This window comes from Candoia aspera, chromosome 3 (assembly GCF_035149785.1).
Source record: "Candoia aspera isolate rCanAsp1 chromosome 3, rCanAsp1.hap2, whole genome shotgun sequence".
NCBI classification, from domain to species: domain Eukaryota; kingdom Metazoa; phylum Chordata; class Lepidosauria; order Squamata; family Boidae; genus Candoia; species Candoia aspera.
The window spans coordinates 179,484,757-179,556,845 of NC_086155.1; the positions used below are offsets into that span (position 1 = coordinate 179,484,757).

The window sequence follows — 72,089 nt, forward strand, 5'->3', positions numbered from 1 at the left end:
GGCCTAAAATCCAACAAGCTCTTGCAGATGCCCAGGCTGCTTACAAACGCCATGCTGACACCAAACGCGCACCTCAGCCACCTTTCAAAGTTGGAGATAAGGTTTATCTCTCCACAAAGTTTGTTAAATCTCCGCAACCCTCTAAGAAATTGGCACCCAAGTTCGTGGGCCCTTCCCTATTGTGGCCCAAATTAATCCTGTTACTTTTAAATTAGATTTGCCTCATAATCTTAAACGTTTGCATCCCGTTTTCCATTGCAGCTTGCTCAAACCTTTCCACCAATCGGATCGCTGGCACCCATAACCATCACCGCCTGCTCCCATTATGATTGATGGCCAGCAACACTTCGAAGTCTAGGAGATCCTTGATTCTCGACGCCTTCGTTCTACCCTGCAATACCTTGTCCGGTGGAAACATTTCCCTCATCCTGAGTGGGTTGCTGCCCGCAATGTTCACTCCCCTATTTTAGTGGCCCGTTTTCATGCTGCCTACCCTGCGAAGCCTGCTCCTTAATTTAGTTTTCTTTAAGGGGGCGGTATGTCATGTTCATCGTTCCAATGTACTGAATACATTGTAACATTTTGCATGTCAATTTTCTGATCCGTGTTGCTTGCTGGGAGGAGATGTTCAGCCGTGCCAGGCTGTAATCTCCTTACTGTAACACAGGAATGTATGTTTGGGTTATTGCATGTGTTCAGGGTTACTTTCTCAGGCCGATGTGTGACGGTTGCCAACACCTGGGAGGGGGTGGTTGCTAAGTGGGAGCTAGGGCGGGATCGGGTTTGAAGCAAGAGTTTTTTAGTTTGTATTTGGCACGCTTTTGCTCATTCTCAGCTTTCTTTGTATTTGCACACTATTCTTTCAATAAACCAGTTTTCCTTAAGCACCTGCTTGTGAGACTGAGTCTGTCAGAATAGGCAACCCTTACAGACTCATAAAGACAGCAACACAGGAGATGGACTAATAGAATTTTGTAAAGAGAATTCTTTGCTTATTGTTAAGCCTGCATCAAGCAATATAAAAAGCAAGCTCTATCCCAAGACAACACTGAGCACACAACATCATAACCAAATCAACTATATAATAGGAAACAGAAGAAAGAACATTGCAATCCCCTCACCCAGGGCACTTCCAAATGTCAATGAATTGCTGGTGTCAGATATATAAGATATATAAGTTTCAAAAAGTAAAGATAATCAACTTTTCAGTGCAACTGAAAACTCTCCCTGCAACCTGAGTTCGATCCCAGCAGAAGGTGGATTTTCAGGTAGCCAGCTCAGGTCGACTCAGCTTTCCATCCTTCCGAGGTCAGTAAAATGAGTACCCAGCTTGCTGGGGAAGACAACGACTGGGAAAGGCAATGGCAAACCACCCCGCTATAGTCTGCCAAGAAAACATCATGAAAGCTGTGTCCCCCCAAAAGGTCAGACATGACTCGGTGCTTGCACAGGGGACCTTTCACCTTTCACGAAGATAATAAATATGCTAGTAGGATTTGACCTGGAGACCATACAGTCAGAATATAAGCTCAATGTGACATACAGATTCAATAAGCTATGCAAAAGCGTACTTGAGGAGCTATAGAGAATGGAAAAATGTTCTCAGAATTTCAAAGATGAACATTTCAAAATGGCTTTCAGAACAATTTACCATGATAGCCCAACAAAGACAGAGGATGAAAGCCTTGGGCATCAAGAAGGATGTACTAGGACTGGATGCTGACCTCAAATGCCAGACAAGTAAATATATCTTAATAAAAAATGCAAACAAATAGAGAAAAATAACAAAATTAAGAGAGTTTTTAATAAAAGTCTGAGAAGTTACAGAAAACAATGTAGCTAATATAGCAGGGTTTCTCAACCAGGGTTCTGTGGAACCCTCAGGTTCTGCGAGTGGTACTAGGGGTTCCCTGGGAGATCACAATTTATTTAAAAAATTACTTCAAATTTGGGCAACTTCACATTAAAGAGGTAAGTTTCATTCCTTATTTTCAGTTTAAGAACACTGTTAATGCATATATATATATAGGCCTATACGTGAAATGAATATAATTATTTTGTAACTTCTGGCCTATATTTGAGCCTGAATGTGCAGGGGTTCCCCGGGGCCTGAAAAATATTTCAAGGGTTCCTCCAGGGTCAAAAGGTTGAAAAAGGCTCAGGAGTAAACATGGAAGTGGTCTGATAGACACAAATGAGGTTAAAGGAAGATTTAAAGACTGTATTGAAACCTTTCACAAAACTGGATTTTAGAATGATAGAAAGAGTTGGAGAGAGAATATATTCAGGAGCTATTAGAAAAAGATGCAGCAAACAATATACTATAGATCTGCAATATCTGTGAGTCTGGCAATACAATATTCAATTCCTGAATCAACTAATTTTCCATATCTCTACAAAAGACCAACTGTCAAATAGAAAAGCACCAAGTATAGATGAAATGCCTACTGTACTGTTTAAAACTGCAGGGAAACAGGCAGTTAAAGTGCTGACAGATCTGTGTTGACAAATATGGAACTGTATGGCCTAGAAATTAGAAAAAATGGTTAATGTATCTATATCAAGGAAGGGAAATGAAAGAGAAGGTACAAATTAGGAAGTAAAACGTCTTTCATTTCTGCTCGGCGCGGTGCAAAAAAAAAAAGAGACTGTACCAGAAGGGAAGAAAAAGTTCCCTGAGAGACACGGCCCATTAAAGATCTTGGGAAGAGGAAAATATCCCGGCAAAGAAATTAGGCACCGAAAATCCCGCCCTTTTCCACGCCAGGGCGGCGACCGCGGAAGGGAAAGAAGCCGCGGGGGCTGCAACCGAGACGGAGCCGCAGCCTAGTCCGGCCCATCCGCACTGCGTGCCGCGCCGCGCCGCCCTCCACCCATCCTTGTGCTGGGAAACCAATAGACGCCGGGAATGTTAGCGGCTGGGAGGTGGCCGTGTTGCTACAGCAGCGGCCGGCAGCCGGAGTCTGGCGGGGCGCGCCATGGAAGAGCCGGAGGGTGAGAATGGGGATCACGAGAAGGGTGTCCTTCCCGCGCGGAAGAGCCGCGGACTGTGGCGCTTTTCCAGGCTGGAAGGAAGACAGGGAGGCGCTGGGCGCCGGGGAAGGGGCAGCGGCGAGTCCGTTCGCGGCGAGGGGGGGAAAGGGGAGAAGGTGGGAGGGCTCCTTTGATGCCGAAGTCCCCTCCTGGAAGGCGGGAGGAGGCTCTCCTCTCCCGGGAAGGGGCTGAGCGGTGGAGGGGCTGGGCTCTCCCGAGCGGTTGCATCCGCCCTGCCGAGGCGCGTCTCCGTCCCGTTGGTTACTGGGCGTGTCAGCTGGGTGTCGACTCCGGCCGCTGCCCCGTCCCTCCCGCGACGCTTCGGGCAGTGCCGGGGCGTTTGGGGTCCCTGCGGTCATTTTTGAAGCGGGATTAACTAGACGGGTTGGAGAGATGGCAGGTGAGTTTCTACCAGTGAGTGGGATTCGCGCCGCCTCTTTTTCTGAAACCTGCAAGTCAATTACGCTGAACCCTGAGGTCAGGTTTTGAACTCTGTGTGTGCTGATTAGATGATCGACGCGGTTCATTAGCTACTTGGGGCACAGGTAATCGCGGGGGAAGGAGCCGCATGAAAATAGTGAGTGGATGCCTGTGAATTCGCTTTCTTTCTTTTTTGCTTTTTTTTTAACGTGTTTTCAGAAGTGGTGCTAGGGATAGTTGGGAGCTAGAATACATCATATGATGAATATAGCATGGAAATCCTGAGAGAACTGTATTTAATGTAAGTACATATTTGCGTTAGGGATGCAAAGAAAAAAAAAGGCGGGGTGGTATTTTATTGTCATTTGTGGAGAAGGCCTAAACCATTTACTCTTGGAAAAAGTCCTCTGCTTGCTTGAAAAACCTACCCTGCAGTGGAATTGGGTTTGGCAAAGCTTTCTTCCCACATTTAGTCAACAGAATCCTCATTTAATCTTGCTAAGGATGATGACAACGCTATTTAAAGTGCCTTGGCATCTCTGTTTTGTTCTTTGCTGTGGATTGGCTTGAACTGAATTTCAGCCTCTTTTATTTCATAAATCAAAATAAGCAATGCTGTTCTTATTAACAATGTTTTTTATTTTATATGTGGTGCAAGAGCAGGTGTTTTTACTAAGAAAAATTTTAAAAGAGCAGACTCTTTAAATTTCATTTAAATCAATACATACTGAAAAACTGTAGGTGTTACTTTGGCACACAGGATTGCTTCTTTAGGTAATGCGTGTTTAAAATTATATGGAGATTTATGCATACAGTATATCTAGTTCTTTGAGCAATAAAATGAATTCCAAATGTGTATCTTCAATGTAAGTGTGTATGAATGTTAAAATATTTGTAGTAAAAGCAGAAATGTATTTTTTATGAGTCAGATGTATATTTTATGTTAGTTCAATATCAGAGAATCGGAGGTCTTTCTAATTATGTTATTGCTGGGCTTTGGACTCTTTTAAAGTATTGAGTTTGACAAGGAAAAAGACTGTTAAACTGATCCCACCATGCAAGGCATCACATCAGGTATATCCAACAATGCTGCAAGTCTGTGAATCTGCTTGGGAGTAGATCAATCCCATTTGAATGAGAGGGTCTTCATTTTTAATAGCCTGATCTAGAAAACATCTTTCTCTTCAGAACCGTTGATGTTATCTATATGCCAATTTGTGGAAATCAATTGATTAGCATTGCACCCCAATACCACAGTATGATGCCATCCAGATGTTTTGTACTTCAATTCCATGAACTGCTGATCATGGCTGATGACAAGAGAATGTAGGAATTGTGGTATGAAACAGTTAACAGCTGTAATATATTCAGCTTTGCTGAGATTCTTGCTGTGTTTGGGGAGAATATATATAATAGTGATTGCAGCAGAACAAACAGAAAGCAGCTGAGCTTGAGTTCAGTTTAGTTTACAGTCTTGGTGCCCACAAGACCATGGGTGCCATGGAGCATTGATAGTTTGGGGCCTTTAGTTGTGCTGTGCTAGTAGAGGAGAGAATGAGAAGACAGGTGAAGAAGAAAAGATGATAGCATTGGGCAGGTTGGGTAAATAAAGTGGGCAGAAGCAGGCCCAAGAGATCTTGGGAGTCCAAGCCCTGTCCCAGACAATACCTACTTTGTGATGACCAAAACAACTGGTCAGAGAATAGAATGGTCAGTAAGCTTGTCTAGGAAGACCAGTAGCATGGTCTGACAGGACACCAGGTTTGCATATGCAGGCCTGATGTCTTGTACACTTGAAGATGTGTCACCATCAAAACTTTCTCCTATTTTGTTTGGAAAATGGTTAAAACCATGAGTTAGCCAACGTTTGAAACTATGCACCAATCCCAGGATTCTTGCTTCCTTCCACTGAGACAGCTATCATAATAGTAACCTTTGGTGTCTTTGTGAAATAAAATTAAATTCAGTATTAGTGAAGTTTTAGATTTCTAATATTTAAAAATTGAGAACTTTGAATGGTATAAAAAGAGCTGAAGATGACCAACTACCAGCAGTACTATTACACTAAGCCGAAGTCAAGAACGTAGGATGAAAGTTAGATGTTTTTTGGTTTCACAATTGTTTTTATTATTGGACAAGAACAGATTCTTAGTGTGCTGTTTTCAGAAAAACCTGTCTACTAAGAGTACGAAGCCAAGCAAACTAAAAAGCCAACTGGAAACAAATCATGCAGGCTTATTATAGGTAACAAACCTTACAATACCATACATCAATCTAGCTAAATCTATGACCGTCCCTTCAAAACCGTATCTTCCTTTTTATCAGTTTGTATACATAAGTGCTCAATGCAAAAAATCCCCCACAATTTAAAAAAAACTTTAAATACTTTTTGCAGCAATTGATACCAGTATCATCATTTTATTTGTTTGTTTGTTTGTTTATTTCATGGCCTCCCACAGAGTTTTTGTCTAATTCCAAACTTCTTGGTCAGAGTTTATCCTGTGGATTATACAAGCATTTACACAGACACAAAGGCAAAGTATGTAGTAACTAGTAAATGAATAACATTACCCCAATCCTTTTGTGGCACAGAACATCAGTTTATTTTCTTAATGAAGGAGGTTGGCCTTGAATGCACATGATTTATTGCTTTATTGTGATAAATTTTTCATTCCAAATAACTTTATACTGTTGCCAATATCATGTATAAGACTTCGTTATGTCATTATGAAACTTTTGTGACCTTTCCAACAGTTTTTAAAGCTTTTAATTATATACATACTGTTTGCTCTAAGATGTTATATGTGTTATTAAATTTTAAGGCAAATCATTTGTTTATATTTGTTTAAAAGGATGATGATTCAGTTTAAACAGAGACAAAACTGAGTTATTCACTTAGGAATACTAAATCAGATGCACAGGTAAAAATGGGGAAGCCTAGTTTGGCAGTAACAGTTGTAAATAGACTTTAGAAACTGAATATGAATCAACGGTGTAACACAGTTGCTAAAAAAGGCAAATGCAGTTTTATGTACTGTCAATAAAAGTATAATTTCCAAATTCTGGTAATAGTGCCACCCTACTGTGCCTGAGTCAAACCACCCTTTAAGTATTATGTCTAGATCTGGGCTACATTTGAAAAGCATTCAAACAGATTGGAATGAATTCAGTCAGAGGAGGGCAGTGAATATGATCAGGGGACTAGAAATTAAGATTTTCAAGGAGAGATTAGAGAACTAGTTATGTTTAGCCTTCAAAAAACAACTGAGGGGAATAAGAAAGCCCCTTTCAACTATTTGAGGAGTACTACAGTACTACAGTACTCCTACAGTAGACTCATAAGAATGATGGTCTTATATAACAGGAAAGTAGATACCACTTATGTGTCAGAAAAACTTTTAAGAAGTTTTTCTGACACATAAAAAAGACATTAAAATTTAAACCATCTTTTCTAATTTTTAGAAAAGGATGTTAGATCTAATAGAGGCTTTGATTAGTAAAAGGGAGACAATTTTCACAGATCTCTTCTTCCCTGGCAGCTTCTCTGCTCCTCAGTTTGCTCCAGAGGATTGAAGGACCACTTTTTCCTATTCTACTGACAGAAACCTCCACTAGATCAAGTTTCATTTTGTCATGGAGAAATTCAACGAACACATGGAAGTGCTTACATGATATTTTAAAGCCACATCATTTACTGAACCAAGGTTGTATTACAGTGAAATCTGTGCTTTACATATTACTTTGGATTTTTTTCCATATCTGTTTTCAGCATTAGTGAAACGGAGACTTCTGATAAAGTATATAGGGAGCTGTTAGTATAAAATTAATTGTATGTATTGAGTTATACAATTTTTAGCCCAGTCTCCACTAATGAACAATCCTAAAGTTGTTTCATTTAGTAACTGAGATTTTTTTATTTATTTTAATCAGTTCATATGGCCACCCAGCTCATAACTGATGACTCTTTGTGGCTGATACTGGGTTAAAACAACCAACAAAAAATAAAAACAAAAATAAATATGAGGTAAACCACAATGATTTCCCTAAACGATCATAAAATGGACTCATCTAACACCTTGGCCAGTGCCTGGGAGGAGAGCCAGGATTTCATGGCCTTTTAAAAGGCCAACAGGGTCAGGGCAATATGAATGTCAGGTATGCTGTTCCATAGGGCAGATGTTGCAACAGAGAATTGTTTCATTGAGGGGACCTGGAACATGCCCATCCTGTCAGATCCAAAATAATCAGAAATAGGCAGTCCTGCAAATAAACTACCTCTGTGCCATGAAAAAAATTATAGGAGGTAACCAGCACCTTGAACTGCACCGAGAAGCCTTCTGGGAGTCAGGGCAGCTGACAAGGTAGTGGTGTCACATGGTTCTGGACCAGTTATAGTTGCTGCATGGTATTCAAGGGCAGTCCCATGTATGCACTGCAGGAATTCAAACAAGCGGCTACCAAGGCATGATGATTGTGAGCAAGGCCTCCCTGTCTATACAGGGAGGCAGAGATAATGGTGAAGGAATGTAACCGCAGGTAAAAGAAGCTGTAAATGAAATATTAGGCCCAGCAAAGTAGTAAGTGAAGAAAAAGAGTTAATTCCACCTTAATGTTGTATGTTATAAGATATGATAGAAGGAAACTCTGGCAGAATTTCAAGATCAATATCAACCTTTCAACAAGGTAAGCCGAGTCAGAAAACAGACATTGCAAAGACTACTGGAACTTTAAGGTATTGGGTATTCTGCCAGAGTTTCCCTCTGTTTTCTCTTACACCAAGCAGAATCAAGACAGGATTATTTTAAGTATCTTTCTTACACTTACTAGTCTCCCAGGACTACATTTCATTTACAGTCTCTTTTATTAACAGCCCTTGCATTTCTTCACCAACTATACCTCTGCCTTCCTCTACACCAGTGGTTCCCAACCTTTTTGGCACCAGGGACCGGTTTCGTGGAAGACAATTTTTCTGTGGACCGGGGGGGATGGTTTCGGAATGATTCAAGCGCTTCCTCTTTTTTCCCAACCTTCTATTCTTTTTTCTTTGCGCCTTTTGGAGATAGCAGCCAATGGGCTTGCTTTCTCTGACAGGAGGCAGAGCTCAGGCAGTAATGCAAGCGATGGGGAGCGGCTGTAAACACTCAGGCTGTAAATTCACTCGCTTGCCCACTGCTCACGGTACCGGTCCGTGGCCCAGGAGTTGGGGATCCCTGCTCTAAACGATCCAGGAATGGATGCAGTTGGTATACAGGATTTCTGCAAAGGCCCTCCTGGCTACAGCCACTACCTGCTCTTTCAGCCAAGAATCCAAGAGGACCCCCAAATTGTGCACCAGTTCTGTCTGGGGGAGTTACTATCCCATCCCAAACTAAAGATGGAAGTTCCCCAGATCTGGGGGTTCCTGAAACCCACAGCCATTGAGTCTTGCTAGGGTTAATCTGAAGCCCATTTTTTTCCAACCAGACCTCCACAGTGTCCAGCCAGTGGAAAGCAGCTTGATAGCCTTGGGTAGAGAGCTATAGCTGAGTATCATTAACATACTGATGGTACTAAACCCCATGCTGACAGATTGACCTCACCCAACAGCTTCATGTAGGTGTTAAACAGGAGCAAAGAAAGCATAAAGTCCTTAGGAACTCCACCTACCAACACCACCTGGAACCAGCCCTGGAGAACCACACCACCATGCCCCAGACTTCCAGCCTCCACAGCCAGTCTGGAAGAAAAGCTATTGAAGGCTACTGAGAGATCAAGGAGGGCCAGGATGGATGCACCACTCCCATCCTGGCTTCACCAGAAATGATTAACAGGTGTGATCAGTACTGTGTCTCAATACCACATCTATGTTTGAAATCCAGAATAAAAGGGTCTAGACAATTCACTTCTTCCAGGGCCCTCTGAAATTGTAACCCAACCACCTTCTTAACAGCCTTTCCTAAAAAGTGAAGGTTGGAGACAGAATAAAAATTTTCCCAGCACTGTTGGATGCAGTGATGGTTTCTGTCAGCACTCTATACAGGTTTCCTCTGTTGCCTTTTCTTTCTTCCTGTTTGAATGTAGTCAATATTTGGAGTAAGTGTAAGATGCAGAACTTCCCCTTTTCTCTTGGGACTTAATATATTCACAAACACACTGACATGGACACCAACAGTTGGAATAATGTTTAGCAGCCTTTCCCTGATTCCACTGTATTGCCTCTATATATTGTCTGCTGAAATCAGGCTTAACAGCCAGCAAAATAGTACTGTACTAAGAATTTCACAAGGATTTCTGCAGGAGTGAGTTATGGCAGCCCACACCCTAGACTGTTCACGGAAATGTCTTTGTGTTAAAAAACCAAGCAGCCAAAATTCCACCTGCATTCCATTCCTCTGTGATACATGGCCCTATCTGTGCAGCATTTGTTGTACAATAGAAGTAGGCAAACTTTGGTGGCCCATGGGCTATGCTTAACATTTTGGGGAAGGGCTGTAGGGCTTTAAAGAGTGTGTGGCCACATCACATATGCGAGCCACAAGTGGAGTGAAGAAGTTGAGGGTTTTTCTTTTAATGTTTTGAAAGTGAGCTACATATTTTAAGACTTGCACTATAATTTCCCACTTCAAAATGGCAACGAACTGTACTGTCAGAAAACTCTGGAGAGCTGCAAACATGATACTTCAGGGCTGCGTGCAGTCTTGCTGCCAGAGACTTACAAGGCTGTAAGTGGCACCTAGTCCCATTGTACAGCAAAGGAGCATATTCCCCAAAGCCTATTTGCGTAGCAATGCATTTATTTAGGATTTCTAGATATTTGTAGATTCAGTTGTCCATTTTTCAAGTATCTTGAATTATGTTACAATTGGTGAAACTTGAATACATAACTGAGGGTTTGAATCCTGCTGAAACAGAAACATAAGGAAAGTAAGCCATGTGATGAGGTTAGACTAGTGCTAACAAAATAATTGATCATGTTCAACTTGCCATGTCATCTCTCTATATTCTTCTCTTATGGTGGTGCACAGAAGAAAGATGGTATCACAATATAGCAAAAAATAGTGTGGGTATCAAACAAGGGCGCATTGAGTTCTTAGAGCAAAAGGATGTGAGGTTGGGATGGTCACAACTGAGTGGCAGAAATTAACATTATCTGGAAATGTTCTAAAAGATGCTTCTGTCTTAAGCTAGGTTGGGTCTTGTGTACAGTTGATGACCAATATCTTGCTCAATTCTAGAGACTGATTAAAAAGGTAGAAAGCCATAGATAATTTGCTATTGTATTGAATTTCAAGCCTTGCAGAGCTTATGACACTCATTTTGTCTCGTAAAACCCCTCTAATAGGAGAAATCAGCCCAGCTTGGGGAGTCCAGGGTTTTTAAGGGGTGCTGTGAGTGCTTAAGACACTCATTTTATCCATTAATGCCATTAATAAAATTTTCAGCTCCATCTTTTCTGAGTTCTAGGAGCTGCAAATGAGATGGCTGCGGAAATGTGCATGCTCCCCATCAACAGTTGGCCATGTGTTGAACATCCCTGTTGTAAATAATAATACCTGGAATCCAATGGTATGTTTCAGTTTTCCTGGTGGAACAGAAGGAGTTGATTCCAAATTTCTGCACCCTCCAGACCCTTTTCAGTTCTACTCCATGGGGGTCCCAATCTCCAGACAAAGAGAGTTGGGGTAGAATGGGCAGAAAAGGCAGTAAAAGAGTTCTGTTGCAGACTATTACCCTTGTAATGCTGGATTCATTTCATTAAAAGGTATTAATGAACATTAAGTAGGTAGAATTCTGTCTACTTAATGTTAATTACATTAATAACATTAAGTAGGTAGAATTCCATCATTGGTGGTGTGCTTCTAAATAAAGTATGGCTCTGGATTCATATCACTTTTCCGTAAATTTGTGGCCACTAATGTTTTCTGGCCTGCAGATGTCATTGTGTATGTTTGCACGATGGCTACATTGAGGGAATTAAATGAGACCGTGTGCAAGACTTCCAAAACTGAAAGAGATTTCGGTATTCATATGCAAAGTCTTACAGGACTTTAATCATTTATTACTTTGTGGTACCTATGACTGCCTGTCTTATATTTGTTAAAAGGCCAGTGTGACTTTCTGACTAGGTTAGCTTGATTCAAATTTAAAGTCATATTTCCTGATTTAGCTCTCAAGGAAGTATTACAACATCCTGAAGTTGGAATTTTTACCCAGGTACACAAGATCTTATTGATTATGTCATTGGTCTGCTATAGTTGAGTGTACTTTGGAAAAAACTACAGTGAAGAAATAGAAGCCTTTCTTAGGTCATGAAGTGATCACAGGTATATTTGAAAAATGAAAGCTGTAGGAGAATTGTAGAATTCATTAAACCAGAGACCAGCACACCTTCATTGATGTGCAGATTGGATTATTAATTGCTACTGGAGGTAATGCAAGCCTAAAGAGGGAGGTGTTACAGTCCCTTTTTATAACTTATGCAAATTATAATATACATTAAATCAGTATAGCAAACAGTTTGATTGGGTTATAGCAAAATGTGTGTTGGTGAGCTTAGGATGGTGAGGTAATGGGGTGAATACAGTAACTTATGTTAAACAAAGAGGTCTTAGAATTAGTTTTGTTGAGCTGTTACTTTCTCAAATGGCCTTGCTTGTCAACACCTCTCCTTATCTGAATCAGCATTCCTTGTGTCAAAATGTTTGTAGCTGAGCTAGCAGTTTATTTTCCCTTGAGAATGTGCATGTAGGGATGGGGTGAGTGCATTTGAGAAGCGGACAGCGGGGGGGGGGATTTATTTGCCTACCCTAACACCATTTTCCCTTTTAGTTGAGGGTTTCTTATATATAATTGATTTATAACTGAGCTACTGCTTTGCTTTCTCTGGAAAATATTTTTAGGTTAGTGGCTTTTAGCTTGCTCCCCAAAACTCATAAAGCTGAACTATCCTGTAATGAGTGTAAGTGCCCTATTAAAGAGTTGAAGTTTGTTCTAATCTAAGGATATTTGTTCTAATCTGACGATTATTGACAACATTACCTAAGATTCTTTAAAATACATTGGGTATTTTTCTTTTCTCGCTTACAATTTTTTTGGGAGTAGGGGAGGGTATTCTTAGATCTTTTAAGCCAAGGATCTTGTGGTCCCAGAAGCATTTCTGTTATCCCTGCCATGTCTGTTTCTTGAACTGGCATACTTCAAAGGGCTAACAAACATGTAATATTATGAATTATGAATAAAACTATTTGCCAGCTTCCTTTTTTTCTCAGAAACTTGTGGCTGAGAATCTAATATCCCAAATGTGCCAGCTTCCTTTCTAATAGCCTTTTAAAAGTTTGTGTGGACATTGTATGTAATGTATTTGTGTCTTATATTTCTGCACATAGGCCCCTACATATATAGAAAGGTCATGCATATAAGACTATGCATGATTTCCTTTGTATTACATCATTGAAAAATAAATGAAATATTTAGCTTCCTAGTAGATTATTTGTTTTTGGCAAATTGCAGCCAGTTGGACATCTGCCAACAGCACAAGTTCAGAGATAGGAGATTGTTGACAGCAAATACAGTAATGCTGTTGTTCAATCAGAAGGAAATTGTTGAATATTCTGTAGTACTGTCTGTTACCATTATGCCAAAAGGACATAACAGATGCCCCTACATTGGTTGAAAATCATTGGTATCAATTAGTTTCTTGAAATAATGGTGATTTTTATTTGCATAAGTGGTGACAATGTAAAACATCAGTTTATAAACAAAATTTTGCTTAACAATACTTTGAAAACCTAGGATGTGAGCATATACTCAAGATCTTTTGGGTATGGGCAGTTACAGTAAGAGCAATCTGAATGATTCTTTTGTTTAGGAATGTAGGAGATCCTTGCAGAACTGACCAACTTCTGCCCAGTTCCACATTCTTTTTAGAGAAATACTAACACTGAAATTCCACTGGAAGTCAGCTGTGGCCTACAGCTTCTTTGCATTGCTTGGGAAGCTTTGTTTTCTATTATAATATGCTTAATAGAAAAATTTGCTTTGATAATGAAACAGTCATTTTAAATCTCCTACAGGAAGGTTTGCATATTGATATTATTAATATATTGCCAGACCTAGGAAATGAATGCTTTCCCTTTCCCTTATATGGGTTTTCCAGTTAATCCCAATAAAGAATCCAAATTATATGTGAATGGAGTGTCATAAGTTACTCTCACATTTTTTCTTCAGTCTGTTATACAGTGCATTATTAGTAATTCATTTATATCTGTTTGCATTGTGACCAAAATACTTCATTTCTTGTGCTTCCAGAATAATTCATTTTCTTGCCCACTTTCTTTAAAATTACCAGAACATTCTGAATGCTGTGCTATGCTCTGTTTCCGATAAACAATTTTTATCAGAAATAAAAATAGCCTATCCCATAAATTGAATCATCGCTAAAAGCTTTGAAAAAGAAAACACATGAGGTATTGTTTTTTGAATGGAAAGTTTGGCATTCAGAACCTGATAGACTATACAATAAAGAGTGTCTCTTTCCAGATTCTTGTATTTTTAAGTTCCTTGATTTCACCATTTAAGTCCTTCAAGCTATTTATACAATAGTCTAGTATTATTTGATTAACTGATCCACCTCATTTGTTCAGGGAACCTTTCCAAGGGCTGTAAATTCATCAGTACTCTATAATACCTTAAAGCTTAGAAAAAGAAAACGTTATGCTTCCAAATGAGAAATATAGAGCATTTCCATCTCTGAAGACCATTTATGAATTAAATCCACAAGATTACATGTTTTATAATTGTAATTTAGGTTCAATGTCAGCCCATTTTTAAGTAGACCAGCATGATAACAATTGGTGTTGGCAAAGAAATGTTAAGTAGGATTCCTATTACCACAAGAATTGTGTGAATGTTTCTATTTTCAGATCATGGAAGTGTGCGACAGCCTGAAGACTTATTACCATGCAGGATTTGTGGAAGGACTTTTTTTCCAACTGCATTAGTGAGTATAAGTATAATGTCAGATGAATTTATTTAAATCAAGATGAGAATCAATGGGATTTTTCAATTGAATGGTTATATGCTGTTATTTAAAAGGCAGAGCATGTCCCCATCAGCCTTCACTCTGCTTTTTAGGGAAGAGCAGGGCTTTTTTTTCCTGCCAGCTCTAGGCCTGGTTTAAAACAAAAAAAGAAGCTGCAGAAGTTCTCTCTCTCCCTCCTTTTTCCTATCATGTATTGGGTGAATGGGAAGCAGCTGGTCACTACTGGCCCTGTCAAGAGCCCCAACAATGCAAAAGCCTCTGAGCTGCCAATTTATTGCCTCAGCAGCAGGAAGGCTGCTTGTTCGCTTCAGCCTGTAGAGGAGTCTCCCGGACACAGAAACTGACCGTGTGCAGAACCTTGTTTGGAAAACACTTACTTCAATTCCTCCTCTGTCTTCTTTTCCAAAAGAGCTATTCCATACCTGATATTGCAAATAGTGCAGGGAACATCACAAAGAATCAAGCCCTCTGTTTCCCCAAACTAAGGACTCCGACACAGGAATATTGGCCTGCACAGTCTTTATTGCTCCAGCCATAGCATCAGGGACATGACCCAAGGAATCACCAAAGGTGAGCGGGAGCTTACTTGTGGGAAAAGTGCCCAGTCCTGTCTGCTTTTGTATTTTGGCAGAAGCCCTGGTATTTTCTCCCAGTTACTCTTTCCTGTAATTTGAGGGCTTAGGGAAGATAATGCTTTTTCCTCCATTTATTTGGTCAGTTCCTGGACCCTTCTGTGGGCTGCACATACTGTTCAAGTATGGAACTTGGTGTAATATAAGGGATACTGAACCTCTCACCAGACTTGTGAAGAGTATTCTTCCATAGTGAATTTCCCCTCTTCCACTTGTTCCTCATTGCCCTCATCAGCTACCTCCTCCTTTTTCTTTTGTTCCCATAACAACAAGTATAAAAGTAAGCACCTCCCATGACAGCAGGAGGGAGAGGCTTATTCAAGATAGGTACAACCCTCAATTAAAGTCCATAGTGATACATAGTCAATATTGTTTCCATTGAAAATAACCTCTGTAGTATTGTTTAAAAATTGTTTAAAATTAATACCACTGTCTTCATGGTGATAGCTGAGAAATTGCCAGAATTAATTGATTGGAGACTTACGAGCAAATACCTTGGTAGGGCTCTGTTTTGCCAGACCATGGAACTTCCATTTCCACCCATCCTCAATGAAATGTTTCCTCAAAGGTTCATCACTCCTTTCTCCTTCAGTGGTTCATCATTTCCGTATTTGTGATTTAAACTACTATTACAGGCCTTTGTAGCAGCTTTCCTTGGTGCCATTTGTTGGATTCCTATCAGGAACTTCACATGGAAGATACTGTTCTTTATAGTGTTGACTCTGGCCAGGTGTGTGGAAGAGGGAGGTCATAACGCTTTCAATCAAGAGGAAACTGGATTTTCCATTCATATAGAGTAATTTTGAGATTGGAACCTTACTTTTGCCCAAGGTGAACTCATCTTTTATAGGCCCAAGAGATTCTTTATTTTTGATGACCCATCCTATTCCTGGGTACAGAACTGATACAGATTAAATGAATGTTGAGTTTTCAGGATCTGTCTGAGACATATGCTGTTAGGCGTTCAAATAGGTTGTTTGCATCTATAAATACAGTGATCAGGGCAGAAAATACTAAATATATCAATAGCCCCTCAAGTCCTGTAGCAGCCTTATAATGGTAGGTTGGATGTGATCCTATGAGAAATGAGTGAAGAGCATTGTATTCTAAGAATATATACTCCGAGCAGAGTCACCCAAGGCATTAAGTCATCCCAGCTCCCCAGCTAAAGCAAGCAAGAACCTATACAGGTAGTAGCAATATAGGAAGCCAATCTTAATAAAAGCAGTTTTAGCCTTTCTGTGGTCTACATAGAGTGGATGACATTCATTGATTATTTTATAAATCTTTAATTGTGTCAACCATATTAAAGTGTAGAATGTCTATAAGGGAGTGGGAATCCTGGAACATCTGATTGTCTTCATAAAAAACCTATACACAGGACAGGAAGCCACAGTCCAGATGGAATATGGTGAAACAGATTGGCTGCAAATCAGCAAAGAAGTGAGACAAGGCTCTGTATTCTCCTTATTCAGTCAAAATGCTGAACTTATATTGAGGGAGACTGGATTGGAAGAAAAGGAATGTGGTTTTAAAATTGGAGGAAGGATAACCTGTGCTATGCTTGATGATACTGCTCTGATAGCTGAAAATGTAAGTGACCTGGAAGTTGTAGTACAGGTAGTCCTCACTTAATGACCCAATTGGGACCAGGAACTCTGCTGCTAAGTGAAGCGGTCACTAAGTGGGAAATCACGTGACTGCAGCTGTGCTTTCTGGCTGGAAAGAGACAAGACGACTCGCTTTCACACCTTCAGCTTTTGTTTGCCTCCTAACACTCCCCCACCCTTTGGAATGTTCAAGTGCCTGCTTACTGCCTTGTATACATCAAAAGCAATGTGATTGTGTGGCAGCCCAGGGCTGGGAGCCATGGGCACACTACGCAAACAGCTCTTGAAATCCCTTCCTATCCAGTCTCTCTGCTCTGTGGGGGTGGGGAGGGAGAAATAAAGCAAGTGATTTCTGTAGGCAATCGCTCCTGTGTCTGACCCTTTCCCATTGCTGGTAAGGAATGGTCCTATCAGTTGCTCTCTTGGGGATTTTTGTTAGGATTAGACCTATACTTATAGTTGGTTTGTATAGTTAATTGGTTTCCTAATTTTGCTTAATTGGAATTTCTCTATAACTGATTAATTCTGTGACTGATATATTTTCTGTTCAGGGGACAAAATAAAATTATTGTCCTGCCTTATCTTGGAAGAGAGCAATTAACCTGTTCTTGTTGTGTCGATCCCTGCTGGCCAGAAGAAAACCACACAGTGACTATCAATTTTCCATGTTATTCTCCAGTTTCAAAATTTAAATAATTCGAATCCAGTTTGTCTTGTTAAGAATTGAGTACGAAGTCTTAATGAATCATTCCATAAAATAAACTGACTAACAGGATAGGCTTACTCAAATGCAAGAAGTCATGTGTATAGAACAGGATCATGTTTATTTTTGTCTTTTTGCGAATTAGTAAAAAAAAAAGCGTTCAGTATTCAATTTGGTTTTGTTTTATATTTTTTTATTATTAATTTACTATATCGAAGCCCTTACAATGAGTAAAGTAAAGCAATATAATAAATATAAGCTTTATCCTCTGGGGTCTCTTTGCTTCTTTTTCATGACAGGGAGAGCTAGTAAGTGAAAGAAAAAAAATATTTCCAAATACAAATGATCCTTTTTTTTTTTTTTACTTTTTGTTCACAGAAAAAACATGTTCCCATTTGCCAAAAAACTGCTACTAAAAGAAGAAAAACATTTGACTCCAGCAGGCAGAGAGCAGAGGGAACTGATATTTCCATAGTAAAACCTCTGAAGCCACGGGTAGGTACATAAATGCTGAAATATAGTAATATTGGTTGCAAATATGTTATGATCTTAGGAGCTTTTAGGAACTTATCCAAAATAATGTACTCTCATTTTTTTTCTTTTTCTTTGGTTAAGGAACTGGTAATTGCTTTAAATGCACATCTTGTATAATATCTCTTAACTATATAATCAAATCAAAATGCTGATTTCAAACTTCATACTGTACTGGATTAAGATGTTTATTATTATTTTTATTAGGGCTGAAGACTAGATTTGGAAGAAGGTAGAGGCAAATAATTTGTGCAATACTGCCAAGAAAATTGAAAATGCATGATGTGTTCATTAAGTTATCAGGAGAAGTCAAGCTTGAATGGAAGGAGACTACCATTTTACCATAAACTACAGAAGCTATTATATGAGCTCATACTCCTGAAGAATTGCAGCCAATAATGAAATTAGAGCAGGGTAGTGTGATGCTATGAACACAGCAAGACTTTGGCATTCGATTTTCTGCGATAAGGTTTTTTAAAGATAACTGAAAGTAATACAATTGTGTTCTATAGAATAATATTGCACCTCGGAAGACTAGCTTTCTCCATTTGTAAGAGAAACATACAAAACACATGATTCTATACTTTGTACTAGATATTTTTTGTTGGTTTTAAAGTAGGCAGGTCTAACACTTTAAATTAGTATAGTTGTGTATTCCTTGTATATTCCTATGTCAGCAGCAGTTAATTTAATATAACAATAATTACTTTGAAGTTTAATGCAGCACCTAACTATACAGTATATTGAACTAATGAACATAAGAAAATGGCTTGCCTTAATCAATGACAACAGGAAAATACAGCAAGCATTCAAAAGAGTGGGAAGTGATTACAAGCAGGCATAGTTCTTACCTGGAGTTCAGCTTGCATGGAATATTAAATTTACTTTGCCTACTTTTCTTTCATAACTGCTGTCAGTGTTTCTATCAAAAACTAAATGTAGTTTTACAGGTAGCCCACTTAAAAATAATACATTTATTTATACAGTACTTATCTGGTGTTGTTTGTAGTACTGCAATACTGTACAAAGCTGAAGAAATCACTTGTTTTACATTGCAAAACTATGACTGCTGTCTGTGTTGTCTTCTTAGCCAGAACCTCCAAAGAAACTATCAAACTGGAGACGAAAACACGAGGAGCTCATAGCAGCTATAAGAGCAGCCAAAGGAGTAGATCAGGTTCTTAAAGAAGGTGGAAAATTACCACCACCACCACCTCCTACTTATGATCCTGGTATATAATTTGAATTTGAAGATGTGTATAAATTGCGGCATCTCTTCATGCAATATTATTTTTGAGTAGCTGCCTAAGTTTATCAATTCTCAATGAGCAGGCAGTTAAGGGTATATAAGTCATACATGATCACTGTGCTTGTTTAGGACAGGTATCTCTATATATGAAATCCATTTTTGTTCAGAGAGTAAATCTTTAGGAACACTGGATGACTGGAAAAAGTAGACTGGGTTCTAGCAATCATGTCCATTCTGCATATCTGTCTCTCTTGCTTATGTGCAGAACTTCAATTATATTTTTTTTAATGAATGAGGCAGGGCCAGATATAATGTCATGATTCTCTTTCATCTTCTCCCAACGCTCCATCACGGAATCATTTCTAAATCTGACATTATTATACAGATAGTAATTGCACATTTATATCAGCAGAGAAAGTGGCATTTCTGTTCTGAGTCACTGCTGCCCTGATTATTTGTCAGAGGTTTCCCGCTGAAACTTTTTAGACCTGGAATTGGAAAGGAACCTACTGTTAATATAGGATGGGTTTAATTCTTTGGCTTTGCCCTTGCTTTACCATACTTCCCAACATGTGTCCACAAATAAGCCCTTGTTCAATCTAATTGTCCTAGGGAAGGAATATAGCAACCATGTCATTGAATCCAGTTTTTTAAAGCAGTTTTACAACTGTTAAAAAAACAACAAAACCCACCATTATTGATTTTCCCCCAACTCTGAGCAAAAGCCAGCCATTACTTTTTCCCTTGTCCCATACGTACATGGGACTTCTATACTGCAGTATGAAGCTAGAGCTATTGTGAAAAGTATCTGGTTGCAAAAATGCTGGTATCTTTCCTGCATCACAATTTGCAGAGATTTTTATAATAGAAACAGTACCCCCAAGAAACCTTATTTTTTCTTTGCAAACAGCTAGATAGATGGACACAAGATGTATTAAAAAATATATATGGGAAGATGCTAGCACACATGGAGTGGAGGTGAAGGGAAACCACTGAAACTGAAGCAGATCAGGGAGTGGGATGTAGTTGGAAACTATACTTTTAAATACTCCCGTTGATCAGATGGAGAAAGGACTGATTGGCTCATGGTGTTCCCTGCTTGTTCTCAGAATTTTGAAGCTGAAAGACGACTGTAAGAGATCTTCTGGAAACAGATTTGTGAGGGATAGACAGAAATAGAGTGAAAACATGTGCTTTTAGCTGGGGGCTAAAGTGAAAATAAGGGAGATCCCCAGTAACTGTTGATAATTATATACATTGTTGAGATTGATGTACCTCCCCCTCCCCCACTGCAGAATTTATATAGTCCTATGAAAGATGCAACACACACAAACACATTTTAGCTGGAAGTAGCTTATAAATGTAATGGCATTAGGGCATTAATTCTAAGTCTACTGTGAGAGCAAAGCTGTGTTGGTCAGTTGAGTGAGTGAAGTAATAAATAGCCATTCGTTAATTTTTTCTGTCACATGGATTTCCATTGAATATAGATTATATTCAGTGCCCATACTGCCAGAGACGATTTAATGAAAATGCAGCTGATCGACACATCAATTTCTGCAAAGAACAGGCAGCACGTATTGCTAATAAAGGGAAAGTGGTTACTGAAGTTAAAGGAAAGCTTCCTGCTCGAACACAGGTACATAAATTTACTGCCCATCATTTTGTCCTTTTCATTTTACTGCTTTCCTAAATTTAGCATTCTTTGAAATCAAACACTTTAAGTTACAACTTGAAAGCTTTATTTATTTTATTTATTTATTATTCAAATTTCTATTTGAATAGAAATTTGAATAATAAAAAGGGAGTTAGGCAGTAATATTTCTTGATTGAGAGATTGGATACTTAAGAAGCAACAACAGTCTGTCAAAATCTGGGAAGGGGCTAAGAAACCAGGAGTGAGTAATTCATACAGAGCCCATACAGATTGCTTTTTATAAGATTTTACAGGAAGTTGAACATTTTGAACTGGATACTTTATATTAATCTACTTGTGCTGTTTTTATTAAAGAAATAAAAAGGCAAACAAATTTAAAGTATAATCACTTTGTCTTAAATTATTTTCCAAAGGTACCCTGTTTGCCTGGAAGTCTTCCCAGTGTCTCGTTTATTATGTAGAATATAACAGAGTATTTAGTAACAACAGAATTTGTAAGACTTTAAATAATTTACCTAGAGATAGGCTTATCTTCCATTGATTTATATAAATCCCCATTTGTTGCTATCCAAGTTCATGGCTGTCACAGCATCCTTATGGTAGTGGACTCCATAATTTAAACAGGACAGATTTTCAATTTTCATCAAACTTACTTGCAATAAGTTTAGAGTCATTTCCATTCTTCAGAGGGGAAAATAAGAAACAAAGATTAGCCAATCCAATCCATGCATTTCATATGTAGTTCAATACTAATTTTACTTTACCCTTTTACTACATAGAATTAATCTAGATTGGGTACAAAAGGCCATAGTTCAGGATTAGAGTTCATGCTTTAAATATATGGATATTTTTCATTCTGTTAATTAGTTTGATGTAAGGGACGGAAGGAAGGCCCTCTTATTTGAGATACTGGAGGATTATTGCCACAGTGTAGAACAATCTTCCCAACCTGTGTCCCTCTGGATGTGTTGAACATAACTCCTGGACACTGTGACCATTGGTCTGTGGTTCTGTTGATGTGCTTTAGCAGCAAGTAATGCATATGTCTTATTGGCTTATTATTGTTTTATTGCAATGCCATCTCCCACTTTGTTGGGAGTGACTATGCTTTTTAAAAACAAAATGACATGTTTTAACTGTAATACATAAAAAGGGTGGGTAGTCTGCCTTAAATATGAGGCAGTAGAAAGTGACAACTGAATCAGTATGATTGTGGGAGGAGGTGGGAGGACTGGAAAAGTTTATTTATCTGACCTGATAAATTACTGGTTTAATGGGTGTCATATTTATTTCAGTACAAGACACCAACAGTAAAGAAGATACCTTCTGCAGGGATAACACCGCCAGCCTTATCACGTTTACCACAACCAAGTAATGGGCATGTGTGTGTATGTGTGTTTCCTTTGCCTGGAGTTTCATAACTAGGTATTCGCTTGTAGCTCATAAGCAGAGGGAATTTCAATCTTTGACAGATTCAGCCCAAGTTGCTAGAAGGTCGGATAGATAGTGCTGATCCAGACAGATGAACATATAATATGCAGAATATGAATGAAGTTCTAATCATGTTTGAGGTGATTATATACCATACCAAACACTTCAAGTTCTTTTCTGCCACCATTCCTTAACAATTTAAATGACAATCTCAAGATGCATTTTTTAAAAACTGATTTGTATAATTTTGAAGGCAGTTGTGCTGTTGTCAATATCCTACTTATGAAGATTCCTAGGAGATTAAACAAGCGAGTTGGGTAGTCAGTGCTATATATTGTCTCGATTGTGCCCCTGTGTTGCCTTTCCCCTATTGCTTCTCCTGGCTTGTTAAAGAAGGAAACTTGTGGCATTTCTAATCTTGTATAAAAGAGTAGGGAAATGGTTACCCACAGGAAAGGATAGGAGGACACATCCTGTGGTGGTCTGAAAGCTTGGGTGTGGCTGCCAAAGCCATCTAAAGACTGCTGCTAAATTGTAATTCTTCATGTGAAAGAAAAGGGGAAGTATAACATCCATAGAGAGAAAATATTTTTAATTAAATTATAATTAAGTTAGATCAAATTTAGCTTTGTCCTGAGTATCAACTTGATTTTCTTGGCCTAGTCAACTTTTTGTGGTATGATTGTATTATTTGTGTTATTCTACTGGTAATTTTTGTATTGGGTTATGTATTGGGGTCTTCGACTAAACATAAAGATATGGATATTGATAGTTTAAGTGTGAAAAGTCAGTCTTGTAGTGAAAGAAACAATGTTTTTCATGTCTCCATGACAAGGTTCATCTGCAAATAAAACACTGTCTCCAAGTGGGCAGGTGGGAAACAAAATCCAGAGTTCTTCTCCAGCTCATAAAAACTTAATGAAAGCGAGTCCACAAATAGGGTAAGTACACTCTTAAAAGAAGTGTGTCAATGGGGTTCACAGGGTGAGGTGCAGCACTGGCAGTTTCTAGAACTATAGTTAGCCTGCTTTCTCCCAGATCTATTGAAATCTGATGATAATAAGCCCAACCAGCTTGTATTTCTTGATGAGAATATTAGAGGAAATGGAATGCTGAGTATTTCTATCAATGAATTATTTATTTTATTTATTTTATAAATTTATTCACCGCCCATCTCTTCCCTACGGGGGGACTCTGGGCAGCTTACAATAAAAATTATAGTCATTCCTTAAATGGTAGTCATGCTATTTAACTGGCAGTGAGAATTCTGAAATCAGAAGTAACTCAGGGTATGGCTCCATGAGCCCACGTGGTTGCCTTAATTGCATTTGCCATACCTCAAAATATGATTTGAAGCTGGTTTTGGGTTAGAGACAATTAAAAATTTGAGTTAATCTTAGCCTTATAAAGGTCTCCTACTTCTATTCCATTCTTAAGCTCGCTCTCTCAGGGTCAAAAAGTTTGGCCACACCACTTCTAATGATTTTATTGTAAACTGCCCAGAGTCCCCCTTTGTGGGGGAGATGGGCAGTGATAGAAATTTGAAAAATAAATAAATGATGTCATCATGCCATGCAGTGGCCTCCTTCAGAACATGAGGAGGCTGAGTTGTAGCCCTCAACCCCTTAGAAATTGTGCCACCTCTGAAATAAATAGAAGGCTTGTATTTGTTGAGTTATCCATACTCTGCTGCATTTGTTATTTGTCACCCAAACCTGCTTCCTGCTTTTATTTAGACAGTGGCCATCAAAATGTCTATAAATATACCTCTTTTAACTGTATCTCAAGAAACAGCAGTTCCCATGAATGGCTTTATTAAGGTTCTAAATGGATTTCAAGTATGAATAATTTGTAAATGATTTACTATTGAATATTTACAGTATTTGGATTTCCTTATAATCCTGAGATAGCATTTCTCTATGACACCATTGGCCATCTTAATGCATTTAAAATACAAGTGATTTTCATTACACATTGATGACATTATTTTAAGAGATCTGATTGCTTGAATCATTTGGCACCATGTGTTCTTTAGGCACCTTTGGCATGCCTTAGAGGAGAGATTGCATTTTGACTTGCTTCTACCTTCTTGTAGAATTCCATAATACGACTTGTGCAAGTTTTCAATAGGGTGTGATAACATTTTTCATGGCAAGGGAAGACCTCCATTTATGAATATTGTGAAGAGCAGGTAGGAAAGAGAGCCCAGGCCTACTCACTTTTTCGGGTAGCAGCCCCAAAGATCCCACTTATAAGACAAGTGCAGACATCATCTAAAAAAGATTGGAGTATGCTATATTCCTTGGCTCTGCTTGCTAACATGCTAGTATCTTTTTTAATGCTTTCTCGTCTGTAGTGATATTATAGTTTTGAAGTTTTGAATAATCCTAAAGTGCTCTGAAAATTTTGAGCCTCTTGATTCTTCCCCTATTTCTTTTTCCAGTTGAGTTTTTTTTTCCTCCTTTGAAATGAAACAAATGAAATGTGTTCGATCATTGGATAATAAAGAAGTTATAAATACACTAAAGAGTAAAATATTTTGTCTTTATCCTCTAGATGGCAACATATAGCTTCTGCTACAATGTTAGACAATGTTATCAAAAGCAGGAAATTTTAAGTGATAAAATTCTGATCTTACATAGAAATCAGACAGTAATTTGAAGTTGGTGAGAGTTTGGCAAAATCCAAAATGTTCTGTTCTATTGTAAATAGTTGAGTGTGACAGACAGTGCTTTTAATGCTCAATAATATTTGTTCGATCTGCGTATCCAATCTCAAACTTTGTTTTGTCTCAGTGTTTCTTGAATAATTCAGTAACTGATATTTTTATTCTACAGCCCAAACCCATGGTAAGCAGAGGACATGATTTATATTAAATAATAGAAAAGTATGATTATGCATTTTCGAAAAGCACTAACTGAGCAGTTTCATTGCAGTGATACAAAATGACAAAGCCAGAAAAAGTGAATAATGATCCTGCAAGTTTCCTTTAGCAAACTCTTGCATTTATAGTAGCAACAGTGACTGCTTCTTGAACTTTATCAATTAGTGATAGACGCTCTCCATTTTGTAACTGTAATTATAAACCCTTGATTTAATGGACCTTGGGCTAACAGATTTCATACTGAATGGGCAAAAGCTGCTGAACAGGGATATCTATGCTGGGATATCAGCAACAGCTGAGAGAAGGCAAGAGGAGGGAAGGAAGGGAAGACTGGAAAGAATGGGATGGGCAGGACAGTGGGATATACTATGCTGGAATATCTATAGCAGCTGTATGTTGGCAGACATGGGGAAGATCACAGGAGTAATTAGGTGGGCCAGTGGGAGATGCTATGCCAGAACCTGATGCAGAAAAGAGAATGCATTCTGACCAAGCCTTGCCATGCTTGTTAGGTTTAGGATAAACCCTCAAGCTAATGGATGTTTGGTTTTAATCAACACCCCATCCCCATTAATCTATTAAACTGCGAGTTTGCCCATGAATGTTCATTCTGACAGTCCACTTCCCCACCTATTCTGCTTTCTTCTTTGCATTATAAAACACAAAGAAGACCACGGATGGGAGCACCTACTAATATGACACGAAGCACCGGTCCGGGTATGATGGCAAACAAAAGAAAAGCATTTGGTACTGAAACCTATTCAAACAGGTAAATTATATTTGAACCCTCAGACTTTAATTAAGAGGAAGTAACTGGCAGATGAAAGAAGAGGATAAAAGTAAAGATACAGAGATAGGGATAAAGGGAACAGCTTTTGTGTAAAAAAATTCAATGTAATTGAAACATTTCTCAACAAAATGGGCATCTTGCACTGTCCAAGTAAGAAATTCTGATCTGATCCACATAGCTGTGGAACTTGACTTAAACTAGTAGCTTCTAGTTCTATTTTTGTAAGTCTTTCATTATTCTTTTCTTCCCACAGTTCCAGAGCCTTAACTGAAATTAAAGCCATTCAGGTTCCTAATGGTTGAACTAGATAACGTCACAGGAGAATTGGGATTATATTCTAGAGGTTTTCCCCCAGGAAATTTTATTTTAAAAAGCAAGGAAGTAGGTTTGGGAAAGTCCTTCTCATTTCTGTTTTACATTCTAGAGGTGGCAGACTAAACCAGATGTCTATTTTGTACTGCCCCTTCAACATATATACCAACACAGGGGCGAAAAATATACTTGGCTGATAATCATTAACTGTTCCCTGAACATAACTTTCCTTTCAGAGCAAACCAGTTAGCAATATTAAAAGTATAAGGGATCCTAACACCCCAAAATTCCCATTTCATATTTTCTTTGGTCCTTGGTTTCCATTTTATATGTGAATTTGTCACTATTCTTAGTAAGATTAAGTGCTTACAGGTAATTCAGTTAAGTTCATTGGTGCAATGTTTCCACTGAAAATATGGAGCACTGAATGTTTAGTCAACATATTAGTAGAATTCAAGTTTCTTTTGGGGAGGTTGCTTACCTGGGCTAAAAAATCCATTAAGTTACTGTGCAGAAAAGGGAAGAAGGAATATTTTATAGATCACTGAAATAAATATTCTTTAGCTAATATTTGTTATGCTTATTATTTTGAATTTTTAATGCTTGACATAGAGCTGGATACGACAGTGGAGACTATTCATCTTCTGTCAATGGAGGAAGTTCAAAAAGCAGTGAGGGAAATTCTCCTGCACAGTTACCAAAATTCTGTTATGAATGTGGTACCAAATATCCAATTGAATCTGCAAAATTCTGCTGTGAATGTGGAGTTCGAAGAATGATTTTGTGAATACACCCATAATGCAGAATGAAAGATAGCTTTCTTGCTAAGGCTGTATAAAAATCTGTGCTGTACTTTCCCATCCGGACTTGCGCTAAGACACCATATTAATTTTCTTGGGGGCAATTATTTTTGGTTGTGAAGTAATATATATAGATATATAAATACATTGTATATAAATAGTAAGATACCTAAAACTGTGCCATTCAAGATGGTGTTCTTGAGATATTGTTGGAGAATATTTAATGGAGCAAAACTTTAACTCAAGTACTAAGGATTTTCATAATATATATTTTAATTGTCTTACTGTTCATTTGTAGTATTAGCCCTGAATCATTTGGTCTAAAAAACGTATTCCCGTAGATAATCTGTTACACATGAAATAACTGGTTGATGTTCTTATAAGTTAGGGGATAACTTGTTGGGTGACACTGTCATAAATGTTGTAATAAGTTTAATGCAAATTGAAATGATTAATTTCTTCAAGTATATTACTATAGTTAACTAATTGGCATTTTTCTCTTTCTCCTTCCAAAAGTTTTTAAAATGATTTTGTGCACAGATGTTTCTATTATGTGGAAGACTTCTTATATGTTGCATACAAAAAGATTGAGTTGCTAATAAATTAATTAAATTATCAAATATAATTTAATCATGTTCTTAGGATCCCAACTTCTTTTCCTCAAAAAATAAGGTTGTGATCAGAGTTTCCCCCTTGACTGACTATAATGTACCAACAAAAAAAAATCATTGAATATTTTATAATAATTATGGCACAAATGAGTTTCAGAAAGATGATACCCCAATCATGATTTTTCCTCTTCTTACTATTTTGATTTGAGGGTGTCTTTACCATTATCATTTCTTATACAGTCCTCTGAAACTAAAGCAAAAAGAATTAGATTAGCTTAAACTCAGACTACATTAGTATTAAGTTGATTTTTTTAGTAACGGCCCTTTTTTACACCAACTATTTTTTTCCACGAGATGAATCCTGTAACATTTAGATGTGCCTTTCCCAAAATTAATCTGGTCTTTTTGTTTAGTACTGCTATTTCTAAGTCTCTTAACATTTTAAATTTAGTAACAATTTAAGTGAAACAGCAGGGCAGTTTTCCATTTTTGACCTGACCATGTAGGATTGTTGCTTTATTTTTAAATGCTATCTTCATTCTATTCATAACCTGCCTAGTATGACAGAAGGCAATTAAAAATGTATTTGAGCAAGATCTGTCTCCATTTTCCAGTATATTGGCTAATGGCAAATTATAGTTTTGGGATTATAAGAATTAACAGGTTAATTGGTATAGAATTGTATTTGTAGATTTTAGATTTTTCTTTAAAAAGCATTCATAAGTGTTGTACTCCAATTTTGTATTGTTTCCTATGTGTATTAGTGAAAATCTTTAGTATCTTACTGTAGATTGACATTTTTGTTTTTGTTTTGTTTTTTTAAGATACACTGGTATGGTGGGGCTTACATTAAAAAAATTCTGAATGCACTGCAGCTCTGCCTTGGTCTATTGAGACTATGGGGATTCTGCTCTGCTTTGCTTATTAACTATTAGTGTAATAATATGCATCTTCATTCACCAAAGAACCCACATATTTGTTATATAAAAGTTTTCACATGTTCCAGCAGGTGCTTTATTACATCTTATTATTGCATCTGTTTGATGTTTAATATAATGAATTTGGTTTTCATAACAAAGCAATAGTTTGATTTCTACTAAATAGTTATGTGACCCTTATTCTGATTACTTTTGTTTTCCTAAATGTTCTTTAATAGCAAAAGCTTCTGTAAATGCTTGTTCTACAGTATGTTACCTAGACTTTTGTTAATAAAGCTGTTATTGCATACATAATCGTTATATCTTAAAGAATCTTTATCCCTCCATTGGCAGGAAAAGCTAATGGTAAATAGAGATATTTGGTGAGAATTCCTAAAAAATGAAAATACTATGTTGTAAATCTTTATAGAAATCTGTAGCAATAGAAATAAGGAAAGGCGTCTAAGGAAGAGTATGTAGAAATAACTCAGATTATAAGAATGTTATTGGGAAATATTAAGCTTAGAATGAACTGAGAGTACTAAAAACGACAAAGAGCTCCCCCGGATGTGTTTAAGGAAGAGAAAAGAAAAAGTATATTAGCTGCTCAGTGAAAATGCTAACAGGTAACAAAGGCAGAATCAAGTAAGTCCTATTTTGTCTTCTTCTCTGAGAAAAAAAATCCATGTTTCAGTAGGCAATTATGAAGAGCTGATTGAAGGAAGAGGATTCCAGGTCAGGTTTGATAGAAACATAGGGAATTATCTGTTGGCCTTGAATGAATTCAAATCTCAAAGGCCAGATAGATTCCTTCTTAAAAGAAGTAAGGAACCTGCTAACAGTCTGGCCAAACCTCTCATTATCTTCAAGAAATCCTAGAGAATGAGAAAAGTACTAGAAAACCAACATCCCTCAATTTTTTTATTAACTTTTGATTGTGAGAAGGTTGGGCATATCAGTTCATCTTAACAGAAGCATCATACCATCCTGGATAGGAAGTTAATTAAGTATGGGATGTACTGTATAGCATGGCATGTCTATTGACTGGATTTGCAACTGCAACATATTCAGAGAGTGTTAAATATTTCCTCATCAGAGTGAAGTACAGTAATAAGTGGAATACTACAAGATTCAGTTTTGGTCCTTCTGTTCTTCGACATTTTCATTTATGACTTGGATGAAGTAAAAGAAATGCTCATCAGGTTTGGAGATGACACAAAAATGGGTGAGACAGCTAGTAATTTAAAAAAAAATCAGATTTTGATAGGTTAGAGAAGTGACTGAAAATAACAATGAAATTTAGTAGAAACAGACATTTCTTTACTTATGGAAAAATCAAATGTACAGTATTTGTTAAAATGTGTCAAAATAATGTTGGAATTGTGATTAATCATAAGCTAAATGTTAATATGCAATGCTTTGGATTCAATTTCCAAAACCCACTTCTGGGAGTGCAAATGTAGCCCCTGGCTGCAACATCTCCAAGTAGCTTTTGTCTTTTCACGGAAAAACATGTGGCTGATTTAAGATGCTATAGACAGACACTACTTTCATGCTCCCTCGTATTTTGCAGCCCTTTTAAGAGAAGCAGAAATCTGAAGCACTGCACAGCCTTACTAAATAGGACTTAGCAATATGACATGGCTGCTAAAAAGTAGCCACTAATCCAATTCTAGTTTTTATCAACAAAAGCATAATTTCCAAACTCGGGAAGTAATAGTTCTATTTTATTCAGTATTGGTTGGACATCTGGTAAGACAATGATGTGTTAAGTTGCAAGCTGTTGCTGTCTTGCTCCATGAATTGTTGAAAACAGTATCTTGCACTGCCTGTTAGAAACAATTGGTAAGTAGAAGTACTAAATGAATTGTTCCTGCTTTTAGAATGGGGGAGGGGGGAATTGTCTGAAGAAACAACCTTCTTCTTCCCTTCATGGACCAACCTGCTTCTGCTAACAGCCTGTCCTAGTTCCACTTTCCGAAGCAAGCAGCAGCACCTGCAAAGCTGGAGGTTGTGGCATCAAGTGAGAAAATAAGCATTTTTCCTCAAGAAGTTGGGGCTTTGACTGAAATTCTGTTAGATTATTTAGCAAGAGAGCTATTCTGATTCAGAGTTACCTTGTGATTTGGCAGCAATGTTAAAAGTTTTGAATGTTTGTCAGTGTAACAGGCAGAAGGATAACACTGAGGAACAGGAGGAAGAGTCAGATAAAAGAAATCTGAGTCTGGGCCAGACCTGTAACCTGAGAAAGTGTCTCAGACATGACCCTCCCTAGTTCTCATTAAGATAAAGCGAGGGAGGGGGAAAATGCATTTAGACTGGAAGATTCTGTTACTATAACCTTATAATAATAGTAGTGTTAGCTTGCATGTCTTTGGTTTCCAAGTTTGGTCTACCGTGCAGGGCTGACATCAATCTTGTAAATCTCAAACAATTATTTCCAGTTACAAGGAAATTAGACATATTTGAGCTTTACTGGGTAAGAAATTCTCATGAGTAATTAATGCTTTGGAATAACCATTTGTCATCCCCATGCAGGACACAGACAACTGTTATTGTGAACTGTGGTTATCATCAGTGTACACTACAAAAAATAAACTTCACTTATTAAATGAATAGTGAAATGTTTGGCTATTTACTGTGTATTTTGTTTCCCATACACCAACTCTTATTTCACTTCTATCCTAGAACTTATTCCTCTATCTGAATTTAATTCTGAGCTCTCCCCTTCCACTTCCCACTGGTTCTGACCAACTCACAGATGGTCTTTTTTCTGGATTCTTTCTCTTCAACCGGCTGGAAATTTTCATCAACTCCGTGGTAGCCTAGCTTTAACTCACTTCCTTACTTACCTATGCAGTTTCTCTTAGCTTTAATTAAACATTATCCATCTTTCATTCTCTATTCATTGTTTATACAGAGGTTCCAGACCCATTCTACTGGGTTCTCTAGAAGTGGCAGAATGACTTATTCCCCCTTTATCTCCCAAGGTTAAGGTTGAAGGTTGAAGGTTTTCGTGGCAATAAATATAGTTGCTCTGGGCACAACTCTAGTGCTCTTCTCCCTGAACTGGGGCTGTTCCCATGTCTCCAGCTGCTGGTTCCAAACACAGCTTGGAAGCTGCTGGTTGCTTGGCACTTCAGATGATGGAGTATGGTGGGAAGAAGGAAGGAGAGAGGATGATTTTCTTCCTCTTCTCCTATCCTCCTCCTCCCACCCTCGTCCCCTTTGGGGACACAATATGTCACAGCTGAGCTTTTTTGTTCACTGTTCCCCTTCAAGGCTTTTTTTGTGGTTCCCACAATCCAACTTCTGGGATACCTGCAAGATCAAATGGGGCTTTCATAGGCTTTGCACACCCAGTCTGCCATGAATGCTTTAGATTTCTTACTCTTCTTTCTCCTCTGGCCTTGCAGCAGCTTCCTTTCTTATTACTTTCCCTGAGCAGCCATTGCCATCCTGCCATACTTTGAATCTCAAATGCTAACAGTTCCCCACTTCTAAGGTCATCTGGTCCAGTCCCTCTCCTTATCCATGCCTTTGTGCAAAATGTGTGAGAGGTGGGTACGTAAGTTTCACTGCCTCAGCCGTCCTCCCACTCCTTTACTTAAAAATGGCAAGAAAAAAGGTTGGAAATATGTTGGATGTTATTGGAAAACATGATAGAAAATGGGATAGTTTTAATCATGTAATTGTTAATTATATGTTTAAGACATTGAAAGATCACAAAAGGAATATAACAAAAACAGCTGAACAGAAATATACAGTTAAAACACTTCTTACATTTTTTATTTGGTCTGGATACATTGCCAGACTCTGAAAATCCAGTAGTTTTGAATGCAGTGGAGAGGATTTTATAGGGGCCACACCAACAACTCAATACTATGAACAATTTGGCTAATATACAAGACATTTGGAGAGAACTGGAGTATCCTATACTGCCAAAACAACACTCCCAGGTTTTAAGAAACACTAGCTTAATCAAACAAAAATTTTGCTGTACTTTATTCTCCAGTTGGTTGGCTATTTTCCTTCCTATGTTATAGATGTAACAAATTAGGAGGTAAAATGAACCTGTATGTTTGGGTCATGTCCACTGCTGATATTTTTACTATAATGGACCAGGTTTAGGGAGAAAGGCAAGGTTTAAAGAATCATATCCCCCAGATTTGGAATCTGCCCATTTATGAAGAGCTTTATTATGCTTGGACTATGGCAAAAAAGTGATCTTATTCTCTCAGAAGGATGAATGGTTCATGGTCTTGCTTACTGATTCACTTTCCAGAAAGTTGAGAAAAAGACAAGGAGATCAGCTTTCCCAGACTGGATTCTAACTAATGGAAAAAAACCAATTGAAGAGGTAAATGCAGTGGGAACATGGAAAGGCAGTGACAAGACCAAGTTGAATTTATATGGGATTGGAAAGGGGAAAGCTAATTGAATCTGGATGAGACTGATATCCCTAATGATTTTTGGAAGTATTAGTAAAGCAAGGTAACAAGTCTTGCTTCCTCAATATAATATTACTGTATGCCACAGGCTTAGATTTCATGGAGATTCACACAAGGTCAAATTGAGACATATTAATTTTTTTCTTTACATACAATTTTACAAAGCTTTTAATAAAAAAAGCAGAGGTGAGTTTTAAAAAAAAATTGCTGCCAAACATTCTGCTGAAAAGTAAAGCTTGCAACAAGACATTAGGTGCAATAGAAGTTTCTTAATATAGTGGATATTACATTCTTGTTTAACAGGTGTTCCTATTCTTAAGATTACATAGATGAATAATCAGTGTCCTAAACTGTATTTTTATTTAATAAATATATAAGCTGCTTTTATAGTCTTCATTAGGTTTATAACTAATTCAGATGTAATTTAAAATGGTGTCTAAAATCAGTTAAAATTACAAAGATTAGCAGCCATTGGTGGCTATTAAAATATTTTTTAATTTAAAAAAACATGCAGCCTAATTACCAAGCAACTTTCAGTCCTGTCTTGGAAAGGCAATTTTCTATAAATAGCATGCTACTATTTAAAACAATCACTTCTTTTAACATCTTAATTTCTGAAAATGGAGAAGCTTCAATCTGAAGTAAATCTTAAATCTTTTGCTGCCTTTACATGGGGGGAGGCAGTCCTGTGAAAGCCCAGGTCTCAAACCATGAAGGACTAAAAGTATATTTTAGAGAAGATGCCTGAGAATACCACAGTTAGCCAAGAAAGCAAACAAATGGATCGTAGAACAAATCAAACCAGAGTTCTTATTCAAGGTAAAAATGATGAGGCTCAAATTACCATATTTTGGACTCATTATGTGAAGATTGAGCTCTCTTGAAAAATCTATAATCCTGGGAAAGGTAGAAGGCAAGAGAAGAGGATGATCAACATCAAAACAGATAGATTTGATTACAGTGGCAATGGGTGCACCATTGGAAGACCTAAAGCACCAGGTTGAGGATGGATCATCCTGAAGAACGTCTGACTTGGGGTCACCAAGATTTGAGATCAACTTAATACCACATAATCAATATAATAAACTGATGCTGCTAGCAACCAGCCTGTGCATTCTTTCCAAATGCATCACATTGAATAGAACATAAATAGTATGTACCCGTAGTCCAGTGTAGCACTGGATCAGGATATATGTGCTAATTTTAAATTAAAAATAATAACATAGCCTTAAAAGACAGTAGATCCATTTACTGTTTTCTTATGCGCAAATGCTACTACAAATCCTGACACTGAAAAAAATCTCATCCTGGTCCTCAAAACAAAAGAAGCCAGTTCTTCAATCATCAAATCAAAGGTTTATACAGGTAATGCATAAGACCAGAAGGGAGATGTAGAGAGTTGGAATGAATGGAGAGATCTACTGTGTATGATTCTATTCAACTGGTACGAGATGTAGTGTTTAGGTGTAAAAATGAGTCTCAGAATATATTGATTTTACCAGACGACCCTCATTCAACGATCACCACCACTTAAAACAATTATGGAAAACATAGTAATAAATGCCTCATCAGTCATGGATGTATGGAATGATGAACTCTTTGATTTATGACCACAACTATGATACTGAAGTTAGGAAAAATACACAGCTTATTTCTTTTAAGATTTCAAGGCTCAAGTATGGAAGTACTAAGCAAAAATACACCAAATCAGATAATAGTAGACAAACTCCCTAGAACCTTGAACCAATTTTACATCTATTGGAAGATTTATTTAAGTTTATTTCAGCAGCAGCAGGAGCAAAATAGTTAAGCCATTATTGGACTATAATTTTATAAATGGATGTGTGCCAAATCCAAAATTTGGGGTTTCTTATGTATAAAGTTTTATCTTAATTTGATCTACAAACTGACAATCTAAGAAAGCAAAGAACCTGCTGATCCTTCTATGGAGTATAGCTGGTTGATTTCTGAAATTGTCTGATCTTTTTTTTTCTGGACTAGTTGATGTAATTTTATTTCAGGAAACCTGGTCTTAGGAGTTACTGATATTAGATATTAATTAGATATATATGCTGCCCAACTCCTAATGACTCTGGGCAGTTGAGCAGCTTTATTGCCCATTCCCTTAAAGCAGTATCTGACAGGAAGTGGTGGAGGATAAAAAATATATTACTTAAAGCTAAGTTCTTGTTTATTGGAGTGTGACTCTAGCCATGGCCATGGCTCTTATTTGGCAGAAAATATTTAATAGTAAATATTTACTTTCCCCTGCTGTGATTATATTGATATGTCAAAGAGAGTTGGCAAAAATAGAAAACTATGTCTAGCCTTTGGGACTGAGCATACAGGTATATTAGCAGGATATCTGAACATCGGAACTGGTACAAATTATCTCTTTTCTCTTTTTCATTAAATGTTGGAGGGTCCCAACACTGTTTCCAAGGATAAAGGGGTTTGCAGGCTAATGCCTGACTCAATTAGCTATGTCACTGGTCCTTGCTATACTAAATGAATAAAGGGGAATAAACCAGGAGTGTTTACTCTTTAGAATGGGCACAGGGTAACCTGCCATGCTTGAGAACATCGTTCTTCTTTGCAGGTTGTACATACCAGGTGTTAAGATTGTTTTTTCCCCAAGAGGTCCAACAGTGAAGTGCACAGCCCCAGGCATATAGTATAGGCAGGCAAGAAAAAAAGCCTAAATTTTCTGGGAGCACCTGCCAGCTGCATGTAAACTTTGGAGAGATAAAGCATGCAAGAACAGGAATAGGAAGCTAGAGATAGAGGGATTTATTTTGGGTTCTGCAAGGGATGCTACCAGAGTGAGAGGCAAAGAATTCTGCAACATATTGTCTCAAATTCCCCTGCTCCCCACCAGGCATTGTGAGTGATTTCACTATGATTTTCCATTCACTGTAATTAAAAGCTAGAAATGTCAGTAATAATTCCACTTCTCCTATTCCTCCTGTCCAAGAGTTTGCTTTCTATAGAGCCATGTATCTTCTTTTGAGCCTACAGCAGGTGGCAGCCTTGATTGGGATTGGAAAAAGGCTGAGCAGAGTCCAACAAGTTAATACAGCTATGCAAGACCACCTGGATATCATAGGGCTGACTGGGAAGTCAAAGCAACATCCTGGGAGGAGGAAATGACATGCTGCTTCCATATTATTGGCAAGAAAACTCTCCTTTAAGGCACCAATAGACAACCTGAAGGAGCTTTTACCTTTTAGTGTATTTTGGAAATACACTGCCTGGGTTCACACATTCTAAGCTTAAATCAAACAAATACGGACACCATTTATTTCATTTTGAATCATTTAACAAAAGTTTTGGAATTGTAATTTTTGTTTGGAGTTGCTTTGGAAGAGCCCTGCTTTGATTTCTGTATCTCCTATACCTATGCACATTAGCCTAATTCAGTACAGAATATATCCAGTATCGGTGCCTTCTCTGGAAATTGGTTAGGACTATGTGAATCCTGAATGTACTTAATTTGAACATGAGATCTTAAGATAGTTTTATTAGGAGCATATATAGTATTTTGAATTCAAGCTGTTTCAACACTGTGACTGCCCACTGGAAATAGTCCTATTTTGAGAGGCCTGAAACAGTGTCAGAATGATCCTGGGTCAGCATTATGTCCAACAAGGTTAGATCTACCTGTCTGAATTAGAAGCAGGATGTTTCAAGTTACAGTTTTCTGAATTTGAAATATTTCAAACATCCCTAATATTTATATTGCTAAAGATCAGTAAGGAGCATTCTACCATCAAGCAGATACTTTCTTTCATCCTCTAATATTCTCCCATAGCTAAAAAAATTAGCACACACTGAAATTAAACATTGTTAATTAAATACATGATATTCAGAGTACATAATTATAGCTAACGTAATATTAAAAAAATAAACAGCTGTGTAAAATTGCAAGTTAAACTGCTGAGCTTGCCGATTGGAAGGTCGGCGGTTCGAATCCGCGTGACGGGGTGAGCTCCCGTTGCTAGTCCCAGCTCCTGCCAACCTAGCAGTTCGAAAACATGCAAATGTGAGTAGATTAAGAGGTACTGCTTCGGCGGGCAGGTAACGGCATTCCGTGTAGTCATGCCGGCCACATGACCACGGAAGTGTCTACGGACAAACACCGGCTCTTCAGCTTTGAAATGGAGATGAGCACCGCCCCCTAGAGTCGGACACGACTGGACTTGATGTCAAGGGAAACCTTTACCTTTACTTTAATGTTTTATTTTTAAAAAAACCTTAATATTTACTCATTTCTTCAAAGTACCACAGCCAGAACCTTTCTGACTTCCATATATTAAAGAAATTATACCCTTCTTAAATACATTGTCCTAATTCCTGCAAGCTATCTGTTTGTGCCTTTGTAATAAACATTCCCCAAACTGCTACCCTACTCCCAAAAATAATTCTTCGCTTTCTTTTATCCTGCAGTAGTTTCCAAATCCATTAACTACAATATTAAGACAATGTGTTCAGGAGCCCTTCTTTTAGTGAAGATTTGTTAGGATGCAAAATATATAAAATGCATGTATATATTATAAAACAGGAACCAATAAATATAGAATATTTCATTCATTCTATTCATTCAATTATATATTTTTTTTTAAACTTTCATTGGCATTTGAGAGCTGTGAGTTGTTGGCAATCTGCTTCTCTTCTTCCAGCTTTTTCCTTTGTGGGACCCACGGAACAAATTCAACAGCCTTGTTATTGGCACAGAATATTTGCATAATTTTCTGTAGAAAAATTCTGAAGTATACCACAGTTTCATCTAGGTCATAAAAGCTGTACTTAACTCTTAACAAAAGTTATACTTATCACTTTATTCCCCTTGGGGATAATCATGATAAAGAAACTTCTTCCACCCGGAACTCAAGGTTGAAACAACAGTCTTTAGGCAACAAAAAGTACGATCAGATATTTTGTTGGTATTTCTGCATGGACAACACCGTCTCTTTTGTGGTTTTATGGTGAAACGATTCTAGATCAAAAACATAAATGCATAAACCGTTTATAATTGATATTCATGGCTAAACAGTACATGATGCAGTTAGATGGCTGGAAAAAAAAATCTAACCCTTGCTTCAAGTTTCAAGTTATGGACAGGATTTGACTAGAAACCAGAGTCAGTTTCTAATGAAAATGCTACCGTAAATCAGAACTACCCTATTGAATCCATAGGCGAATGAGGGCGATTAGTCTATGTGTTTGCATATGAGAGTGTTCTAAAGAAAACATGTTATTTTGTTTTCTTTTGTATTTTTTAGCTAGCCACATGAGGACATATTATTAGAATGCCTTTGTTCCAATATTTTGCAAGTAAGAATTCTAAAATATACCAACATGGGTTTCTCTTCCTATGTTTATAAACCTCTTGAATATTTGGTTTGGACTTGGAATCCTACAATCAAAATATCTTGAATTAGTTTTAAATATATTGGGTATTTTAGGCATTGCAGCATCTCAGTGTAATGAATTCCAGTGAATTATATATTTCACTATAAGCACCTTTACTGTATTAGACTTATATCCTATCTTCCCTTCAAGAATCAACTGTGGGTTACCAGGAATAAGCAGTTTAACATGAAATCTAATTATTCCGGCTTTTCTAAAACTGTAAAACAGTAAATAAAATGTAAGAAACAGCACTGATGAAACTCTCCTAAACACATACCTTTTTTAATATGTCCAATGTCAAATGTGAAACATTTCCCATGGTGTACTTTAGTTCGGAAGAAATTATAGAACAATTTGTCATTTTTCTAAGACACGATGCCAGGCTATCTATGGATTTATTCTGTAAAAAAATATATCTTATTAAATTGGAGGGCTACAATCTATATATAACAATGGTACAGTTATTCTTCAAGTTGGAAGGCAATAAAGGACAAGAAAATAGAGCTGTCTCTGTCCACTGCAGCGAGACTTGAAATGTTAACACAGCATAATGCACACTAATAAACATAATGTTTTGTCAAGCTAACTGGGCATTACGATCTGGAATGCTGCCTATAACATGTGGTGTAACAAGTTTCTTTCTACTGAAAGTTTCCAAGAGTCCTCTGATGAAAACTCCATGCCAGAATTAGGATTTCGCTCTATTCAAAGCACCTTTTGAAAACTATCAGTCAATCCAAATAGCAAGAAATCACTTCTTAAACACATGGCTGAAATAGAGGCAACATACTGACCTTGACATAATTTTAAAAATAGCTGATGGGAAGCCTGCCTTTGATGCACATTAAAGCTCTCATTATTTTTGTTTTGTTTTGCTGCCATGTCTCCTGCTGCAAGATAGTCTCTCTCTTCTGGCCGGAGACCCATATCGTACAGCCTTTTTAAGGAATGAGAACTACAACACAGCTATTTCCTTTATTTCAGCTAAGCTCTCTCCTTCACTACATTTACCTACCTATAGGTTGCTACCTATAAAGTCCTACATGGCACAGGGCCTGTTACTTGAGGGACTGCTTGTCTCCCATAGTATCTGCCCGGCCAGTTCGATCTGGTAGAGGTGGCACTCTCCGGGTTCCATTGATTAAACCATCTTTCGGGACTCTGGAAGTACACCTTCTCTGTAGCAGCGCCTGCCCTCTGGAATGAAGCTCCCCTCTGCCAACAGACACCATTTATTGCACTCTGCTCAGGCTGAAAGGCTTTGAACATAAGAAGAAGGTTGGCAGGATTTTTTTTCTCTCTCCAAAGACCCCATAGTTGGAGCTATGTGACAAAATGCACATGATCACTGTCTCCATGGTCATATTTTTATTGAACAAATTATTTATGATTACTTGTCTGTGGTTTTCTTCTAACCAAACCTTGTGAAGTAGGTTTGGGCTGAGAGAGAGAGATTAATCTAGAGCCTCACAGAGAACTCTGCAGTCAAGTGGGGATTTGAATTGGGTCTTCCCAGTCCCATTGTTACCCCCTTTATCTTGCTACACATAACATTATTTCAGCAATGAGAGGACAGACTGCAGGAATCCACTTTAAAGTTAGAAATCAGTAAGTACTTTTATGCCTAATATTTTGTTTATTCACCAATTCAAATTCTAAACAAAAAAGTAGCCATTTTTCTTCTTCAAATTTGAAACAGGAAACAAAATTAGCAACTTTTTTCAGGTTTGTCAGAATTTCTAGATAAAGGGATGGGGAAGAAGTATGGAAGTTCAAAGTTTAGGCCAGATATTTAAGTTATTATGAAGATAGTCATTGTAGACTACCCTTGTTATGGATTTCAGATTCCAGGTAGTGTTGACAAATAAAGATGCAATACTTGTTCCACACAGCTCTGAAAGGCTATCAATCCCCAATGTACCTCCTCCCATATCTCTTGCCATGGGCAAACTATTTAAGCAGAAGCAGCAATGGAAAAACATTAAAAGCTCTATCTATGCAGAGCCTGAAAGTAATTTTGGTTAATATATTAAATAAAAAGCAATTAAGCCCAAAATTTTCGCACTGTCTAATAGATGAAAAGGGCAGAATCCTCAAAATGTAAGGTACCTCTTCAGGCTTTACAAAATTATCCTTCTCTGAAGACATTAGACTCAAGTGGCTAAAAGCAGCATTTTTCAAAGAACGTAAAACCATCGTCACATTGGTCCAGGACAAAAAATGCAAAAAATTCATAGTTGTACTATACCTTTTTGATGACTGGCTACAATGGTGTAAAATGAATACTCCAAAACGCTTCATTAGACAAAATGTTACAAAAACATCCCTTCTTTACATTTTTAGTGTTGAAGTTCAACCCCCAACTACTACATATTACTACATAAATTGGCTTATCACACTAGAGACAGATTACCTCAAGAAGTAACAACATTACCTTAAGTGAATGGAGGTAACCTGTGTTGGTTTTCAGGTTACAGTTGGATGTGTTGTTCTGACTAATGAGCTTCTCCTATAAACATTTCAGATGTAAGAAGCAGTATATTAATTAGTTTATGTCTGAGTAGTTATATTACTGATTGGTTTTATTATTTATATCACTTAGTGTTGCTTACTAACATATTAACTTGCAATTATGATGAATCTATAGAGTTGTTATTAATGTTTAGTTCATTTCTAAATATTTAAATTCTTTTATATGAACAGTGAACTTATCAAAATGTAAACATACACGGACATTTTGGAATGTATGTATGTAATTCAAGATATGCTAAAATAAATTTTTAAATTATTTATTCATTAGATTTATATCCCACCTTTATATTACACAACTCAAGGCAGTGTACATAATGCTCCTTCCTCCTATTTTTCTCACAGCAACCTTTCTGTGAGCTGAGAGAGAGAGTGTCTGGCCCAAATTACCCAGCTGACTTCTGTGTATGATTATAATTCAGGGTCTCATGATTTCTAGTCCAGTATCTTAATCACTACACCAATCATAGATCAAAAAAGATGTGCTATATGTACAGGTAGTCCTTAACTTATGACCACAATTGGGACTGGAATTTCCATTGCTAAGTGATGTGGTTGTAAAGCGAGACATCACATGACCATATCGCTTAGCAACAGCAATCCTAGCAATCCAGGTTGCTATCATTAACTGAGAATCACTTGCCTATCTCCCCCCCATCTCTGCCCTTTTGGCCACCCTGTACCCTGTCTTGTGGGGCGGCAAGCAGCCCCAGAACCACATGGCTCTGGGGCTACTTGCCACACTCCGGGAAGCCGCAGCCACCCCAGCCCAGTCCCAGCCACAGTCACCCTTGCCACCCTGCATTCCAAGACCCCTGCCACTCTGTGCTCTGCTGCCCCAGCTGACCTCCTCTGTCTTCTTGCTCCCACTGCTGATGAGATGTGCCCAGCCTGGCTGCTGGGCTTTGACTGTTGAAAAAAAAAAAAAGCCAAAAGCAGACCCAGAGCCACAGCGCACCAAAACGCCCCTTCACACTGCGGGGAGGTGGAGCCAAAAGCAGCCTCAGAGCCACCATGCCAAAACACGCCTTCACTTTTTTTTTCCATAATGCAAAGGGGTGTTTTGGCACGCTGTGGCTCAGAGGCCACTTTTGGCTTTTTTTTTTTTTTCTGAAACATGAAGCCCAGGCCCTTATGGGCCAGCAGCCAGGCCAGGCACACCTCATCAGGAGAGGGAGAAAGAAGGCAGTGAAGGTCAACTGGGGCGGTGAAGCACAGGGGGCCAAGCGCACAGATGGGAAGAGATAGGCGGGTGGGGGGAGTTGGAGCGCCCTTGTGGTTGTAAGTGCAGCAGGCTGCCAAGCACCCAAATTTTGATCATGTGACCACGGGGGCGCTGCAACAGCCATAATTTCAGGCACGGGTCATACGTCCCTTTGTTCAGCACCGCCGTAACTTCGAATGGTTGCTAAACCAATGGTTCTAAGTCGAGGACTACTTGTATTTCAGTTTCAGTAATGGACTCTGTTAATTAAGTTGAAAGTTTGAAAATAATGGCTAGTATCCTATAGGGTTCCTTCTGCTGACAGGATGCACTTTGGTGCAGCAGAAGCTGTCATCAGTGGAATTGAAGAGGAAAACATTTTTGCCAATTGTTCTTACCCTACAGTATATACTGTATCTCCCTGCACCATCACTCAGATTGGTGTGAAAAGTTCCCAACTCTTTGAAGCAAATTTGGGATTATGGGGCTGCAGCACAGAGAGGAATCTGCAAAATCATTCATGCTCTCCTGATGGAAATTTACAGATCTATTATTTCACAGGTCTTTCAAAGAGAAATATCTCTTATGGGCAATAGCTCAGCATTTGTTTTGCAGATAACCAAACAGATGCACATAGTGGGAGCAAAGAACACACAGATAGTCCTTGCTTAGCAACTGCCTTGGACAGTGACTGTTCACGGTTACAATGGTGATGAAAAAGTAACTTGGCAACCAATGCCCACATTTACAATCTTCACAGGTCTGTAAAGCAAAGGAAAGCTGAGGTAAGATTGTAAGCACAGTTGTGGTCACATGGCTTTTCACTTAGTGACTATTTTGCTTAAGGACCAAGTTTCCTGTCTGAACTGGAGTCACTAAACAAGGAGTACGTGTAGCTGAGGTTGGAATGGGGCACTAACAATTTCTTTTTTCCTCTAACCATAACTCTTTTGTGTGTAGTTGGGGTGAAAGAACTGTTATTCTTTCAGGACCAGCTGTAGATCAGAGGACAACTTATGTTTCTTTGCACTCTCTCTCCCTCATTGTCATTCTGTTTTTGATGGATTGGTAAATTCTAGGGTTTTTTTTTCCTTTAGCAAAAATAAAGGGATTGATGCTGCTATAAGCAGCCTAGTTACTCTGGGCAGCCTAGTCTCAATCCTGTAATAAAAGGACTAAGGGCCAATGCCAAGTCATTACACAGCCCAAGGATGGGCTAAGTAGGAAATACAGCACAAAAGTCACCTCTTTCCTATAAATCTAAAAATTTGGCTCACTTTAGAAATCAGGTCTTAGGTGTTATGAAACAGCACGGAGGGTGACCTAGATATTTGGCCCAATTTATTAAACAAATGTTCAGGACATTCCAAAGCTCATGCCAGGGTTGCTTGTTTGAGGCCCACTTTTACATATCCTGGTTGGGAATTTAGTTGATCGTAATCTGTATCAAAAAGTGCATAAGGATGGGCTGATTATGCATCATCATCAGGCAAAAGCTTGATTTGAATGGAATATAGGCTGACCTCCACAGCTGATAGGTTTGCCTTGAGAGAAAAAAAAAGGTAGTACAGGTAATCCTTGTTTAGGAACCACAATTGGGACCAAAAACTTGGTTGTTAAGCGAAGCGGTCACTAAGTAAAACTGACTGCTTATGATCTTACTTTAGCTTTTCTTTGCTTTACAGACCTGTGAAGGATTGGTCGTAAAGTTACTTCTTCATCACCATCGTACCTGCAAAGAGTTGCTAAACAAGGACTACCTGTAGAAGTAATTCTTTCTAGATCAGGCAGTATTGACTCAAATGAACAGCTGCAATAGGATGTACATTTTCATCACTGTATTTGTAAGTAGTGGAAGGAAGGCTTAAGTTCCATCACCTCATTCCACTCATTAAAGGAGTTTTTTTCTGACTAGCACTACTATCTTTCTCTTTGTAAGTTCCATATAAATTCTTTCCAGAGTCAAAGCAAAAAAAAAAAAAAAATGCTACCCACCAGATGAATAATGATGTTGATTAGGATATTCTCATAATCATTTCGGATTCCAGTCATGTAATCAGATGAGGCTTCTGGTACCAGAACTAAGAACAATGGCAGAACCATGAAGATATACCTTAAAGAAGCTAAATCAGAATTGCATTATATTACCATTAGCATAAATATAATAGATGCCATGATAACATGCCATAATGTTCAATAGTATTGGAAATACATAATAAATTAAGGTACACATGTACAACATACAGCTCCCAAGTTTTTTTGCAGTCCCCTGAAACTGCTTTGATCAGGACAGCTAAAAACGAAGGTCATTATTTTAAAAAGTTGCCCCTATAACTAAGAATGTAGAGACTCTTTCCTCATCCTTTCTCTCTCTAAAGTGTGGTCCAATCTATCCCACAGAAAAAGTTGAGTTCAGCACTCATCTACCAAAAGATTGGGTGAATATTTTATGGCTTTTGTAAACTGTTTTCCTGAGCATAAGAGTCCTGTAAGATGGATATCTATGATAATTGTTGGCGTATTCAGTTGCCATTATATTATTATTATGGTTGGTCGAACAGTCAGCCAGATGTTTAGACTGGATTTGGCATTTTTGTCCACCTATCAAGTCCTTCCCAAGGAGGAGGAGGAGGAAGAGGATTTAATTTTAATCCTATGTTAGCTGTCCTGAATCACTGTTACTAGATGGGCAGCCATAAAAATTTAAACAAATATATCAAAAATGTTTAGCAGTAGAATCTAGAATGAGACGCCTGGTTTATGGACAACCCTTATCTAAGAAAGGAGCCTACGGTAGCAAAATTCGAGTTAAATACACAATGATTCAAGTTAAATACACAATGGTTCAAATTAATTACACAATACTACTTATACAGTATTATACAATAATACTGCTCTGGCTTACATACAAATTTGACAAGGACAGACCTTGGGAAGAGAACTTGGGAACAGAATTGGACAAGGATAGACCTTGGGAACAGAACTCAAATGAACTAATGAGGAAAGTAGATATCTAAACAAAAAATTGTCTTCCACGCTGCACTTTATTCTGTGAAATAAAGGTCTGAGTCCAGTTCTGGACAGCAAACTTTTAAAAGTGTTCAGAGAATTTGAGACAGGTACAGAAACAGGCATCAAAGATGATCAAGTCCTAGGAAGAGAAATTGAAAGAAGTTAGTATGTTCTACCTTGAAAAAAGACAACTGAGGGACAGGGGGACATAAGAACACCTTTCAAATATTTTAAAAGATGTTACATAGAAGAAAGACCTGTTCTCTATTGCTCCAGAATGTTAGGCATGGAATAATGGATTTAAATAACAGATAGGTGGATTCTACTTGAATATTAAGCAAAGCTATACTAACACTACGGACAATGGAATCAATCATCTGGAGAGGTGAAAAGCTCCTCTTAATTGGATGTGTTGAAACAGTCACTGGGGTAGGTATCTATCTGAGATGCTTTAATTTGGATTCTTGCAAGAGAGGGTTGGACTTGATTGCTTCAATGGCCCCTTCCAGCCTTATGATTCTATGACTATTGTACAGACATATATGACAACTAATCTCAGAAAACAGAGAACTGAATTTGTCCTTCATTGTCCCAACCACTGTATGATGCTATTTACTGCAAAGTTTACAACCATCTTTTAAGACAGTGATTCTAATGAGAGGGTCCACAGATGTTAAATAAGTAGCAACCTGCAGCCTCCCCACATTCACCACCCAGAGCCACATTTACTGATGGCCAGCAGTCAGTGGGGAGGCCTCCAACAGTCAGCCAGAGCCTGCTGACAACTTCAGACCCACCTTTTCACAGGCACTGCAAGTCAGGTAGGAGAAGCTCCCTCACTGCCTCACTTCCATCTCCCCACACACTCACAATCAGCTGGCTAGGCCAGAGCCCACTTGGCATCTCAGCTCATGCCTCAAGTTGTAAATTGATACTTAATTTTGGATTACATTTTTGGCACACAATTTAAGAGCCCTTAGAGGGAATGGATCTCCCTTCAGAGAACAGGATGTCCCCGACCCTGTTGGCCTTCTGTAAGGCTATGAAGGCCTGGAGTGTGTTAAAGGCCACGTTTCTTGGCTATGCTAGCATCTATGCATTGTTTACTTGATGACCATATATATTTATTTTGTACTATCAAACCATACCATGTTAACTTTATTTTATTTTTTTTAGTATACTGGAAGAATGCTATGGACAAAATATATCAAAGCATTTGATAAAGTGCTCCTTGACTAATACAATTACAATTAACAATCTACTTAAGTATAGGCTTGAAAGCAAATATACAAACCAGACTGAGGTATCAGGCAGGCTACCAGAGAATTCAGATCCTGTGACTGGTACTCTTCCACATTTTCATGAATGACTTGGATGAAGAGATGGGGAGAACATGTATTAGAACTGTAGATGATACAAAACTGTGTCAGAAATGACTCTAGAACAGAGAAACAGCAATCAAAGTTATCTTGATAGGTTAGAGAAGTAGACTAAAAAGAACAGAATGAAATTTAATAGAGATAAATACAAAGTTCTTTGCCTAGGAAAAGGAAATCAAGCATACCGTAATGGGGTTTGGAACAGTATGTGTGAAAAGTATGTTAGAATTGTAGATGATCACATGCTGAATATGAGTCAGCAGTATGGCATAACTGCTAAAAGGCAAGTGTAATTTTAGGCTGCATCAAGAGAAGTTAAATTTCCAAATCACAGGAAGTAATAGTCCTGCTTTCATTCTGAGACCACATTTTAAGAAATATTCAGGGAAACTGAAAAAGAGTAGAGAAAAGCAAAACAGATTATCAGGAACTGGAAACTAAATCTTATAAAGAGAGACTATGAGAACTGAGATTTTTCAGTTTTGAAAAAAGATTACTAAGGGAAAATACAACAGTATTTTTCAAATACCTGAAGGGACGTCACACAGCATAAAGTCAAGGCCAGCCCATCCTGGCTGGGGAATTTTGGGAGTTGGAATCCACACATCTTAAAGTCCCCTAGGTTGAGAACCATTGCTCTATTGTATCCAAGTGCAGGACACAAATTAATACTCTGTCTCCTCATAGGAAGATAGATGTCAGATGAATATTACAAAAAAACTTGATAATGGTAAGAACAGTTTAACAATGGAAAGAATTATTGAGGGAGGTGATTCACTCCCTTTCACTGAATGTGTTGAAACAAGGGCTAGCCAGTCATCAGTCAGGGACTGTATTTCTGCTCTGAGCAGTGGGATTAGATGGCAGCCTCCTGGCCCCTTACAATTCTGTATTTCTATGAATATCTAACAATTCCCTATTATATTGGGGGGATGCAACAGGCAGGTTTCAACAAAAAAAAAATGACAACAGTACAATAAATACAAAGAGTTTGTATTTCTCTTGTACTGATTAAAACTCAATGGTTGGTTTACACAGCATGCCAACTATAATTTAATCATGTTTTAATGAATAAACTTCAACTGGCTGGCCCCAAACAAATCAAATGAACTACATAATGGCTTAACACAATCTATGAACCAGATCTAATTAGAAAAACTCTATGTATTTGTGCTGCTTAGAATAAGCCTAAAGATTGTTCTCATGGGGTTCATGTACCATTTTGAACTCTCAGAAACCTACATCAAACAATAATACTATTAGAACAACTGTGGGAAGATACACAGATATTTAATAACTATTATACTTCCATCTACCTGATTAGGTAGATTATCCATAGTATTGTGCTACTGCTGTGCATAATCCTTGGAAATAAGTCTCACTGAGGGGACTTCCAGGGAAGGCATGTCAAACTAAACACATCTCTGCAGAGAGCAGTGACAATGACCGCAGCAAAGACTGAAGAACTGGCAAGTAGACCGGTTCTTCAGAACCTCTCCAGACAAGGAGAGGACAGGAGATTGCGCACGTGCTCCGGACAGCTGCTCCTTGCAAGACCACATGACAGCAGTCTCCCATGGGTCTGAGAGCTGGGAGACAAAGGGATCAGCCATCATGCTCACCACCTTCGTTAACCTCACTTTCTGATCACTTTCTAAAATTGCTTATTATTCTAAGGCTATTAGAGAAAAGCCACCTGATAAATTTACCTTTCTTCTTGAACAAAAGAAAAATTAACTATACATTTAAGAATTTAAAGAATTGGAAAGAAACAGCAAAAAACTAAGTAACATCTAAGAAAGTTATACATAAATAAAAGATCCAGACAACTTTGGAACATTGAAACTTTTACTATAAGATTTTGGAAATAATTAAATAAAATAAATGGCATTTTGTGCGAATCAAATTGTTTTGTCTAAGCCATAACAGAAACTTGAGACTTTATGATTTCAGAAATTGGACACTAGAGGAAACTACAGATTCCAGGCAGAAAGGAAAAGGGAAGAAAAAAAGTGTAAATTTGCTTTTGGTTTTTGGTTAGGATGGGGATTTATAAAATGACACAAAATGCTACAACATTTGAAATAATTCAGGAGATTTTCAAAGAACGGGTCTAGACATTAGTAGCTACAATATCAGAAATGTCAGCAATGATGTACATTGCTAAGGATAGACTATGTCCAAAACATATTAAATCTGATGCAGAAATACCACAACTAGAAATACTGGATAATAAAAAAGTATGGATTACAAGATAGAGAAGGCACTTACAGTGGAATTACAAATGACAAGCCAAGAGAATGACCCTGATAAGGACTTTTTACTGGATATACAAAAGAAGTTGGTCAAAGTTTTGAAAATCAAAGTGGAAATACAAATGACAAAACAAGAGAATGGCCTGGATAATGAATTTTTACTGGATTTACAAAAGAAGGTTGCTAAAGCCTGAAAGAAGCTTCTGCAATGGGAAAAAGAAAAACTGAAGAGAGACCAAATTCCATGACAACATCTGAAACAATCAAAGATCAAGATTTTCAGAAGTAACAGGAAGGAATATAAAGTTGGTTGTTTGATCAAGGTTAAAATAAGACATGTTTTTATAAAGCTCTGGTAACCCTTTATGGACTTTTTGCTGACACCAGGACTGAAAAGTTGATGACTTATGGATTTGCATATAGATAAGGGATGGGTTATGGGAAGAAGAGATAATTGTTTGTAACCTTATTAGGGATGAAGAGTTACCAAATTTGTTTTTAGTTGTGATGAAGATAGAAGTCGCTTCTTTACATACAGGTAGTCTTCACTTAACAACCACAATTGAGCCCAGATTTTCGGTTGTAAGTCATAACAGTTGTTAAGTGAGTCCAGACTTGTTTTAACGACCTTTTTTAATGCAGTTGTTAAGTGAGTCACAGCAGTCATTAAGTGATTCAGATTGGGGCCTGTGGTTTCCTTTGGTTGCTAAGTGACTGGTGCAGTTGTTAAGTGAACCAGGAGTTACTTTGCAGTACTGTGGGGGGCAGAGTATGATAGTCATATGTTTTCCACCAAAACATGACTACGGAAATGCTTCTGTGGCTACAGTAGTATTATTCTCAGTTAATATTACTGTTATTTTCAACTAATATTACTGGTTGATTATTAAAAACTTTTACTGTAAGGTCTTCATTGGAATCTTTGTTCTACAGTACAGTAGAACAAAGGTACTGGGTTTAAAGGTACTGTACAGTACTGTAACTGTTTTTTCTTGCTGTAGTAAATTCTGCAGCTTGTATAGTACTGTATATAAATCTGATTTTTATAAAACAACTGTTTTAAAAACAGTAAACCAGCATTCAGTATTGTTAAATATAATTAAAAATTAGACAGGCAGAGGATGGAACATGCATGCCACCATACAAATCTCTACTTAAGTTAAACAAAAACTGAGAAAAAATTAAAGGCAAGCATACAGTACTGTACAGAAAAAATACTTACCTTTCCTGTACAGTAAGGCATGCGCAAGGCTCCCTCTGCTGGCTTCTAAACCACAGAAAGTAGTGCGACCATGTGACTGGGCCTGCTGCCTCAGAAATCCACCGTCATACGTCTCGAGGACTTCCGGGCACCATAGGGTGGTCACATGTCCCAAAATGGCCACCACTTTCAGGATGGCTGAATCCAGGTCATGTGATCACAGAGGCCTTGTGAGGGTTGTAATTTCAGGCCCCATTCAGAAATCTACTTTTGGGGTACCATCATAACTTCAAATGACCTCTAAGCGGCCAGTCGGTAAGTGAAGACTACCTGTATTTCTTTTCTTTTTTTAAATCTTACTTTTTCTCTCTTTCTTTTTCTTACTTAGCACTTTTTATTCTTCTATTTCTTCTTTTTCTGAGTTTAGTTTGTATTTGCTCTTACAGGTAGTCCTCATTTAACAACCATTCATTTAGCGACAGTTCAGACTTATAACAGTGTTGGAAAAAACAACTTACAACCGGTTCATACACTTATGACCATCACAGCATCTCTGCAGTCACGTGATCATGATTTGGGCACTTGGCAACTGGTTCACATTTATGACCATCACAGCATCCCATGGGCATGTGATCGCCATTTTCAACCTTCCTGGCCAGCTTCTGGCAAGCAAAATCAATGGGAACCATATGATTTACTTAACAACGACGTGGTTCGCTTAATGCCAGCAGTGATTCGCTTAAAAATTGCCAGAAAAAAGGTCGTAAAATTGGGTTGGATTTGCTTAATGACTGCTTCACTTAGCAACCAAAATTCAGGTCCCAATTGTCGTAGTTAAGCAAGGACTATCTGTATTATTGTAACTAAAATCTTTAATAAAAATTATGGAAATAAGTCCCACTGAGTTCAGTGTGGGTTATTCTTAAGATAGTGTAATTAAGGCTATGTTCTTCTATGCGCTTATCTAGGAATTAAGTGTGATTAAACTCAGTAGGATATTTGAGTAGTCCTGCATAAGACTATCAGCAAGCTGACTTTCAGTGCAACTGGGCAATCAACCTCCCACCTCATTTCTACATGTGTTGCACACATTGCACACAAAAAAAGGGGCTGTGGCTTCCTAGGTAGCAAACCTTGAAGATACATACCAGCAATTCTTGACTGGCTCCTCCCCCCACCCCATAAAACTGTCCCTTGTGCAAGCAAGTTCCCACTTTACATTCATTAGGCACTACAAGCATATATGCAATACAGCAAAGACACTAAGAAAGACATCAAGCCGTTGGGAAGTAGTGTATCATTAACACAATCCTCAGCACACCTACTCAGAAATAATTATTAATTTCACCTTGATACAAAGTTGCACCTTAGTTTCATACACTGTTTTTACAGCCAGGATGCCAATCCAGAGAGATTAGGAATTCATGAGCATGTGAATAAGCATGCAATTGAGCAAAAGTCCCTCCTTGGGAGGGAGATGGGCAGTGATAAAATTTGATGAATACATAAATAAAATAAATAAAAGGCTGGCAGGAGCAAAGTTACACAGAAATCCCATCAATGAATGGCAAGTGAATGGGGAGACACAGTTATATACCTCTGCAGTACTGTTTTCTGATACTCAGCTGGCAACTTTACTGAATCAGTGGGCATAGTCCACTCATGATTTCTGGGAACTAAGAGCAAACATTGGGACTTGGCAGTTTTAATCTTTCTCATTCAGCCTCAATTCAATGAAACTGAAACATACTTCAGCCTAGACACATGACTGCCAGAAAGCCCAGCAGGAGGAACCTAACAGGCAGCCACTGGATTTAGCATGCATTACAAGCCTCTTTTTCCTCTTGCCTTGCTAGAGATTAAGATTCTGCTAAAATAACGAATGTGAGTAAAGTCAGTGCCTTTGACCTTCCATGAAATTGGGAGATGGTTTAATTAGGAGAAGAACATTTTTAATGTTATCTTTAGCGGACACTGCAAACTTCTGGGATTATATTGTGATAATGGCAGTTCAGTTCATTATTAGATTTTCCTATTTGACATTTGAAAACAGCAGGCTACCTGCTTGCAAAAAGTCTACAAGAGCCTTATCTTGGCTCCAGCTCTATACCTCTATACATCCTCTATACCTCTGCTCGCTCGCTCGCTCGCTCTCTCTTTATGGAAAATCACAGGCGTCTACTTCAAACTTATTTGAATTCTTATGTACTGCCAGTACCCAAAATTATGTCAAACTTGACTGCGTTTGAAATGCTACCGTCATCGCTATTGGCTTTAACTCTTTGCTTTGGAAAGTTTTATTGGGAAAAATGCAGGGGGAACCCCGGGAAAGAGCGCGAACGAGCACACAAGCCCGTGCTGATTCGGTCTGCAGAACCCACGCCGCAGCAGCTGGAATCTGGCCCGGCAAAGGCGGAAAGAGGTCCGTATTCTCGGTACTGTGGGTGTGCGACCGCCGGAGGCTTCCCAAACAAGAGCCAAAGGAAGCTGCCCGAAGGCTACCGCCAAGGCTGTTTGCTCCGACCTGCCCTGCCAGCTATAGACTCCTCTATCCACTCCCTCGCCTTCGGAGATTCCGGGTATCTCTTCCCCGAGCTGCTGGGAATAAGGCGCTTCCACTTTCATTCTCCTAGAAGCTGGGAAAGTCCCGCGGGAAGCTAGAGGGATAAAAGCGAGGAGGAAGCCCGCAGCAACGGACGCAACACCCGGCGACGCTGCAGCGGACAACTGCCCCAAGACGGCATGAGCCGAGGACGCGCGAGGTGGGTCGAAGCTGAGGGGGCGGGAAAGGCGCCGCTCTCCGCCGCTCGTTCGTCCGCCGGAGCCTTGCCGCCCCGAAAAAGCGCGGTGCGCACGCCGTTCTCGGATATGGAGGCGCGGCTGGGCGCGCGCCATCAGCCCGTTGGCTTACCATGGGACATGGTCCGCGAGCCGGACGCTGGCTGCTCATGGTGGAGCCGGAGTCACGTCCATGGCGCTACCGCCTGGGTGCGAAATCCTGGCCGCGGCGGCGGCGGCTTGTGCTGCGAAGGGCCGGTAGAACGAGCTTTCCGTAATAATTAACATTAAATTAAAAGGCTGGGCGGAGAACCGTCCTACAGCCTCGTCTTTAGAATACTTTTGCGGGTAGCTAGGTGGAGGGAGAGGAAAGCGTGCAGAGCCACTATTGGAGCCGAACCAATGCCCGTGCTTGCCTTTTGCCGCCGAGAACTTCCGTCTGGTCCGAACTAGTTTCGCTTTCCGGCTGGGGCGAGCGCCGCTAGTTTCGGCGCGGTCAAGTTGTTCAGCTCCCGGCTGCGGTCGAGGTGCGCATTTTTCCACCTGCTGAAGGAAGCGCGGAACGGCGCGAGCCCACTGCGCGCTCTCAGACGTTCCCCTCCCGGCTCGCCGCGCGGCTCTTCCCGCTGTTCCTCGGCCCTCCCCCGCGATTCCGCTCCCCTACAGGCGGGGACGGAGCTGCGGGTGGCTTTTCTCCTGGATGAAATGGCTGGATGACAGAGGAGGTGGGATTACCCGGGTCTCCACTCCCAGCTATTCGAGAGCGAGTTTGCCAAGGCTTCGTTAATGAGCGGAAAGAACCATTAATGGGAAAGGCAGCAAGTGTAACGCTGGGTGGGGTTCTCCCAGAGGGACTGGGCTAGCAAGGTCCCGCTTCCGAGTCTGTCTCAGCTTCCCGAGACCTTTAGAGCTGCGCCGCTCTTCTCTGCCTCCTCCCACTCCCCCAAACTGACCCCTGACATCCGGATAGTACCTTTTTGTACTCTGTATTCTAAACGAAAGGAGTATGGACTAATCTGCGAGATATATTTGCTTCGGCATGAATGTCCATAAGCAGCTGAATGATCCGGCAGCTTTCAAGTCTGTCCTGGCACCATCCTTCTGCTTTGTGATTCTCATCCCGGGAGTTGTGTTTTGAAGTGTGTGTGTGTGTGTGTGAGAGAGAGAGAGAGAGAGAGAGAGAGATCTATTATGGGCTGAGAACTTGAGATCCCAGTTTGTGTCTAACCATAGCACAAACATTTCTTTTTCCTCCTGTGGGCTCACAGTGTTGTATTCATCTGATGCCTGGCCCGTATCTAAAGCACCCTTAAGTTGTCCTTAACTATACCAACATAAAGTCCCCTTTTTCCTGACACAGATTTCGCTGTGGATACAATCTGACCTTCTTCAGTTAGTGGCACAGTCAAGTGACACACACGCCTTCCCATGGTGGGATCTAGTTGACACCTAATGGTCACTTGGAATACTCCTTCCATCCCAGACTCCATCCTCCGGTCATTCTGCTCTCGGCACTGGGAGAGTCCCCTTCTTTCAAACCAGGCTTCCATAACCTGCTCAGAGACCTGAATCAGCCTGAGCAGCAGCTGACCAGCAAGGGTGGGAGGGGATTTAAAGTCAAGCAGCAGAGTTGCTTCACTATACAAGTCTCCCCAAGCCTGTCAGTTGTGGTTTGGGCTGCTTTTGAATATGGGGTTAGCACAATTGCAGAACAGCACTCAACTTGTGTCCACAGCCACTAGTCTAGTTACCTATCAGACATCTTTTCTTCCCCATCTCATCCTATATTCAGAAGTGATTGGTTGCGATGGGATGTAAACTTGGCCCTGGGAATGGGGAAGGGATGAATGAGCTAATAAGGGAGGAGGAGGAGGCTCAGAAAAGATTACTTAGTCTTGGGAAAGAAGGAAGTATGAGAAAGAAACTCAAAATAACCCTGCCCTGATTTTGTTGGATGTCAGATGTAGCAGAGACAAACTGATGTGCTTTCAAGACTGTTATTATACCCTACAATAATAAACAGCATTCCTGAAACCCTGATGTTCCTGTTTCTTGATCTTGTCTACCTTGAAAAGCTGGCATTGATAGACATTCTTCCACTGGTTGGTGATGTTTGTTTGTTTGTTTGTTTATCACATTTTTTCACCGCCCATCTCCCTCCCAAGGCGGGAGGAGAGGAAAATGAAATCACGGCCTCCACCAATCCCTGTTGTTTATGTGCTTTCTATGCTGTAATTAAGGACAGCACCATTTGCTACCATCATAACTGTGGCAAGATAAGGATCACCAGTGAGGGCAGCAAATGGCATGTGGAAATAGTTTTCTGCTGGCTAAAGGACTGGTGGGTAGCATTTTAACTCATCTGGAAGGATCATTATTGTCTGCGTGTTTCCAATGAAATGTTTGCTGTGAAATCATCCTGTTTCATTCACACAAAAAATTAGAGGTGTCTTCCACTTGTAGCACTTCCATGCTTTACCACCCTACCTTCTTGCATCTTTTTTCCTGGCAGAAATAGAAATCGTATGGCTTTTGTTCATAGAAAGTACCTTTACTTCTCCCCAGTCAGTTCTTTTCCCTATGCTAATGCAGATCCTATTGGGAAGGGCCTCCAAATCATCAGCTGAGGGTCTCTAAAGGCTGTCAAGAGGAAGAGTATGTGCAAGTCCATTTCTGCAATAACCCTTCTGTCAAGATAGCATTGTGTATAAACTGGTGTAATGTCACGAGCCATAAGATGGTACAAAGCTAAGAACTGTCCAGCTGGGAGTACCTCAGTCTGTAGGTGAAAGAAACCATATAGTTAGAAGTGTGTAATAATAATATGCCTTGGCCTAGGATGAAAATAGGATGGCATTATGTGATCATGAACCATTTTATATGTTATTGAGGACTAAAGTTGTTTCAGAGAAATTTGGACATGCATTTCACAAATTTATGGCCATAAAAAATAAATTAGAATATATTATCATCATGGCCATTTTCTAATGAAAAACTGGCTATGGTTTTCTTTTAGCACCTTTTATTGTATGAATTGCATTGTCTTTTGCTGAAGTATTATTGAATTGAAAACTATTAAAATCAGCCTTTGTGTGGAATTTAATTGAATTTAGCTGCTTATCTGAATTTTAAAAAATAAATGATAAAGTAAGGCAAATAGTGAAAAACATTTTAAAGCATTACTCCTAATGCTATATTTGCTATCTATCTATCTATCTCCTAACAAACAGGATGAGGGAAATTCTGTAGATTCATTTACTGTACGTTATGTAATTATGACATGGGTTATAATAATGTAGAGTTCATTTCTTGCATTGAAATCGGAACAGGTAGCCATTTTCCAAATAAAAGCCTTTGCTGGAATACTATATGAAAAGGTGTTTAGGATCTACTAATCTATGAGTTATGCTTTTAGTTTCTTAGTGTCTGTTACTGGAATGCAGATCAAGTAAAGTCACACATTTGTTATATGTCAGGCTTTAATTCTTGGATAGATAGATGCTATATCACAGCAAATGGTGAGCAGCAATGATTTGATAAGATACATGTACAAAGCAGGGATTTGTTCCACTTAGACATATAAGTTGGGTTTTTGATAAGAAAATACTCCAGTTTTATATAGGCACAATTTCTTAATAAAAACAGTTGAAAATCCTTACATGGAATGTTTTGTTTTTGGCTGGATACATCTTTTTTCCTGGAAAGCAATATGTAAGCAAATGTATATTCTCTAATACATATTGTATGTAAAACATACAATATGTATTAGAGAATATACATTTGAATTGCAGATAAACCTGAATTGTGCAGCTGCTTAGGAGCACATCAAATTAAACCTAGTTCTTAAGATTGTCCATCAGTATTCTTACATCTCTTTTATTTTCACTGTTAATAGTAGCCTGACTCATTGTATAGCACAGCACTTGATTAATAGTGATGAAATAAAGCAGCTTCACGTACTTGATTTTTTTCCCCTTAGAAAAATGTAATAATTTCCAGAGATAATTGTATTCTAATCAGCAAATTTGTTACGGCATTCTTTATTCATAAGTTTTATCCCAAATTATAATTGGCCATGGGGTTGAGTGGGTAGTTGTAAATTTCTCTACTATATTGTCATTTGGACAGGAATAAAGGAATGTTAAATACCTTATAAAACTAGTGATATCATTGTTAAAAAAACAATTCTTTAATGAGTGGACCCTGATAATAAATACATTTTCTTTGTTGATACTTAGTGTGTTTAATTTCTTTTGGATTGTATTGTAAGCAATTTCCATGCTTCATCTGTGTATGCCAGTGTATTCCCATAACTTTGGATACCACTGTCTTTTGGTAGTCTTTATCTTAGGGACTATGGCTCGTGAAAGTGGATGCCTCATAATTTTGTTGCTATTTAAGTGCTACAAAAATATTTTTTTAGAAAAGCATGCATATATATTGAAAATGAGTCTAGACGCATAAATAAAGCATTACAGCAGAGACTTTGGCCTCCTATTTTTTCTGGAAACCATCTGAATGTTAGGCATGCAGACGTTGATAAAATTATAAATTTCAACTTTATAAAACTCTAGCACTTCATTGTTCCATCTTATTTTAAGTAACTTTTTACTCTTTTCATTCATTTTTAAAAATTTAAAGCACAGAACAGAAAAGATTAAATTATGAAACATGTATGTGTCTGATCCTCAGTATGTTTAATATTGATTGGTTGTTTATGATAGTTTGTATTAATTGATTTACTTCTTTGCACCTACCAGGTTGTCTGATCTGAATAAATATCCTGAAACTCCATAGAAGCAGAAAGATTTATATTGTGAAAACGCAAGAACGGTACAGGTAGTTCTCACTTAACGTCCATTCAAACAGCAACCATTCAAAGTTATGATGGCGCATCACTTAACAACGGCAACAGGGACTGCAGGGATTGCCATTGCTAAGTGATGCGGTCACATGATGTTGCACTTTATGACCACATCGCTTAGCAATGGAAATTCCGTTCCCAATTACTCTTGTTAATCGAGGATTACCTGTATGAGAAAATAGCTATAGTAAATATGAAAGAATTATATTTGAAAAGAAGCAGATTACCATCTGTGACTTCTAGGGGAGAAATAATGAATATTTGGCTTCAATAAATAGCAGGAAAAATATTTGCCATCTGTCAAATTTTGTTTCTTTTTCATTGTTATCTGTTAGCCTTTTGCTGTCTTCACTGAGCAGCTGATACAGTGATCCTTTTATTTTTAACATATCCAAAGAAACCTTTTGGTTGTTTTTAGCATTCTTTGCCAACTTCAGCTCATTCTGACCTTTAGCCTTTTGATACCATTTCCACACTTCCAGGTTACCTGTATATACTTGATAACCTGACTCTCTTTTCATCTACATTGTGTACTTTCTGTTTTTCAGATCTTCATTTTGTGCAGCCACAGTGGCTTTTGGTAATTTTTTTTTTTGGTCCTCATTGGAATTTTCTGCAGTTTGCTTTTAATACTTAACCTTTTTAAGGAACTCTTACTAATGCCTCTTTTTCTAACTGCATCTTCTTTTTTTCCAGTTCTTTTAATTCTACTTGTCCCATAATCTGGTTAACCTAAAATCCTTGAGTACTTCCTATAGGACTGAAGTAATCATCTTATACTTACCTGTGAATAAAGGTCTTGATAAAAACTTATTGAGAACCAGTGTCGTGTAGTGTTTAAGACACCAGGCTAGAAACCAGGACACTGTTGAGTTCTAGTCCTGTCTTAGGTACAATGCCACCCTTATTATTATAACCCTTGCTTTTGAACGGATATAAACATGAATAAATAGCTGCTTGAAACCAGATTCTTCAATTTAAGGCATTTAATCCCAGCTACCTGAATGAAGAACTATGGCTATGGAATATCATCCTAAATAGGATGTAGTTCGATGCTCCCAACTTTGCCTGGAAGAACCTCGAACTGTTAAAAGGAAGTAAAACCACCACTATTCCTACCTACAGCTTTAAGCCTTCAAAGCAAGAACGTGTCAACAAATCTGCAGGAGAAAGTATCCTCTACTGAATTTATATTTACCCATTCTGAATCATAATAAGTTACAATACTGAAATCAAATTTACTAGTAAATTATTTTGCTGTTATAATACACACTAAATGTTGATAAGAGTCATATCAGATTTCTATGGGAAAGCCAGCTATTGTTCCCCACCAGGTTCAAATTAGAAATATGCGGCCCTTAAACATGCAAGCAGCATACCATCAAGCATAACTGGTGGTAGTTTTATTTTCTTCTCATTTCTCTAATAACCTTCTAAAGCCACCTTTGTAAATGCCATTACACTACCTTGTATCAACAAATTCCATTGTTTAACTGTATGATGAAGTAGTTCCTTTTGTTTCTGTTGTATCTTCTAGCAGCCCATTTTATTCAATGACTCCAGGCTCTATTATTATTATTATTATTATTATTATTATTATTACTACTACTACTACTACTACTATTATCATTAATATTGGAGAAAAATGTATTGATACTTACTCTATTCAAAATGTGCACATTTTTATGAATCTATCATATGTTGAAATGTTTATGTTAAACAAGGGCTGTGTTCCCTTAGGGGTGATTTCTTGGGGGGCTACATGCTGAGAAACAGCAGCAGAATTAAGACTAGTAATAACCTTGGCCACCTCCTGTTCTCTCTCGGTCATTTTTTTCCCCCTTTCTTCCCCCCATTTTCTTCTAGAAAAATTGCCAGGAAAAGATAGTGCTTGCTCTGTTTTCTGAATATTACTTTCAAAGGGCTTTTGAAATTACGTTAAGGGCAGTTTGTGGCCTAGACTCATAGGATGCTCATTTTGCTGTCTTACCTTATCTTTAAACTAAAAAGCTCCATATATTAATTTTCTAGAGCATTGGTGGTACCTTGGTTTGAAGAAGAAAAATATATGGAGAGTTATAATGAATCGTTTTGGTGGAACTAGAATTAGTTAGATTTCTCTTTATTTTCATTTATCCTGCATTTTATTTATTTTGCTTAGTACTACTTCCTTTTTTCTGCTTTGCAAAATGCTGCTTAGTCCAAAAGAGAATATCATGCTGTATGTTTACTTGTCTCATCCCCTAATCATTTTTGCTTCCTTTTTTTGTATTTTCTCTTGCTCTACAATATTAGTCTGAAGGCTAGAGCTCCAACAAACACTTTTTCAATTACAATTTCTCTTTAAATTTGTATAACTGCATTACAATGTTGGCATTAAAAATCCCATTCCTAAAAAGTTCCTGCATAGACTTTGCCCTCTTCTCATAAGATGCATATTATGCACTTTACAAAACAAATATAAACATTTATCTATTGCAGTAACAAGGTAGGAGATGAGATTTAATTCATAATGAATGGCATTAGTCTTACACTGCTCTCAACCGAGCATAATCCTCGGTTTTAACTATCCTGTCTTTTGAGTTATAGTCATGTACTAATTGGACTTTAGAAAACTTTTGTTAGAAGATAAATATGTATATCCATATTTATTACAAGGGAAAATTGTTACTAAGCAGTCATTCAAGAATTCATTTATAGAAGGAGAAGAAAGAGAAAAGCAGCAATTGATCATCTTTTAGGGCTTTCAGTAGATGTCTCATTTGTGACTTGTCTTCATTTGTCTGGTGACACCACATGGAACCTTGTACAGAAGTACTTTTTAACAGGAATCTGAGTTAAGCATGGGGAGCGTTTTATAAATCTGGTGAAATATTGCCAAACATCAACAGACAGCTGTGTTTTATGGTGCCTCTCAGCTGCAAAGAAGGATGTTTTTGTGGTTTGGAGCTTTTTAAGGAAAAGAAATGATAAAATGTCTATACTGAATAAAAAACGGTTTCCCTTTCATCCTTGTAAATCTATCTTTTAAATATTTTATAATTTTACTAGCTGAAACGCACTGCGTGCATTCAGACATGCAGGTTTAACCTCATAATCCTGTGCGCATAGGATAAAGCAGTATGATATATTCACAAACGGGGTAAAAGCTTTCATTACTGAAAGTCCTGTATGCAATTTCCAGCTACTTCTGGCAGAAAACTCCTCTCTTATTCCATCAAGCAAGGGAGTAGCATTTTTAAATTATTCATTTCAGGCCTCATGGGTCACAGAGATGATAGCATTGTCACTGGAGTATGAAGTACCAACAGTGTGGCCTGTGGCCTTACTTTTTCTTTAAAAATGTTAAGTGTAGTACTGGGCGAAAAAGCAAATCTCATGCTGCTGAATTTCTCTCTGGCTCCTGGATTTTGATGGCACAATCTATGGGAGATACTTTGTTGAGGGAAAGGGAGCTGCATGCAACAACAGGCCACGAACTGGTAGCTCTGGTTGAGGCAGTACTGAGCTAGATCAAAACGGTTTAATATAAGAGAGTTTTCTTTTTATTTTTGTAAAGCACATTGCATTCAATGGGACTTGCTACCAAATAAAGTTAACACACTACACCCATTCACCCCCACTTGACCCACTTAAATGAGTTGTGACAACAGGGCCATTGGGTTGGAGCCTAAGCAACCGAGTTGCATTTAAATCCCATTGAACTTCATTGACTTTATTAATAGATTTAATTAATTTTATTCACTCTGGGTTTAGAGGGACACAAGTTTTCCTAGTTTGCCTTGAATCTATCTCCTTATTTTTTCAATGAATCCCCGCTCCATTATAAGTAAATATGTTTTAATTATGTACTCAAATGAGATATAATGGTTAAACAGGTTGGTAATCTTATATGTATAGCAGTCATCCGACTAGTACACTGGATCTGGGAGAGTTGTCACTGAAAACTAAAGAGTTTGGGAAGGTATGGGGATGGCATAAGGAAAAAAACTGTATGGAGTTTCACCATGCCAACAGTTTTTAATTTGGCACACTCCAAGTACTTGTAAGGCCCTTTGCTTTTCAAATATTATTTGATTTGAAATTAAAAGCAGTTGTTTATTACTACTATTAGTTATATTAATATTATATAATTTCTCCATAATTTTTCAGTCATTATATGAAATTATTCATCTAATCATTTCTCCATAATATGATGTACATCTCTCCAAAAGTTGTTAGTAATATAACATGTTCTGCATTTCATACTTCATTTATAATAATACCAATTTAAATTAAGTTGAGATAATGACTTGCCTAAAGACAGAGACATGGCTAGACAGATAACATGAAAATTGATTTCCCAGAGAAAACAGAACTGAGCTCTTTGTAATAACAGTCCACGAAAGCCTTCATATAAAAAAGAAATCTCCAAGTATTTCATTTGTTAACTTGTTTTCCTGCATGGTACTATAACAACACTGCAATCATATATCTGCAGTTAAAATTTGTTTGTTGGATATTGAAATCACCCAAATTACAAAACTCTGGATTCACTCCTTAGTTCAAATTAACATTCAGATGTATACATATCCAGACATATATCCTCTTGCCATGTTCTTGGGTTTTGTTGCCGACCTCAAGCAAGGGTTTCTGGGTTATAATACTTCAAAGGAAGTGAGGGCTATAATTTTTGAATTTTATTTTTCATTTTTATTATAATGATTAAAATATAATAAAAAATTATAGTGATTATAGTGAAATGTAGCAAACAAAAATAAACAGTGGTAATAAATAAAAAGAGAATAAGTCTTAGGCATGGAAACCACCTTGGGCCACTCACTCTCTCTCAGCCCAACTCACCTCACAGGGTTGTTGTGGGGAAAATAGGAGGGGGAAGGTGTATTAGGTATGTTCGCTGCCTTGAGTTATTTATAAAATTAATAAAGGTGGGTTAGAAAAATAAATAAATAAAGTTATCTAGGTCATTCTTTTGGTTTGTTATTTGTATATCTTGTTTAATAATTAAGACATCAGCCAGTTTCTTTTGAATGCACAGTGTAGCATCTTTTCCGATATCATTTTTGTAGCCTGTCATTTTTAAATCCACTTTCAGATCAGTCTCAATCTTGTCAGGTAAAAGTTGTTCCTCTTTCATAACATCTTTGAAACACAGTCTATCTATAATGGCAGATATTCTTAAAATTAACTTCTGGGTCCAATGTTCACAAATATCCTTCAGTACATCCAATGTTAAGGTACTTTCCTCCACTCTGTATTAATAAGTCAAATTTAAATGTTCCTCTCCTTTAGTTGTACTGTTTAGTTCCTTCTGGAAAAGCAATTATTATTTCTTAAACTTTGTGCCCGCTAATCATCTACTTTCTTCCTGCCATAAATTTGCAGACAGAGTGAAAGACAATAATACTTTACTTTAAATTATGGAATTGGGAGAAGTGTAACATGGGCATTTTTCTTTACTTGCCACACCCTCCTCCCCACAGCATATTGACATAGATTTTTATACATTTCTTGTACATTGATAAACTTTAACTCAATAGGACCATAAAAACAAAGGGGAGCAAATCATAGAAAGAATGACAGAGGGAACATTCTGGTGAGATTCAGCAGCCAAGACATTGAACTATTAACAGTAATCAGGGACAGGGCTAGCTGCAATGATTCACAGTATTTATTGAGAGATAGGTCCTTAGCAAAAGTCTTGAGTAATGTAAACAGGAAGAATTTTAAACAATTGGATACTTGTGGACAGATAAAGGTCAATGTTAGTTGAGCTCTGTGTGGGACTTAATCTCTTCAGTGATGGGGGAAAGATCCAGTCATGCTGAGGATGCAAGGAGGGAGATTCAAGGGCAGAGGAACAAGAAGAAAGAAAATTCAGAAGTAGGTTTGCCCTTTTCTAAAATGGCCATGAATACATCAAGGGGGAATGAGAAGAGGCTTTCCATTTTCAGCAAGAATAAAATCTAACAAAGTAAAAGTCATTAAAATATACTGTAAAATGTTCATAACCCTGCCCCCTTTTCCTCTCCATTAACATTAATTATTTTGGGTTTCCCCTGTGGGTATTTCCTGATCTCTTCTAATAGTCCTCAGTCTTTATTTGCTCTTCTGGTGTAGTTTCTATGTCCTTTGACTTTTTGCATCCACTCATTCTCAGTCCAGGGTTTAACTCTGCACACATTACTTCCAACAGAATGATCTCTTTCCTCCTCCTCTTCGCTCCTGTTGCCTCTTCACAGTCCTTATCTTGCTCCACAAAGATAAAGCAAAATATGTGCTAGATAACTCTGAAGAGGTACTAGACTCCAGTTCCCACCATCTCTGAACATTGCACGTATTGACTGTGGTTATACCCATGTATAGGAGTTCAACAATGCTGGAAGGATTAAGGCCCCTCCCGCTTTTAGAATATATTATTCACATAAACCAAGAAAAGAGAAAGGAAAAAAGGAAGTACATAAAGGATCATAGGTCTTGGAGGCATCATGTTTTGAATACTTTCATATGTTTTCTTTTTTATATGTTTATTATTGCAAATTAGTATGTTTGATTTTAAAATGTTTGCCATAGTGATTGGTTGATTAAATACTACTTGTCTTTCTTTGCTCTTATATGAAACTAAGAATTATGTTAACACTATCTATGTGGTATTTTGGCTGAAAAATATCTATACTCTCCGAAAGATAATGCGGTAAATACAAGCAAAAAGGAAGGCGCACAATGCTTTGTTTACTCAGTTCTGTCAAAATCAGTGGGACTTAACCAGCTTAATTTAAAATGTATAAAGTAAAGGAAAAGATGTTACGGTTTCATTCATCAAATCTAATTTCAGGTCTCAGTACAGTTAATTACCCTCCATCTAAAGGGAGAGAATTTCTATTAAAAATCTGTCGGCACAAGTGAATAATGTCCTTGTCACAAACTTCCCATGACTTACACAGTGCAGGAGCTGGAGATTTACCTGTTAGGTAAATCACTCATTTGTCATTATTATCACTCTCCATTGTATTTAAACCAAGATTTTGGGCTGTAAAATACTTTCAGAATCATAACAGAATGTCCAGAGGTTAGATTAGGCATTGCACCTTATTTAAACTTTAATTTTAACATATTTTACATTTTTGTTTGCAAGGTTCCAAAAAATGCTTTACAAAATTGAGATCTTTTGCAAACCTCACAGTATACCCAGCACTGTGCTGAGGGAATACCTGTCTAGCATCAATCCTATCCATGCATTTCTGTAAATACACTAAGCATCCCTAAGTGTTGGGAGCATTGCAAACATTTCTTACAAAGTCAGGTTCCTGCTATCTTGCTGAAAATGCATGCTCCTTATTTCACACCATGAAGATATGTAGAGGCAGTGATGCAGCTAAGTAACTTTAGCATCTGGATTAAGTGGTCATATAAAAGTGCCCATCTCACACAGAGAGACATTTTAGACTGCCATGTGGTATTACTTCATTGATGAAACACACATGTAACGTTTTCCCCTGCTCCTTATCCTTAGCAGCCATTCCACGCTTTACATTTCTTGCTACATTCCTGACACAGCCAGAAAACAAGTATTTCTTAACTGTGGTAAAATAGGTGTTTTTGAGTGGTAGAGGGGGCTTCCAGTGAGGGGAAGAGAGGGCTTCTAGTGAGTCTTGATTCTTGGCAACTGCATAGACTAGTCCCTGCAGTTTTCTTGGCAAGATTTTCAGAAGTGTTTTGCCACTGCCGCCTTCTTCCTAGGGCTGAGAAAGAATGAATGGCCCAGGGTCACCCAGCCGGCTTGGTGCTCAAGGCAGGACTAGAACTCACCACCTTCTGGTTTCTAGCCTGATGCCTTAACCACTACACCAAACTGGCTCTCAAAAGAGTATTATCTCCCTATGTACAGTTCCACATTTTAAATTCACATTTTTCAGAATACCATTACAAGTGTGGGAATAAAATGGAATTTGCTTCTTGCTCCTGCAATGCAAAGGGTGCAGCATATATGTATGTAATAATCAAAGCAGCACCTGTTATTACATGGATGACCAACCTAGATGCTGATTCTGTGGAAAGGGTGCTGCAGAAAGTTACAAGAGCTTTACTAGGCCTGGCGCATCAACGGGGAGTGAGCTCACTAAATAAGCCACACTGAACCTTACCCAGTCCACAGCTGAAGCTCATCAAACAATAGCTGCAGAGGCTGCTCTCTTGTTAGTGCTCCCGTGCCTTTGGGCTAGCCTCTCAGATCTGCAAAGATCAGCTTTCTGGTTCTGATCCCTGTTATGACTAAGTAGCAGAATTTTTAAGTCTGAGTTACTCTCAGTGGGTGTGAGCAAAGGGTTCTGTGAACTTGCTGGGTCTGTCAAAGTCAGAGTGGGGTCACCAGGTCCAGTACTGTCCAGTCACAGGACTGCTGACACTTGATACTTTTGGCTCCATTCCTCCCCATCCTCATGATCTGAAGACAGGTCCCCTAGCAGAATAGTAACCCAGCAATTTGTTGTGCCTTTTAGCAAGGATTATGTACTCCAAGCATTTATATTTAGTGTACCTGTTCCGCATTAAGCCTTTTTACCTTAGTCTTTTGTGGCTTTTCAGATTCTGCCAAGAAATTTATAGATATGCAATAAATGCAAAATACATCTTTAAGAAAGCTTTATTTAAAAGGCTGGGTGGAACAGTAAATCATTTCATTAAACAGAGTATTTCAACACAGTTGCAGCCAACATCGTATTGTAGTATCTCCCACAATTATGCAGGCCTTCTGGAATATTCTTCCAAGGAACATACATGCTGTTATTTAATGTGTAGACTTTAAGTGTGACAAAAGTTTTTGTTCTGGCATGGTGTTGCTACCCAAAGCCCTTGGAAAATGACTCCAATTGCTGAACTGACAGAATTCATCTTCTGTTTTCCAAAAAGCCTCTTTCATGTAATCCTCTCTCTCTATATATAAAATAACTGGTGAAGCCTAGGTAGAACTTTTATCGTTGGAACATAAAGTTGCAAGGAAAATGGGTTCAACTACCAGGTAATAAATGAGCGTGTGGATCGTTACATATTGTTTTTTAAGGAATTTCTCATTATCTTCCACCCCCACCCTTGTGTATGATTGTATGACATAAGATTTATTAAGTTCTGTATTGCTTGCTTTGGGCATGACTATTCAAAGCACCTTCCTTTCTATTTTTCGTAAGTCTGGACCTAAAGGAGAAATTTGTGATAGAAGGACAATAAATTACCCATTTGGCCACAATAGGGTATGTATGTATGTATGTATGTATGTATGTAATCAAATTTATACAGCCACCCATCTCTCACATGGTGACCCATCTCACACAAGGTGACTGGAGGCAACCAAACCATGTACAGCAGATCCCCGGTTTAAGAACATCCCGGTTTACGGACAACTCCTAGTTAAGAACAGGCTGCCATAAAGACTATTATATTAAAAATTCAAGTTAAGTACAATGTTTTGGGTTAAACATTGGAGCAGGTTGCAGTCATAGCCAGGAGGGCCTTTGCTCAACTTCATTTAATGCACCAGTTACACCTTTCCTGGATTGGGAGGCCCTCTGGTCATTCACTCATGCCCTAGTCATCTCTTGTATAGACTATTGCAATGCACTCTACATGTGGCTACTCTTGAAGAGTATCCGGAAGCTATAGCTGGTTCAAACTGTGCCCACACAAACAATTTTGGGTGCCCCAAGGAAAGCACATGTAACACCTTTGCTGTGGGAGCTGCATTGGGTGCCATTTTGCTTCCAGGTCCAATTCAAGGTGTTGGTTATTACCTTTAAAGCCCTACATGACATGGGTCCAGGTTACCTAAGGGACTGTCTCACCCCCATTACATCATCCCATCCCACCCGGTCAGGCATAGAAGGCATGTTGCTGGTCCCATCTATAAAAGAATGTCGATTGGCAAGTCCCAGGAAGACAGCCTTCTCTACCATTGCCCCCGCCATATGGAATATTCTTTCCCCAGAGGTGAGTCGGGCTCCCACTCTCCTGGCCTTCTGGAAAGCGGTGAAAACCTGGTTCTGCCATCTTGCATGGAGCGTGAAGAGGGATAACCAACCCTGGGGGTGGTTAGCACCCTGATGATGCTCCCATGCACTAATTTAAGAACTTTTTACCAGCCATTCCCTTGGAATATATTATTTATTTAAGGTGACCATTTTAATTGTATTGTTTTATTGTATTTTAACTGGTATTTTATTCATGTTTTATTGTAAACTGTCCAGAGTTGCTCTCCAAGTGACATGGGCAGTCACCAAATTTGAAATATAAATAAATAAATATATACATACATACATACAGAATACTAATTTGTATATTATTATGTTGAAGAGGTTTCAATGTATTTGGAAGTGTTAAGAAACACTTCCAAGTATTTTATATATATAAAAAGGTAAAATATATACTATATACTAAGACAAACATTTGACTGATGCTAAATAACTGTTCCAACTTAATACAAATTCGATTTAAGGACAGGCTTAGCAACAGAACTCTTTCTTAAACTGGGGACCTGCTGTATATCAAAAAGTTCAGTCTTACTGGTGGCATAATTACCTTTTACTGGTGAACCCTTGGAAGAAGGGGTCTGCTGCTGAGGTTTTAAATTATCCCCCTACCAGTAGACAATTGAATCTATTTTAAACTTCCAGTATGTTAGATAATTTGAAGGCTTTTGTCCAGCTGGAATATGATTGTGAATGTGAGGCTTTTGCATGTGTATTTAACTTTACTCCAATTACCTTTAGGTGCTGTGCACAAGATGGTAAAATAAACTTTTGCATTTGTAAGAATTTGTTTTTAATTACATCCAAAGTCTAATTGCTTCTAACAGGTAAGGTTTAAAGACGTGAAATTTAATGGGAATTTAAAATGTTAAACTGTTTTGTGAGCTAGTACCTCACTTTCTAAAAATGCAGATATTAATGAAATGTATGTTTCTTAGGAATTGTATTCTAAATCGGATAGAATATTCAATAATTATGCATGAATCAGTGCATTCTAAAAGTTTGATGCAAGCTATTTGATGTGGATTTGTTGCTGCTGATGTTGGTGCTTACATCCCTACATCTCAATGATAGTAAAACAGTAATTTGGAAATGCATTCTCACCATTGTAAGCAGGATGTAGGACTTCAACATTATTACTATTATTTACTCCTTCAACAGAGCTCAAACCTTATTAATAAGATTTCATCTTTCATAGAAGACTTTCACAAACAAAATCAGCCACCAGAGGGAACCCAAACTATCTTTTGAGCAGCACTAAAATCATATTAAAATGGAGTATGGGGACATAGTTGTTCTAAAGCTTGCAGACCACTGCAAGCTTTATGCATTCATAAATCATGCATTAATCATCTCTTCAGCTAAGATTAATATATTTGTTGGCTTGATAAGCACTAAAACAAATATTATCATTACAAATTCTAAACTTAATTGGTATGCATAGTCTTGAACAGAAACTGAATTATTAAAGACTGTCCAATACATCACCACTATCCCAGTTTTCTTCTAGTGGCTCAAGGTAGTTCACGTATCTTCATAGCAACAATGGTGACTGGCCCAAAGCCATCTGGTGAACTCCATGGTCTAGTGAGGATGTGAACGTAGGTCTTTCCAGTGTCAGTCCTGCAATTTAACCCTTATACCACCAGGTTCTTTCTGGCCTATATCATTAATGAGTTTATTGAAAAGCTCTAGATAACACATGATGGATGCAATTTATTACTGAATTTAATTCACACATGGAGCTAAAATACAACTTGATAAGCTGTAAAATCAGGTTCCCCTTGTCTATCCGCCCTATAACATCTATCCAGGCCATGGGAGCATTTTACACCCAGCCACAATATAGCCATGGGGCTACCATCCAAAGAGCTAGATGCAAAGCAAAAGCAGCAGTATCTTCAATTACCACAGAAAGGTTCTGTTTGCCCGTTCCTCAGCTCCTCAGTGTCTTCACTGGATTATTTAGACACTTCTAAGTGAGACCAGCTAAAGGCACTGCTGTCACACATCATCTCAGGCTTCATTCCACAGCTCTACAAAGCCAACACTAAAGAACTGGACATTCAGGTAAACCCAGAGGTGATGCTGCCATGCAGTGCTCACTTAGATCTTAGCAGCTCAGGTCAACCTCAAAGCTCCTCAAAACTCAGCCAGAAGCTGCTGCTCCCAGGCATCTGCTTGCCATCTAAACTTTTTATTTTAAAGTATCTTCACAGCTTGGAAGAAGTCCACATATTTAACAGCAACATAAAGAAATATATAGTTAGGACATACTGCCATCTCTCAACCCATACTATGCAATATGGTGAAAATACTGAATGTATGTATTGTAGCAACCAATCAGGCTGCTACAGTTAATCAACAAATTAACAGTTGTTGATGCAGCTGTTGAAATTCCAGTAAGTTAGAAGGCAATCATTAGTTTCAACCAGAAATATGTATGCATTTATGTATAAATCCTCTATAAGTCCATGAGTGACACAAGCTACTATCTAGCCTACTCTGGCTAATTTCAATGTGATGAGTGTGCTTAAGACTCTACTAGTTATATAGCAAAGGAGAATTCAAACATATGCTGTGAATTGAAATACTTTAACATCCTCATTAACGCACTGTAAAAGTGCAGTAATAACATTGAATACTTCTATATTTATAATAGGCAAATTGAAGCATAAAATCTTGCCGATTATCTCAGATGGCGCTGCGGGTTAAACCGCTGAGCTGCCGATCGGAAGGTCGGCGGTTCGAAACCGCGTGGCGGGGTGAGCTCCCGTTGCTCGTCCCAGCTCCTGCTCACCTAGCAGTTCGAAAACATGCAAATGTGAGTAGATCAATAGGTACCGCTTCGGCGGGAAGGTAACGGCGTTCCGAGTCGTCATGCTGGCCACATGACCCGGAAGTGTCTATGACAACGCCGGCTCCATGGCTTAGAAACGGAGATGAGCACCGCCCCCTAGAGTCAGATTCGACTGGACTTTACGTCAAGGGAAACCTTTACCTTTACCTTTAATGAAGAATGAAATGTAAGTATTTATTCCAATCCAATTATTTTCAAAAAGTATAACAAATAACCAGATAGTTAAACTGAGATTTATATGATGTTCCAAAATTCAGCATAATTTTACATTATTTCCCAACAACCCTTGTCTGACAGCTGTCTGTCTTTCTCTCTCTGCCTCTGTCTATTCTTCTAAAAATATTGCAGCAGAACAGCTGAGAAGAAAATGCTTTAAATCTGGGTTTGAAAACAATACTGTTCAAATAAAAGTAGTCTCTTCATTCAGTTCTACTGGAAAATACCATTTCTTCACTTTTTGTTTGCTGCAAAATACAATACCTGAATGATAAATTTTTTCCCAAAGATTATGATTGTAGTGATTGTTTCTGTTGCAAAAGGAGTATCTGAAGTGAGGTAATATAATAACCAGTTATTTTCTTTTAAAAAAACACACACACACAAACCAATAGCATAAATTAAAAAACAGGATGATAAAAATTCCCTTCCCGTCTATGGTAGTAAAAATTGAAGTAAGTAACAATTTGCTATCCCTTCCTGTGACTGAAATCTACTAAGGTGACAGCCTCGCTCTGCATGATGGTAAAGCCAGCCCTGCATAAGACAACCTAGATTAACTTGACATTTTTGCAGAAATATGGAAGCCTTATCTCCAACATATAATGATAAGGACTTACAGGTTCTTTGAGGAAGTATTATTTTTAATTTGTATCTCTTAAACCTAGTCAAATGGAGGGTATGATATAAAATTACTGTAACTGCAAAAGAAACCAAAAGAATTGTATTTAAAAATAAAAATGTTTCTTATTGCACAAAAATAAAATATTGAACTGGTAACGGATTCATTCACAGAAGCTACTTAGTATGGTTTACCCTGGTTGTCATACTAGAAAACACAGCAAACCACCAGCTGGTTCTTTTCCAGTTTAGGGGGGAAAAAGCAAGAACTATCATGATCAGGATAGGAAAAGACTAACTTCCCAAACCTGTTTTGGTTGTTTCAAAATCTGTATATCCAAGGAGGGTGGGTGGAAAACAACTGAAAGGGGTTAAGTAATAAAAGTGGTTCCCACAGAAAACAAATGGCATCTTTGTTATTTTACCTTGCTGTGGTTGAACCTGGGGACTGTTGTCTGAAAAGCACATGCTTGCTTATAGGGGTGTAGCCTTTTCCAGGGTTTTAAGAGTCACAACATGTCTAGAGTTTCATTGCTTATTATGGTTTTCTTTAAAAACTGGCATATATGTAAAAAAAATAGCAATGTTACTAAAGTTCAATAAATAAATTTTAAAATGATCATTTTTATAAACATAATTTATTTTCAAAATGGCATAATATTGTCTGAAGTCAATGTACTACAATACCTCA

The 72,089-nt window shown here is 38.2% G+C and overlaps 2 protein-coding genes across 4 annotated transcripts; one reads left to right on the plus strand and one right to left on the minus strand.

The window, feature by feature from the left end:
• The first annotated feature begins 2,801 nt into the window (after positions 1–2,801).
• On the plus strand, positions 2,802–28,934 carry ZC2HC1A (zinc finger C2HC-type containing 1A). Its single transcript, XM_063299971.1, has 9 exons — positions 2,802–2,994; positions 14,355–14,431; positions 17,797–17,913; positions 19,040–19,181; positions 20,689–20,837; positions 22,151–22,226; positions 23,122–23,227; positions 25,838–25,939; positions 26,885–28,934. Exons 1-9 carry the CDS (start codon positions 2,979–2,981, stop codon positions 27,057–27,059), a joined length of 960 nt encoding a protein of 319 aa, XP_063156041.1. The 5' UTR covers positions 2,802–2,978; the 3' UTR covers positions 27,060–28,934.
• Positions 28,935–35,826: 6,892 nt separating this feature from the next.
• LOC134494307 (interleukin-7-like) lies at positions 35,827–53,563 on the minus strand. 3 transcript variants are annotated; one of them, XM_063299407.1, is made up of 5 exons: positions 52,955–53,563; positions 44,192–44,319; positions 40,898–40,972; positions 38,741–38,863; positions 35,827–38,047 (listed from the first exon to the last, which is right to left on the minus strand). In XM_063299407.1, exons 1-5 carry the CDS (start codon positions 52,962–52,964, stop codon positions 37,889–37,891), a joined length of 495 nt encoding a protein of 164 aa, XP_063155477.1. In that variant the 5' UTR covers positions 52,965–53,563; the 3' UTR covers positions 35,827–37,888. The 3 variants fall into 3 exon arrangements, 2 of the variants coding, with proteins under 2 accessions (XP_063155477.1, XP_063155478.1); XM_063299408.1 differs by having other exon boundaries at positions 44,192–44,277; positions 52,955–53,561; XR_010067660.1 differs by lacking the exon at positions 44,192–44,319 and having other exon boundaries at positions 52,955–53,420.
• Positions 53,564–72,089: the final 18,526 nt, after the last annotated feature.

What these genes read in the sequence shown, in the direction of transcription:
- ZC2HC1A (XM_063299971.1), top strand. An exon ending in ACCTCCTACTTATGATCCTG is followed by an intron (nt 19,182 to 20,688) that starts GTATATAATTTG and finishes CATTGAATATAG; the next exon opens with ATTATATTCAGTGCCCATAC. An exon ending in ACTGAAACCTATTCAAACAG is followed by an intron (nt 25,940 to 26,884) that starts GTAAATTATATT and finishes TGCTTGACATAG; the next exon opens with AGCTGGATACGACAGTGGAG.
- LOC134494307 (XM_063299407.1), bottom strand. An exon ending in GTTACCTCCATTCACTTAAG is followed by an intron (nt 38,864 to 40,897) that starts GTAATGTTGTTA and finishes ATTTTTTTACAG; the next exon opens with AATAAATCCATAGATAGCCT. An exon ending in CATTGGACATATTAAAAAAG is followed by an intron (nt 38,048 to 38,740) that starts GTATGTGTTTAG and finishes TTTTTGATCTAG; the next exon opens with AATCGTTTCACCATAAAACC.